Genomic DNA, 72089 nt, shown 5'->3' with positions numbered 1-72089 from the left:
AGGCTAAGACGTGGATTTGCCACCCTCGGGTGGGCTTAGAAAATATGATTTTGCCACTATCTAGTGGGCTTAAAACACACATTTGATGAATTGTTCCAATCCAAATAACCCAACCTTCACCCACAGGCATTCAGGCAGTTATATCACATAAGCATATAGCCCCATGGTAAGCATGCTATTCATGGCAGTCACTCACACGCATGTAAGGATGCTAAAGCATAAAAACTTACCGAGTACTCCAAGCCAAAACAGAAACTATGTTAGAAATCCATGCATGATCCTAACTATACAGAAATGCCTAATGCAACACATGCAAAAATGCAACTAATATAGGCTCGGCTATTCTAAACATGGCATATGAAATGCTACAGCTAACATGTATTCAACTTGGATTTGAAAATACAATGCAGTTAGTATGATGTGCCGAGCTCGGTGCATGCAAAACAGATGAATGAATGCAAACATGCTATCATACTGTATGCTAATTGAAACATGTCCTAATCTAACCATCATAAGCGGGTAAATAAAAGGGAGAAAGACGTGGGGTTGGAAGACATACATCACACGCACGCACACTTATTACAACATTGCCCTCACGTAGAGGGTCCGAATAAATAATATACAGTCCCGAATAAATATTACAGTCCAAATAATTACAAAATCCTAATTACTTAACTAATTAACTAAGAAAATAATAAATTGGCATGCAAGCCAGGGACTGCCTCAGATCTGCTCCGGATGATGAATGATGCATGCTCGGGTTGCCTTGTGCGGAGAATCCCTCGCAATGTCCCGGTTTGCCTCTGTTTGCAGTTGTTCTTGGAATGCGTGCCATGCTCCGGAAGGCTACCGATTTCTGATTTGCTGCAACAGAAAGCAACAAAGGGGCATGGCAAAGTATTTTCACATATGTATGTATGCCTCGATCATCGTGCCACCAATCATGCATCTCGATGCATAATGGCCGAGGAGTCGAATTGCACGACTCAATATGAAATGAATGCACATATAAACACAACAAAACCTAAACTCCATCATGGATAATCCGGAGTGTCGGTGACTGGGAATTGAGACACGTTCCGTCACTCGAAGTACGAAATGTCCCTCGTTTCCCGTGCTCGGGCTAACTCCTATTCCAAGCACAATGCAATATGCATGACATGCATGAATGCAACTAATATACAACCTAGCATGCACAATTCTATAAAATGGCATACACGATGCACGAGGTAACACGGCATACACAATGCGCCAACATACAACCTAACATACACAATGCTATGAAATGAAATGGCATACACAATGCACAAGGGACTTACACCAACATGAGTGGACCTCAGCCACACTCACATAAGAGGCCATGAGATGAAAATGAGACACTCGAAATGCGTGCACACATGCACGCAAACCGAGGACCGACCCTAAGACACCAAATGCCACTCTAACAAGACATGGCAAGGCATGAAATATGATATGCAAACATGCAAATTTCAGAAGCGAAATATGATGCAAAACAACCCCGAATCATGGAAACATGGCACCCGATGCATGAAATGGTACCCAAAATGCAAAATTAGGCATACGCAATGACTTATAGCTATACAAAGCATGCATTATTTGATCATGAAGCATGAAGACAGATTCAAGGCAGCCCCAAAAAAAGCATGTTTACAGTTTTAAGCAAGGCCAAACAATGAACACAAATGGGGCTAAGCTAGCATGCGAAAATGGCCCTAAATGTGAGATAAAGGAGCAAGTCACAACTGCTGACCCCAAACAAGAGAGGGCCCTTCAAAAATGTTGAAGAGGGGCCCAAAATATGACCTTTTACAGTTGGTGGCCGAGCCAAAAACGGTACAAAAGCATGCTCAAAATACTATGCAAAACAAGGCCAAAAAAGAGCTATAACACAAAGTACCAAAAGGATGCCTCAAACAGTAAAAGACCCTTAATGAAACATGAATAGGGGGTCAAAATAAGGCCATTTATAGTTCAGACCAAAGTCCAAAAACAGAAGCATAAGAGGCTAACAAATCATGCAAAAATGGAGCCAAAAGAGAGATATAAAGGCAAGTGGAAAATGGAAGCCTCAAACAGTGATGAGCCCTTCAACAATATTGAATAAGGGCTCAAAATAACCCATTTTATAGTTTATGACAGAGCTCAAAACAGTTTATACATAGGCCTAAAATACTATGCAAGGAAATGGCATAAAAGAAAGGCAAAGAAGCAAGTGCCACAAGGAAGCCTCAAACAGTGAGAGGCCCTTAAACAAACATGAAATAGAGCTCAAAAAAATTATATTTCCAGTTAGGGTCAGAGCTCAAAAAATTAAGCACAAGGAGCTAGAATATGAACCAAGAAAAGGGTTAAAAAGGGGAGAAGAGGACTTACCCTTGAAGACTAGTCTTTTACAGCCTCTTGGACCAAAATGCAGCACTCCTAGGCTCTGAAGAACAACCTCAAGCTGCTGGAATGGAGGATGGAAGGGTGGTGTTAGGTGGTGGTGTAGAAATGAGTGTAGGACTTGGGGGGTTTTAAGCTTGGAAGTGTAGAGGGATAGAGATACAATATGAGAGCTCAAAGGGAAAATTTTCTAACCCTTATTACAGAGCTGGGAGGCTAGTTTTATAGGCAAAAGAAGGGGAGAAAAGGGGGGGAAAATGGGGGGGGAAACAATTCAAGTTTCCCCCAAAAAGTTGGCCCCCCGGATACAAAATCTGGGAGGGAAAGAGATACACATTTGAACTGTATCAGTGGAGGGGGTCATGGCCGGCTGGTTATTGAGGTTGCAGGTGGCCGGCCGGCTCTTCCCATGGCCGGCCGGCCAAGGATCAAAAGGTTCAATGAGGATTAGTGGCCGGCCATACCAAAAAAGGAGCCTCTCATGTGTGCACAACACAATCATGTGGTAAAAAACTGGAGATAGTGAACCAGGAGAGAGAACAACCCACTTTTCAAAGGGGTTCAAAAGGTTCAAAAGCAATTACTGGCCAGCCACCAAATATTTGTGGCCTCCCAGATGTGTACATCACAAATATGGGATTTAGGGTTCAAGAAAATGGCCCAAGGGTGGTCAACATTGGCTTTGAAGTGAGAAAAAAGGGGTGACGGAGGGCGATGAAGGGATAAAGTTGGCTGACAGAACAATTACTGGCCTCCCACCCTTCTATGGCCTTCTTACCAATGAAATAGAGGTCCCTACCAAAAATAAACTCAAACCGATGCAAAATGAAGGTTCGGGGGCCGAAACGTGCAGCTCGAGGCCCCGAAAACTGACTGTTAGGCACCGGGAGTGATGTTCGACCACGAAGTCGGTTTCTCGGGCCACAGTGTCCCTCAAAATGGAGCAAACAAGATGTATGCCAAAACCCGGAGCAAACGGAGGTGGTTAAGCGGTCCCGAACCAAGGCACACGGCCAACGGCTCCGAAAAATCGGAAACCGGACTCCAAACGGGCAAAATGGCCTACGACCACGAAACGTAGCCTACGGCCACTGAGAGATGATCTACGGGACCTCTCCCTCCCTTCGGGAAGAGAAAATAGAGAAAACAGAGCCTGGTTCTCAAACCGAGACAAAACACAAAAGAGTCCGGAAGTCCGGAGGCAAGGCTCGCAGCCGAGACTCTGAAACTTCTGAACGAGCACGATATGCAACATCACCAAGCGCTCAATCGGTGACGTCTGAGTCTTAAGGTCGGTCAAAAATGGGGTGTCTACACCATGTATGAGGATACCCAACCTAGGGACCAGAGATCCTGTAACTAGGTTCAATGGGAAAAACGAATCATATGGGGGTTATAAAAATGCACTCTTTAATATTTTGTTATCCACCCTATGATGTAAGTGCATTTGTCCTGTAATGTTGGAGGGTTGAGTTTTTATACTCTTAATGAAATTCTGTAGCTCTTGTTGAGTGGGGTGTGTGAATTACAGGAATATCCTTGACAGATTTCACCTATGTGAGCATGAAAGTGGGGCCGCTTTCTATGAAAACTGGGATTAGCACAAGGCCGTAATGTGCTGGCTAGTAAAGCTCATGTCAACACCTGGACTATTATGTATGAGCAGTAATACTTTACTTCTCCTAAGCAGTCATAGTTCAAGTCTGAGACCACTACTGACTCTGGAGTAGAGGTTGTTGTTTCACTAATGAAGGTTCAATGCAGAGCATACCATCATGATGCATACTAGTCTATCTTTGTTTGGTAATCTCTCTTATCCTTGTTAATATTAAAATGAGTGGGGGATTGTTGGCCCATTTTAATATATTTTATTTATTTATTGATATATCTTGTTCATGAATGGAGTTTTCATTACTTTAGTAACCTCTTATCTTGTTCATGAATAGAGTTTCATTACTTTAGTAACCTCTTATCTTGTTCATGAATGGAGTTTCATTACTTTGGTAACCTCTTATCTTGTTCATGAATGGAGTTTCATTACTTTGGTAACCTTTTATCTTGTTCATGAATGGAGAGTAATTAGAATTCATGAACTTGATGGTGAGTTAGTTTTTAGAGTTACTCCATTTACTCTAGTTTAATTATCATCTTTATTTTTGGTGTAACTTGTAAGGTCCTAGTGGTCTATAAATAGTCTCTCTCATCTACTCTTTTCTACACCAACACACGCTAACTATTTTCTATATAAGAGAGAGTACTAGCAAAGAAGGGTGTTTTTCTTGGTGGAGCTTTGGGTTCACCATCTTGTGTAGAGTTGGCATGAACCATATGACAAGTGGTCAAGCTGTTGTATCCTGGAGGGGACAAGTCATAGTTTTGTGACTGCTGCATCGGTATTTGGGTTCTTCCTACTTGTAGACGTGCCCCGAGGGCCTCATGCTACAGTTCGGACTCAAATTGTCACGGTTCTTAATCTAGTCTCGCAAAGTGCGATGTGAGATTGATAAATCACCAAAGAGTCCAAATCCGGCAAATCGTTTTGAAAAACTAATTTTTGTAAAGAAGTGCCAAACATGGACTGCTTTGCCAGATACAGAGTCGCCACCTAAATATTTTATTTTTTGGGGGAAATTTAGGAAACCCTGACTCATTGCCTAAGGCCACGTGTCCGTCATCACCAAAGTTGCCTCGGCTCGGGAACTTGGGTACGATTGGGGAAGGTCAGCTATGAGCACCCCCGCTCGCCCGATCAAAGATCGGCCACTACTAAACATGATATCTAGTTTTTGAAAACACATGTGTTCTTATTCCGGTTAATTAGCTAGAACTACTATGTGATGCGCACAACAAAACAAGTATAGACTAGATCGCCTAATTTGGAACAAAGCATCACATATCCGTTTGTTTGGAAAATGGTTTGAAGTTTGCTACTCGTAAGTAGGTTAAAATGCGAATTTCAATGAATTGTTCCAATTCAAGTAATCCAACATTCACCCACAGGCATTCAAGCAGTTAAACACATAAGCAGTTAGCCTCATGGCAAGCATGCTATCATGGCAACACTCACACACATGCAGTATGCTAATGCATAAACACTCACAGTGTACTCCGAGCCAAAACAGAAACTAGTTAGTAATTAATGCATGATCCTAGTTCATGTTAAGGTGGCTAATGCAACACATGCCAAATGCAACTAGAAATAGGCTCGGCTATTCTAAAATGGCATGTGAGATGCAGCAATTGATAATCATGTATTCAAATTGGAATCGAAATATGATGCAGTTAGTATGATGCGCCGAGCCCGGTGCATGCAAGATAGATGAATGGATGCAAACATGCAGGCATAAGTATGCTAGACAGATAGATGGATGCAAACATGCAAAGCATAAGGATGCTAATTGAAGGATGAATGCAAACATGCGAAGCATAAGGATGCTAATTGAAGAATGACCTAAAACTAACCAACAAAAGCAGGTAAGTAAAAGGGAGAAAGAAATGGAGGTTGGAAGACATGCACGCACGCACACATCCTTATTACAAAATTGGCCCTCTCGACGGAGGGTCCGAATAAATAATACATGGCAACTAATTAACTAACTAACAAGCTAATTAATTATTACATAACCAAAAAATGAATAACTAGCTACAACTAATTATTACAAAAATTAATTAATTAACAAATTAATTAATTACATTACAAATTAAAGCTAACTAACAAGTAAGCAATTTAAACAATGCTGCCTCTACAAGTTGAAGAAGGTGAACATGCATGTTCGGTTCCTGTCCTGGTAAGCTCTCCGGTTGCTCTCAAGAGGCTCTGTCTGTAGGGTGTCCTTGAGACCTTGTTGCTAGAACTTACCAAAACCAGTCTGGGGAATGCATCAGTGGCCTGCCGGCCATGTGGAGCTACTGCCGACCATCTGCCGGCCAAAGATGGTACACTGCCGGCCAAGGATGAGGAGGTGCCGGCCATCTGTAGGGCACTGCCAGCCACTGATGTGCTGGGACACCAAGCTGCGGCAGAGCACAAAATAGAGAAAATGGAGGATCTCCCAAGGGTATGTATGCACTATGCCACCCCATATCACCTCAAAACATCAAGGGGGAGGCATAATAGGATCCATGACCATCAATCATGCATCCCGATGCATGATGGCCAAAGATCCAACTTGTGCAAATCAATATGAAATGAATGCACAAATAAACACATAAGTGCCTAGAACTCTATCATGGATAATCAAGAGCGTCGGCGACCGAGATTTGAGGCACGTTTCATCACTTGAAGTATGAAACGTCCCTCGTTTCTCGTGCTCGGATTAACACTTAATCCAAACAATAATACAATGCAAGGATGGCATACACAATGCTAACTTAAACATGCAATCATGCAATATGACTTAAGCATGCAAAATGCTGTGTAAAAAACATGCAACAACATGTAATAGAACTAGCATGCGACAACATGCAAGGATGGAGCAAGCATACAAAACTTAAACCAAAATAGGCAGACCTCAGCTATGCTCAAATCAGTGGCCAATATGTGTTGAAATGATGACACAAAATGCTAGACAAGCATGCATGCCAATGGGCCCAAGAATTAAGGCATAAAGATGCAACTCTTAAGCACACTTGAGGAGTGAAAAGCATGCAAGTATGACAATACTACATACTCTGAAATGATGTTTGGAATGATGCCAAATCACACACATAACACAAGCATGGCATGCATGAAGCTCAAAAACTAAGAACTAACAGAGGGACTTAAGCCATGGCCATACAAAGCAAGCCCCAAAGGGCTAAGGGAACCTAAAACAGTCCCAAGGCGGGTCCAAACAAGACCAAAAACAAGCTCGAAGCTAGCCAACACAAGCTAGAACACAAGGCCAAAAACAAGGAGCATGCAAGGCTACAAAAGAGGTAATGCACTACACCTATCGAAACCAAACATGGCATGACTTGGACAGCATAAAACAGAGTTGCATCATGGTATAACAAGACCAAAAATGCGCTGATATGATGAGCCAAAGGCTTAGGCTTAATGGCATACACAAAAGTTCATTCTTGAGACATAAAGAGCCAAGCCTCCAAGGCATTAAAAGCATGTCAAATGCAAGTGTATGACAACATTTCATGGACTGAAATAACATTTGAAATGATGGCAAAGCATGCAAACATCACATCTATGTCATGGTAGGGACCTCAAAAACCAAGACTAGCCTAAGCATTTACACTATAGCTATACAAAACAAGAGTGATATGGCCATGGCAGCCCAAAACAGTCCTAAGACAGCCTAAAACAAGGACAAAATCATGCTGGAGCAAAGCCAAAACATGCTAGGATGATGAGTCAAAACATCATGCACATAAAGCTAGTAAGCAAGATTTGTTCTACAAGTATATGGAGCATGCAGAGGATGACCAAACCCACTTTAGACAGAGTCATGACATGGTAAAACATCACCAAAAACATGTTGAAATGGGGTCAACATAAGCTAGAATGACATGCTAAAGCAAGAAGCATATAAGACTAGTTTATAGGATTTACACTACAAGTGTAAGATGCATGCATGGAGTGACAAAACCAACCCAAAACAGATCTAAGACATGGTAAAACATCACCAAAGACCTACTGAAATGGAGCCAACACATGCAAGAAGAACATGCTACTTTGTAAGGCTATGAATGGGATTACACTACACATGTAAGATGCATGCAAAATATGACCAAACCAGTCATGGACAGACTTAAGACAGGTCCTAAAAGTCACAAAAAATGGCCTGAACCAAGCCTAAAAAATACATAGAGGCATGCTCCTTTGGAAGGCCAAAAATGCAAGCAAACAAGAACCATAAGAGAGGGGGCCACCCCCTCTGATTTGAGGCCTCAAAACCTCATGCCTACCACTGGAAATCCACTGGATTTCAGTGGTTAGAAGGCCAAACCAAGGCTAACTCAGAGGCCTTAAGGCATGGCTCAAAACAAGGCCAAACAAGGCCAACAAAAGGGTTGAAGACCCTCAATAGCCAAAAGACCTTAAACAACCACCAAAAGTACTTAAAAACAAGACTTTTTCCAGTTGAAAGCAAGGCCTAAATCAATATGCAAGAATGGCCAAAATGAGATACAAAAAGGTGCTAAAATGGGGAAAATACCCACCCTTGAAGTCCAACTTCAAAACCAGCAACGTCAGGAGATAAAACCTCACTTTCAGAGCTCAAGAAGTCCTCCCAAGAACCTCAATCCAATGGTGGTGGTGTATCTCTATGTATTGCAGTGCAGAAGTGCAAGGAAAATGGACTTCAAGGCACAAATATACAACAAAATATAGAGAGAGAGGGATATTTCTTCTCCAAAAAGCTGAACTTCTGCTAAAGAGAGGCGTTCTCTCCTTATATAGAAGAAAAGCAATGCAAAGCTTCTTCAAGAAGCTTGGCAAGAGCTTCATCCCTCCATACACGTGTATGGAGGGCAGATAAAAGGATTCTAGCTGGCTCAAAAGATCTGAAGTAAAACCAGCTGAGACAGGGGTTCTGTCGGCCATCAGTGATGGCCGGCAGTGGCTCATTGATGGCCGGCAGGCTCACTCAATGGCCGGCAGAAATAAATCCATGGCCGACAGTGCCAGACCATGGCCAGCAGTGCACCAGGAGAAAGATACTGAAAGGACCAAGTCATGGTCCAAGAATGGGGCAGAAAGGATACAGGGTTTGGAAAGCTCGAACCTGTGGCGTTCCGCCGCGAAAGTCGAATGCCCGACGAGCAATCGAACTTGTGTCCGGATGTACCTGCAAGCACAACCGAGTCTTGAGGACGGTCAAAAATGGGGTGTCTACACTATTGCAGTGAGCTTGATCTCCTTAAAGAAAACGAATTATCCGTGCCTCAGCCTAATCTATTTGTATCTCATTTTCTTTGCATTATTTATCAATAAAATATAAAATTTTTTGGTATTGTCACCAACACATGTTATGTGGGTTTCATATCTATGTGAGTGATTTGATAATTTCTTTCATAAAAAATTTGGTGTCCCTATCATTATTGTATTGTGTGTTTTGTTTGATTTTGATGTTAATTTTTAATTTTCTAAAAAATTATAGGAAATTAAAAATTTATTTAGTATATGTTGAAAATAGTTTAGAATTTTTGAAATTTTGAATGATTGTAATTTTCTTTTAGTTGAATTAGTAGGTGTTATAAAAAAAGGTAATTGATTAATGTATTGATATGACAAATAAATCATTATTATTTGATAATAGGTTTGACAAAATTAATTTAAAATTTAAACCAAATAAACACTTATGTTTTTGCACTAATATTGATATTATTTTGCCGAAGATTGTTTTAGACCCCAAACAGTGCGATGGTGGCCTTCATCGATTTGTGGTCAGCACAAAACAGTATATGTGTGTTGGCTACATATTTTGTACAAGCCAATTACAATTCAACGCGTGGCAAAGTAAGGGTAGTATGGGAAGACTATTCAAATCTTCGATCCTGATCGTACACGTGGCAGTTAGTATTGGTTGTTACGAGATCTGAGTAGTAGTGGATCAGCAGAGATATACAGAGTGATGTGGCATAATCGGTTACTCACATTTGAATTCAAATTTAGAAGGGAAGCCTAACTGTAAGTGATGGCGTAATGGAGCTAATCTTGAGGCAACATGATCAGCGATCATAGAGGAGCAATTCGACGGTTAGAAATACAGTTCGATGGTCATTCTTAAGCAGTATAAATAGCAGAGAAGGCCCCAGAAAAAGCCCCGGAACTCAGATTTAAAAACCAGTCTTATTCTACTTTACTTAGTTTTACATTTCATGTTCTTTACATTCTAGTACTTTAAATTCTGCATTGCTCTTCATTCATAGGAGTAGTTTCAAGTAGATTGTCGCTGTAAACCTCTATGGGGCTGAGTTTGAATCATTGTAAGTTTTTCAATCTAATGAAATGCTTCAGTTGTTCTTTATTTGATCGATATTTTGCTTAATTCTCCTAAATCAAGCCACCAGTAAAAGTCCTCTTCATTGAGGCTGAGAGAACTAAAACACAATCGTCTGATAATTGGTTGGCAATTAAATTTCTGTAAGGACTGATTGATCCTTGCTGGCACGCTTGCAATTACAATAATAACCTCCGAAAGCTAAAAAGCCAACATATATTTTTTGCACGCCCGGTGGGACCAATTGAAATGGCTAGACGTAGGAGACAAGGAGAAAATGAACACTTGGAAGAAGGCGTGGAATGAGAGGTAGAGATACCTAATCCAGAGGATAATGTGATAACACATCCTGTGGAAACTCCCATTTTATCAGAACCTATGGTCGAACAGACCAGTACTTCAGAACAAGTACCATATGTTCGTAATATTGGACGAGACCAAGGAATTGGACCATCCACTGTCCTATCTACTCAACCAATGAATCCATAGGGTGGCTTAATAGATGCAATGGGACAGCAATTAATGAACACAATGGAAAGGTTGACAACATCCTTTTTGGATCGAATGAATAACCACCAACTAACAAACGTAAGACACATGGAGGAAATTTTGAATGTCCCTCAGCAAAGATTGGCTAGAGATAAACAGCCTATGCAAGTTAATGGACATTCTAATGGTCAAACTAGTAATCAGAACTATGAAAGACCATCACCTCAGTCTTGGTACGAACCTGTTCCAAGGCCTGTAGTAGATCAAAATGTCTCAGTACTTAACAGTGAAGCCATGCAATTTGGTAAAACTGGCCCAATACAAGAAAATGGCGTAAGAATGGTTCTAAATCCTATGTTCAAAGCCATACCTGGCACAAGGGGGTTCATTAATCCCTTATTCGAATTTATACCCGAGGGGTTAGAAGGTTTTCCTACAAATGGAAGAGACACAACACCAGTTCCAGCACCTTTCGCAGGTCCTTTCGTAGGACAAATTCAAAGGGGTTACCCACACACCCAACAGCAACCTGCACCACAGGGACAACCAGTCCCAAACATACCACCTTATGGACCAAGAGGACCACAAGCACAAGTTTGTCCACCAAATCTTGTGTTTGTTCATCCAACAGTGGTTCAGCAGGGACAAAATATGGTCCTTAGGGACCAAATTACTGACATCGTTAGGGAGATGTGTGGACCGATGGCTCGGGGGGTCCAGACTCTTGTATACAGAAAACCATACCCAGAATGGGTAGATAGGGTACATGAATACCCAAGAGGTTTCAGGATACCAGATTTCGCCCTTTTTTATGGGAATAAAAACCAATCAACAGTAGAGCATATTGCTAGGTTTGCTGCTCAATGCGGTGAATTCACTAATAATGACTATATGAAGCTGAGACAGTTCCCAAACTCTCTAACTGGGGGAGCATTTGTATGGTACATTAACCTTACACCTGGCTCAATCCAAACTTGGCAACAAATGGAAGAGGTATTTCATGCCCAATTCTTCCAATCGGAGCTAGAGGTTTCCATGGCAGACCTGGCAAGGTTGAGTCAAAGGCCTAAAGAGAAGGCTACTCAATTTATTGCCAGATTTAAAAGGGCTCGAAATAAATGTAGAGTCATCTTGCCAGAGCCAGAATTCGTAAGATTGGCTCAAAATGGCTTGGAGTTTAAGCTTCGAAAGAAGTTTGACTCAACAGAGTTCAGGGACTTAGTGGAACTAACTTACAAAGTATCTAGGTATGAAGCATTACTAGAAGAGGAGCAAGATCGAAATAATGCTTCATACAAGACATACTACAAAGATCCTAACTATGAGATTGATGCAGCAGAGATTGTAGGGAAAGAACCTGTGATCTGTGAAGCATTAATTCATAAGGATACAACAATTGACCAGCAGTTTAAAAAGAAAGACCTTCACAGGAAATACTCTTTCAATTTAACTAAGGCAGATGACATCTTTGATCATTTGCTTGCGGCCAACTTCCTTAAGTTACCAAAAGGGGTTAAAATTTCGTCTCTTGATGAACTTAAAGGGAAAGTATATTGTAAATGGCATAATTTTTGGTCTCACTCGACTAAAAACTTTGTTGTTTTTTGAGACAGGATCCAAGAACAAATTTGGAAAGGAAGTTTGAAATTCCCAGCCAAAGCTAAAAAGGCCATGGGGATCGACAGTAATCCATTTCTAGAAATTGGAGAGGTAGCAGCCAATGTCATTATGCTGGATTTTCAGAACTTGTCTTTGAAAGAATTGGAAGAAGTCAATGTGCAGATGCATGTGGCCAACCAGACAACTATCAAGAAAGACACTGGAAACCTACCAACTATTGGACAAGGTTTCTCATACCAGAGGGAAGACTCTGAGGAAGAAGCACTGGATGATGATTCCTTAGAAGCAGCTGTAATGCAGAGGATGTGTCCTAGGTGCAGACTAAGCTACAAGTGGTTGAAAGGACTTCCGATTGATGGAAAGCAATACTACAAAGATGTGCAGAGACGTCCTAAACCAACCAATGCTTACAATAAAAGGCCATATCCATCTGGTGTCAAGCAGCAGCCATTGAGGGTTGAACCAACAACTGATAGGATGCATTCCAAAGGCAAGAGGCCTTTACATGAATCCAGGCCAGCTAATTATTACAGAATGGATAGCAGTCATTCTGAGAGGGAATTGGAGAGAGGTTCAGTTTATGGGATCAAAGCCAGAGATTGGCCCCTTAGACCAGCCTCACACAGGACAGAAAGTGGACACCTTTATCGAAGGCCTGAGTTAGGCCCAAAGCATGAAGTCAGGACCAAGCAGTGGCCTTCGCAGCTAGCTTCGAAGATGACTTCGAAAGAGGAAAGAAGCAGTTCAATGGCAGGGTCAGTAGGTTCGTGGGTACCTGGGGTCCCAGATTGGTTTGTGATTCAGAATAAACCTAGGGAAGTGTTTACCCAAAGAGATGTAATTGGAAACCAAGGCAGGATGGTTAAGCCTCCTTTGGTGGTTCCAAACAATTGGGTGTTGCTTAAGCACCCAAAAACAAAGGAACCAGATATGGTCCCTGCAATTTCTAGATCACAAAGGAAAAAAATTCAGCATAGGTATACTCAGTACTAGTGAGACCTGAAAGAGAATGGAGAGAGTTCTTCGTTGGTACAGACAGAAGGAAAGCAGAATCCAAAGTCCGACCATACTCCAAAACCAACTCTACAAGGCAAGATGGGTTGCAACAGAGAATAGTTGGCCAAAGTTCACTCTGAACTCAAAACCAGAGAGAAGTCCAGTTTAACGGGATTGGAGAAGGCATTGATGGAAAGTGACAGCGAGGCAGAGACAGAAGTTGGCTTAGGCCAAAAGAAAGAAGTGGTTGAGGAAGAAATGTTTGAAGCCTTCATGGCTGAACAAACATTTCTCGTTGAAAAACCAGTCGTGACAAACCATTCAAAGGATGAAGTACCAGGGAGCAGCATGGAGGATGCTTCTAGAGTAACCGAACAAGGTGGCCAAAAGGAGAAGCAGACACAGCCAGCCATCCAATTTGGCTCAGTGTCAGTGAACATGGTACACATACTACCGCATGAATTCCAAGCTGGAGATGAGAATCAAGAGGGGTAAGAAATTGACCCAATTCCAATCTCTAGCAAAGACTCACAAGTGAGTATGGTGCAAGATAACTCTGGAATGGTTACCCCAATGGAAATTGAATATGAAAGTGAAGAAGTGGTAAGTATTAACCTCTCGTATCCTTTTGAATATCCCTCAAATTCTATGACACAGCATGTTAAGCCTTTGTATATTAAGGCCTTCTTCGATAGGATACAGTTGAACCGAGTCTTAGTGGATAATGGGGCAGCGGTGAACTTACTACCGAAATCTTCCTTGAAGAAATTAGGGAAAAGGAATCCCAGGTTAATCCCAACCAGTACAACCATTACTGGTTTTGCTGGGGACAAACAGATGGCCCAGGGAATTCTACCCATCAACCTGAGTGTGGGAACTAGAGACTGTATGACGGCATTCTTCGTCATCAATAGTAATGCTAAGTACAATGCTTTACTTGGTAGAGATTGGATCCATACTAACAAATGTGTGCCTTCCTCTTTGCATCAGAAAATAATGATGGCCATAGGCAATGGAAAGACAGAGGAAATTAATGCAGATCCTCAACCTTTCATAGCCTGCGCAGACTTCGCAGAGGCCAAGTTGTATATTGAGGGAGTGACACCACTCAGTACACTGAGGAAATCTGATGGCTCAGCCGAAGTGACGGCTGATAAGGAAGTGACACACCTGAAGCACTTAGTCCAGGAGAGTGCTGATGAAGAGGTGGTCGTTAAAGATGACAATGATGCCTGGTTGTAGGCAACAAGGTGAAGCACCAGAAGCCAAGTCTTTGGCTTTAATTAAGTTTTCAATATTGGATGTAAAGTCAATAGTCCAGAAAGTGCAGGAGGAAAAGAAAGAAGCCATGATAATTGGCTACAAGCAGAAGCAGCAACAAGCTAGAGTTTTGGCCCTTGATAAATACTGTACATTAGACATAGAAACAAAAGTCCAGGAAATACAGGAAGAAGAAGCCTTGTGGACAGACTTTGTCTATGAAGAAGAGGGTAAAGAGGTTGAATCAAAGAACCTGGGAACAGAACACAGCAAGGAGATTGCTTCGAAGCCAGAAGGAATCAAAGAAGGAGCTCCGGTAAGTTCTCAGATACAAGACCCCTTAGAAGAAATAAATTTAGGGGAAGGTTCTGTACAACAACCCATTTATAGAAGTGCTTGGTTGAATACTCTTGAGAGGAACCAGTTGTTGGTTATTCTGAGGAGATATAAAGATTGTTTTGCATGGTCTTATAATGAACTATCAGGATTAGATAGGTCATTAGTGGAACATAGGCTCCTTATGAAGCCTAACTTCAAGCCATACAAGCAAAAACCAAGAAGAATAGGTCCAGAAGTGATTCAGAAAGTTAAGGAAGAAATTCTTAGACTACTCAAGGCAGGCTTTATTAGGACAACCAGGTATGTTGAATGACTATCTAATATTGTGCCTGTAGTTAAGAAAAATGGTAAAATGAGGGTATGTATTGATTTTAGAAACTTAAATCTAGCAACTCCAAAAGATGAGTATCCTATGCCTATAGTAGATTTGCTGGTAGACAGTTCAGCAGGGCATCAAATTTTATCAATGATGGATGGGCACTCTGGTTATAACCAAATCTGCATTGCGGAGGAGGATGTTCACAAAACGGCATTCAGATGTCTTGGAAATATTGGCACCTTCGAATGGGTTAAAATGCCATTTGGTCTGAAGAATGCTGGGGCTACATATCAGAGGGCTATGAACACTATCTTTCACGACCTCATTGGAGGGTATTTAGAGTGTTATATTGACAATATTGTAGTTAAGTCCCAATCCATGGAGGAGCATCTGTTTCATTTAGAAGCAGCTTTCGAAAGAATGAGAAAGTTCAAGTTGAAACTCAATCCTCTTAAGTGTGCTTTTGGCGTATCATCTGGAAATTTCTTAGGCTATGTAGTATACAAGAAAGGAATACAGATTGACCAGAATAAAGCCAAAGCCATCATTGAAGCCAGACTCCCATCAAGTAAGAAGGAATTACAAAAGTTCCTTGGACAGGTTAATTTTCTTCGAAGGTTCATTTCTAGCACTGTAAGAAAAACTAAAGTATTTTCTTCCTTGTTAAGGTTAAGAGATGAAGAGGAATTTGTATGAACAGCAGAGCATCGAATTGCTTTCGATGGAATCAAAGCCTATTTGGCCAACCCTCCAGTGCTGATGCCACCAAAGGGCGATAAGCCTTTGAAGTTCTATATAGCTGCAGCAGAAGATTCATTAGGAGTTTTCTTAGCCCAAGACAATGAAGAAGGCAAGGAGCAAGCTGTTTATTACCTTAGTAGGTTTTTAAATTCTTGTGAATGTAAATATTCTGCTGTAGAAAAGCTTTGCCTTGCGTTGTATTTTGCTGTAATGAAGTTAAGATATTATCTTTTGCCTATAACTATCTTGGTAATTGCAACCACAGATTTGGTTAAGTATATGTTATCTAGACCTATGTTGAGGGGAAGAATTGGCAAATGGGTATTAGCCTTGTCAGAATTTCATTTAGAATATGTTCCCCAAAAGGCAGTAAAAGGACAAGTTTTAGCCAATTTCTTGGCAGACCATCCATCTCAAACAGAGAGCCAAGAGATAATGGAACTTGGTATGGCTAGTGTTGAGCCGTGGCAAATGTGGTTCAATGGATCGAAAGCCAATGGCCTAACTGGAATTGGTATAGTGATTAAGTCACCACAAGGAATAGAAACCACACATGGTTTCAGAGTGGATGAAACTACTTATTTAAATAATCAAGCTAAATATGAAGCCTTGATAGTGGGATTGAAAATTCTTATTGGATTACAAGTACATACAGTTGACATATTTGGAGATTCTCAATTGGTGATTAACCAAGTAAAAGGGATTTTCAAATGTCAAAGTATAAGCATGTTGCCATGCTATGTTGTTGCATTACATCTGCTTTCTCAATTTCAAATAGCAAATGTAACTCATGTCCCAAGATTCTTGAATAATAGAGCTAATAATGTGGCTCAAAAAGCTTCGAATTTCAAGATGAGGGATAATACTCAAAGGGACATAAGCTAAACAACATACCAGAAATCTATACCACCCTTAAATAAAAGGAATGTGGTCTTGGAAGTCAATCATAATGACTTGCAGGAACAAGATTGGAGGCATCCAATAATGCAGTACTTGGCTGGCCCATCCTCAAAGGCCAGCAGAAAAATTAAATTGCAATCTATGCAATACAATATATATAACAATGCTCTCTACAAAAGAGGGGAAGATGGTTTATTGCTAGAATGTTTAGGCCCAAAAGAAGCATTAACAGCTATGACTGAGGTTCATGAAGGCATCTATGGTGCTCATCAGCCTGGTGTGAAAATAAGATGGCTGCTTCGAAGGCATTCCTACTATTGGCCAACTATCCTTAAAGACTACATAGAATATGCAAAGGGTTGCCAGGCATGTCAAAAGCATGGCACAATAAGGCATGTGCCCATAACTGACCTGCATGCAGTAGTAAAGCCTTGGCCATTCAGAGGATAGGCCATGGATATGATGGGGAAAATACACCCACCCTCTTCGAAGCATCATTGTTTTATTTTAGTGGCTACTGATTACTTCACCAAGTGGGTCGAAGCTAAGCCATACAAGGCTATAGATCAGACTGAGGTCATTGGATTCATCAAGGATTTAATCCATAGGTTTGGCATCCCACAAACTATAATTGTTGATAATGGGACTGTGTTTGATGGGCAAATGGTGAGGTCTTTTGTGGCCGAGTTTGGAATTAGCCTTGTTAATTCCACCCCCTATTATGCACAAGCCAACGGCCAGGCTGAATCATCCAATAAGTCCTTGAAGAAAGGAATACAAAAGATTGTGAAAGACAATCCTAGGGACTGGCATAACTTATTGTTGGATGTATTGTGGGCTTATAGAACTTCCCCAAGGTCAAGCACAGGAGTTACTCCTTATGCCTTGGTGTATGGGCATGATGCTGTATTGCGTGTGGAAATTAATGTTAAGTCTTTGAGGATAAGATGCCAAGACCAGCTAGATCCTGAACAATACCATCAGAGTATGTGCTTGGAATTAGAAGGAATAGATGAAGCCAGAATTCTGGCATTAAATAGCATTCTCTTTTAAAAGAAGAAAGTAGCAAAAAATTACAATAAGAAAGTCAAACACATTGGCTTCGATGAAGGTGATTTGGTATGGAAAATCATACTCCCAATAGGGATTAAAAGCCATAAGTTTGACAAATGGTCACCTAACTGGGAGGGGTCATACCAAGTCCATAGAGTCCTTCCTTTTGGAACATACCATTTGAGAAATTTGAATGGATATGTACATTCCAAAAAAATTAATGGTAAGTATTTGAAGCCTTATTTTCCAACTATATGGGAAACACAAGGAGAAAAATAAATGCCAAGTACAAGAACACAAAAATACTCAAATAATAAATAAGAATTTGTTTTTCATAAAGAGTTGAATACATTCTGCCATAAATTGGCCCAAAAATCATTACAATGCCTCAGTTGTTCTTTTACGACAGATGTTCTAGTTTTAAAAGATGAAAACAACTGAATGGCTGTAGACATTTCTTGCTTTCGATTGGCTAGTCCTTGGTTAGTAATCAGCAACTTGGTATCAGCTCGGGCTAAGGCCTGGTTGACTACAGATAATTCATCCTCAAGCTAAGCCTTCCTCTCCAGTAGTTGAGTGCGAAATTGGGAGACAGAGGAATATTGTTCCTTCAGCTCCGATATCTCAGCATGTACTATTGAAACAAAGTCCTGATCTCTGACCAATTTCTCCTCTGCAGCCTTGGCAACACAGCAAATATTGATGTAGAAGTCAATAGTAGCTGCTGCCTGAAATAGATGACTTGAGACAGACATGCCGGATTGCTCAACAATTTTGCAACACTGAAGGAAGTCATTCCTTATTATAGGTCTCTCTAGGGCCTTGAAAGGAATCCTCGAAAAAGATATCAGTAGTTCCAGGCAGTTGTCCAAATCTATCAGAGGTGTAGAAAGCTTACTACTGGAAGAAGGACTCTGAAAAATTTCTAGTAAAGAGTCAACCAAAACTAATGGCTCAGCTTCATCATTGGCTATTAGAAAAGTAGAGGGCATGTCAAAGAAACTGGCTAGTCTCGCTTCAAAGATATCTACATCAACTGTGGACATGAGGGGTGCAGAAAGGGTAGTGGTGGAAGGCACAGAGAACTGCATGGGGATAAAAGAAATAAGTGGAGCATCTTCAGCAGTCTCTATGGTCCTAGCCACCAATAGGTCAAGAGAAGAAGGGCTGGAAGTAGGTAAAGGTAATAAACCATGGGTTAGAGGGCTACCAGCACCCTCTGTAGGGGAATCAACTATCATCAGAGATGGAGCAGCAAGTGGAACTTCCTTAGGAGGAGGGGGAAGAGCAAGGCTCGAAAGAGAAATGAATTGAGGTAGATCCAAAGACAAGTAAGGAAGATATGGATTTAATCCAAACGAAAGAGATGCAGGAATGCTTGGCCTCAAGGAGGATACATTGAATGTAGGCCTAGGAAGTGGGAGCATTATCTGAAGATTCCTCGCATTTTGCATTTGTTTAACTTCAACTGGAACTGAGGGAGTCCTCATTGGAAGAATAGGCTCAGTAGTTGTTGCTGTAAAAGAAGAGAAGCACCAAGAATAGGCTCAGTAATGTCAAGTTCAACACCAAAATTTGATAAGAGGGAAACAGTAAAGGCTTGAAAGAAGTTATTTGTTTCAAAAGTGATAGCAGCAATGGGAGAGCTTCGAAGAGAGTAATGCTCAGCAATGTGTTGCCTTCTTGCAGTCTCTCTCTGGATTGCATCAGCAGCAGCAGCTTCATCTCTTAAGAATTGCTGCTGCCGTCACTTCTCAGCTCTCTCAAAGACAATTATGGCCCTGGAATGTTCTTGTTCCACTGCCTTAGCAGCCGCCTCATGAATAGGGTCTTCGACGAAGTCAGAATAAGAGACAGTCGTTTTCCTTATTTTCCTTATTGGTGCTGGCATTTCCTGTTCTTTCTCAACCTCTCTCTCTCTCTTCAAGATGGGATTCAGACTCTTCAGGGGCAGGTTCTTTTTCTGCTGCTTTGGTAGCTGTCCTAGGAATAGGGTTTTTGACTGAATCAGCAAAAGAGGCAGTCATCTGCTTCCTCTTTTTCCTCTGCAATGGTACCTCCTGTTCTTTCTCAATCTCCCTCTCTTCGGTGTGGGATTCAGATTCTTCAAGAGTAAGTATCAGCTTTCTTTTCTTTTTCTGCTATTGTTTGTCCTTGAGAGCGGCTAGAATTTCAGTCCTCTTAGGAGATTCTTCTTGTGGAGACCTTGTACCAAAATGTATGAGTGTAAAGGAATCAAACAAAAGAGTCAAAAAGAAAAGTGACCTGAAATTACTTATCCCTTTTTGAAGCAGCTCTAGTGACTCTAGCTGGAGGGGGTGAGGCTGCAGGAACAATTTGGGCAACTGTGGAAAGAAAAGACATGTTCTCAGCTGTTGTTGATTTAGCCCTAGAAGGCACTCCTAACCTTATCAGTAAATCGTGAGGGTACGCTGATAGGCGCACTTCCATGTTGACTGACCACCAGTTTTGGAATCTTTTCAAAACCAAACCATAGGGAAGAAAGGGTACAAATGTGAACTCATATAATTCTTTCAGCAGTCTGAATGTAGCTGCCTCTAGCTTTGATCTGGGTATTCTCAGGTCTCTAGCTGTAAGATGGACATTCGAGAGACTGCAAAGTGGAACAGGAATCCCCTGAGTAAACCCAAATTACCCGCAAACTGAGAAGGACAATACACCTCAGCTATACATTTATAAGCTCGAGGGTTTAAAGTGCCAATAAACAGCTCCCTTGGTAGCAAAATAGAAGCCCACATATCTTTGTGAGGTGAGGTGGAATATTCTTTATCAGCCAAAAAGGTTTGCAGCCGAGCAGGTCCTTTGCTAGCATCAAAGGGAAAAAAGAAAGTGGGAGATGGAGAAATAGGGAGTTGGTGAAAAAATGTGAGGTAATAAGCAAAGGAAGCAGGATAAAGAACAATCCCAGCATACTTCTCTCCATAAGTGCTAGGGTCCTGAACAAGGAATCTTAAGCATTTGGGATGCAAATCAGTGAAATAGGCGAAGAGCCAAAGTTGGAGCACCCAAAGGGGACCCCCTTGGTTCACATTGAGAGGTTTCTCACAGAATTAGGAACAAGTTCTATAAACATGGCCTAAGAGGTAAAGAGCCAGGGCTATACGTTTTTTCAAGACAAGTGCCTTTGCAAGTGGAGCAAACTCAGGCATAATCCTCTGAGATGATGTACAAAAAAAGAATTTACACAACCAGTACAAAATGAAGAAAAAAAGTTCTCTATCCCTCACGGGACCTACCCTTTTATTTTCGACCTTCACAAAATCACTTTAGGAAGAGTTGAATGGTGGAAGGGAGAACTTAACAGAGAGGTTTGGATAACTGGGAGTAAAAGGAGAGGCAAGGGGAGAAAGCCCTAAAATATGGCAAATATCAAGAACGGTGGGAGCCATCATTCCACATCGAAATTGGAAAAAATTGAAGGCCATGTTCCAAAAACAAAGAGCAGCAGGAATCAAGAAAGGGTCTTCAGGAATGATAAACCTGGAAAGACGGAGGGCATCGAGAATACAGAGCTCTTGCAGGTCATCTTCTCGCGCAGGTACAACTCTGTCATACCATTCTTTCCATTCAGCTCACAATGTTGGCCAACAGCGATGAGGTCGGATCACCCTCCAATTTCCCCAATCGAGCTCTCCTTCATAGAGAAGAAAATGGTCCTCCAGCCGAGGGTATAAAGCTAGAAGTTTAGCAGGAGCCTCTCAAAAGATGGGGCCCAAGACGTATTCTTGTTTGTTGTTGTGGCAAGGGACGAAGAGACGGCCGTCTATGGCGCTTGACTCAGCAGTTGTTAACTTGGCGATCTCTTCATCAATGCATTTTTTCAAAGCCATGGTTAGGCTTATACGATCACCGGCAAGCACTTTGAGAGAAGAAGAAGCCATTGGTGACAAGCAGCAAGGAAGAGGCAAGGAAGAGAGGGTTGACAGAGGAGAAGGGTTTGTGTGTTGAACGAGCGAGTGATTTCAGAGCACGAAATAGAAGGGTTTTAAAAAGCCTTTGTGTCTGGAAAATATATCGCGTAATTTGTTAAGTACTAAAAGTACGAATATGAAGAGTTTCCTTCAATATTGATACTTTTGAAGGGAAAAACACAGCCCAGATGATAATACCAGCTTCGAAATAAAATATTTTGCTTAGAAACCAGATTTTGGCGCCCAAAGTCAAATAACAATGGCTTCGAAACTATGAAGTCGACTTCGAAGCACATTCCATACCTAATGGATGCAAGAATGCTCAAGTATTCATTTACTTCAAAGGAATTAAAGACCTGTTTTAGGTTTCTCAATAAAAGTAATGTTCTTCGAAGCAAGACTTGTGATCCCTTAAGGGTGGGAATTGTTGTTCGAAACATCAAAACCAATAATTGGTTTGTATTCAAGAAAGATGCTCTTTCTAGACTAAAACAGTGCGGCCCTAAAAAGAAGCTTTCATATTTTTTGAAAGTATGGACTGTTATTCTAAGGAAAAATGGTCTATTTAAAACTGATTGATCATACTGACCATGACCATATGTTGGTTATGATCAAAACAAGCCTTAAGGGGTAAGATTGTTAAATTCGAAGCACCAATTTTAAATAAAAATCAACAAAAATTGCTAACTATATTCCATAAATTGAACAGGTTCATTATTGGTTCTTTTAGTGTTTCATTTAAAACAATCGAGTCCAAGTTCGAAGGATAAGCTTGTTCAGTTCGAAGCTCTGAATTTGCTTTTAAAAGACAAATGCAGATAAGATCAAACCATACCAAACAAAGAAAAAGTCTTAGTGGTATTAAAAACCAAAGCAATTACATCGAATGGCCCTATTTGGGTACAAACTCAAGCTCATAAAAATAAGGAATGGAATAAATAACATCATAAAATTTAGTCCAACAATGATTAATGAATTTCTGTTCTTTCTTTATTCTATCCTCTATTTCTTCTAACATTGGCTGCATGAGTTGATGTGCTCTCACTTCGTAAAAGAGCTCTTCAGCCTTTATTTCGAATGTTGTTTCTCTCAATCCTTGTTCCAATTCGTCTATCTCTAAGTCATCCCAGTACGCAAAATCTTTATTCTTGAAATCATCAAATTCTTCAATGAAGTTCTCTGCTTCATACTGGGCATGAATTCAAAGGGACGAAAGTTGGTCTAAAGATTGTGTTGTGGCCATAGAGGTCCGATGCCAGTAGAGAAGCAATGAAAGCTGGTCCACAAACATGTGAAGCTCTGCTTGGGCGAGGAGATTGAGGACATGACCCCGAGTCAGAATATCACAAGCCCATCGAAGGTTCTTGAAAGGGACTTCGTCCTCAAGAACATTGAATGCCAAGTGAGAAAAAGCCGCGAGTAGAAGTTGAGCTTGCTTCTCCTCAGTTGGAGTAGGGGAAGGTGGAGGCTTGTAAGGTGAAAGGGTCTTATCTGCGGAAAAGGCAAGCCTCAATCTCTCTGTCCAGCAAGGATTTAGCGGAGGGGAAGGTGTGGATGCTTCTATTTCAGGAGATGGAACAAGGGCAAACGGAACAAGGGCATTAATATAATCGAGCCAGTCAGAAGAATAAATCTTTGCCTTCGGAGCTGTGAGTCTGTATGCAAAAAGATTTTTCATACGTATATACATGAACAATACAGAACAGTATGTACAACATTTACAGTCAATCAAAACAGGGACCTAATCCCTATTAGACAGTACAGTACAGTGCTATCAGTCTATACAGTTATTACAAAACAAATACAGAGATAGACGGGGGAAAATTAAAACACCCCTAAGCCATAGCTTGACAGGCTCGGAACCTCGCAGTGAGGCACAGTGGTTGGCTTGACAAAAAGGGAGTCTAACCCACGCTCCTAGCTCCGGTCTGGTGCCTGTACACCTACATATATATATATATAAATAAACAGTGAGCTAAAGGCCAATGAATAACATAATGCGTAAAGAGGTTAAGAATGAATGTCCTTACAGTATTGAAAACAATCATTTCAATTAGTATATCAGTTATTCAATCATTACAATCATATGTGGTACATCCATTAGCATAGCAGTACAGTAAACAGTAGGTCTTAAGAGACCGAACAGTCAATGATGGCCATCAGTAATGGTTCCAAACATGGGAACTGGCAGAGATCTCTGTAACAGTAGCAGTAACAGTAACAGTAGTTGCTAAGGATGCCACAATACAGTTCACAATTAGGGCATCATTCATTCAACAACAGTATCATTTCAGAAAACAGTACAGTTCAATTGTTCAGAAGGTAATCATATTTGAACATATCTTTACACAGTTGTTACTCATAGAGTTCTGGGCTACAGTTAAGCTAGAGCGCATCCTCAGATTCCAACCCTACACAGTCTACAGGATGAACACACACTAAGTTCACATTTGGGAAACAAAGACTTAGTCTCTACTTTGCCTCGGTGTGGTTCTACATCTATATCCTCATTAAGATGTCTTAAACTAGGCCTAAGAATGCCTAAGATGAAATGAGGATGCAAAGATGCACTTTAAAAGCATTTTCAGAAATCAGGGGTCACGCTCGAACGTAGGTTACTCCGCTCGAGCGGACATGCAGACAAAGGTTTCTACTCGAGCGTAGACTTACCCGCTCGAGCGTTCTGCAAAACATGGCAAAAGTACTGGATAAGTGAAAATCACGCTCGATGGGCGCTCGACAGCCGCTCGAGCGTAATACACAAGGTCCCGCTCGAGCGTTAATTACCCCACTCGAGCTGACTTAAAAGCAGAACAAAATGCTGGGAGCACGATTTCCACGCTCGAGCGCCAATCACCCCGCTCGAGCGTGAGTTCAAAATCTGGAATTCCCAGATTTGAACCTCAAGCTCAAATTCAACTTTAGATGCATCAAAACCATACTATTTGGGCCAATTTTCCAGAAAACATTCCAAAACTCAAAGTTTAACATGATTCAAAGCTCAAATGTAAAATCAAAGCCCCAAAGGAAGATCAATTAAGCCCAAATTGAAACTAAATTTCATGAATATGAAGAACATGCAAACATGCATGAATTTAACTAATTTAAAGCTTTCAACACTTGCTCTAATGAGCCAATTCTTACAAAATCAAGATGAAATCATGGTCTACTCTCAAATCATGGACATGCATGTGATGAATTATAAACTACAACCTCATAACTTCAATATATATATACATGCATGCAACAATTAAGCTTCAACACAACAATTTGAGCCATAAATTGGCTCTAGTCTTCAACTTTGCTCTAAACCATGCAAGAAACAATTTAAACACAAGAATGAGAAGATGAATTTCTACCTTAAGTCTTGAATTATAGGCAAGGAAGCTCAATTTTGCAATTCACTCCTTAATTCCCTTAATCTTTAAACCAAATTGAGATGAAATGAAGCTATCTCTCTATACTCTCTCTCTAGTCGGCAACAACAACGAAATTGGCTGAGGAAATGTTTTGTTTGAAGGTAATAAGGCTCAAGTATAGTCTTAGATAGTGGCCCACTAGTGGTGGCAAAAAGGTAATTAGCCTAATTCATGACATTACACAATTTAATCTAATTTAATCATACCAAAACAATGTTCAATTCAATACACCATAAAATCACATAAATTCTAATGATCATAAATCATCAATCAATTTCGGATTCGGGCGCCGATAAGGCCTTCAATTTGCAGTTTAAAGCATAAAACATGAATAGATAATTAAACAGTCAAACAGATAGAGTTGCAATTTAACTAATATACTCAATCAATTCGGCTTCAGTTTTCAGTCAGTCAGTCAATTAACATATTTAGCCTCAGTTTAACAGTAATCAATGGCTTATCAGTAAACAGTGGTGACGGTTATTACAGTCTCCCCTCCTTATAAAGAGTTTAGTCCTCTAAACTCAAGTTACCTTCATTCTAGAAGAAAACAGGATTCAGTGGAAACAGTTCAGGATATCTCTTGGCCATGTCATCTTCCCTTTCCCAGGTGGCATACACGCCACCATGGTTTTACCAGTCAACTTTCACTAACGGAATCTCTTTGTTTCTCAACTTCTTGATCTGTCTGTTTACAATCTGAATAGGTCGTTCCTCGTAAGTGTAGTCATCACTCAGTACTACACGAGTAGGCTCTATCATATGGAAAGGATCCCAGAGGTAGTCCCTCAACATAGAAATATGGAACACATTATGCATATGCTCCATTTCAGGAGGAAGCGCAACTTGATACGCCACCAGATTGATTTTCTCAATAATTTCATACGGTCCGACGTATCTCGGCGCTAACTTGCCTTTGACTCCAAAACGAGTTTGGCCTTTTATCGGTGTCACTTTCACAAAAACGTGATCACCCACTTCATACTCTCTGTCCCGTCTTCTGACATCTGCATAACTTTTCTGTCGGCTCTGTGCGGTTTTCAGTCTCTGTTGTATCAGTTTTACTTTCTCAGTCATTTCATATATGATCTCGGGCCCAAGCAAAGGCCCATCTCCAACTTTTGCCCAGCAAATCGGAGATCTACATTTTCTGCCATACAATGCCTCGAAAGGCGCCATACCAATACTTAAATAATAACTGTTGTTGTAGGTGAATTCAGCCAATAGCAAATGGCTTTCCCAGTTTCTCTGAAAATCAAGGACACACATTCTCAGTAAATCCTCCAGAGTCTGGATGGTCCTTTCTGACTGGCCATCTGTCTGAGGATGATAAGCACTACTCAGTCTCAGTTCAGTACCCAATGCAGTCTGTAAGCTTTGCCAAAATCTCGATGTAAACTTCGAGTCCCTATCAGAAATAATGGACACAGGCACTCCATGCAGTCTAACAATTTCATCAATGTAGAGTATAGCCAATTTGTCCGCATTATAAATTGTTTTGACAGGTAAAAAGTGAGCAGATTTAGTCAGTTTATCAACTATAACCCAAATTGAGTCCATACCTTTACTGGGGCGATGTAAACCCACAATAAAATCCATGGTAATATGTTCCCATTTCCACTCCGGTATAGGTAAGCGTTGCAGTAAGCCTGCGGGTCGTTGGTGTTCCGCTTTGACTTGTTGGCAATGAAGATATTTCGATACAAAATCAGCAATTTCTTTCTTCATTCCTAGTCACCAGAAATTCAATTTCAAATCTTGGTACATTTTTGTGTTCCCTGAGTGGATAGACAGTTTTGAATTGTGGCCCTCTTGCAGAACTCTTCTTTTCAGTTCAGTATCATTCGGTACACACAGTCTTCCCTGAAATTTCAGTACATTATTTTCAAATTTGAAACCTGGTCTCGGTTTAGATTCCTGTTCTTCGATGATCTTCTTCAAGAAGTCATCATGTTGCTGTTTCTCTTTAATCTCTTCAATCAGTGCCGGTTGAGCAGAAATAGCAGCTATTGTTCCACCTTGTTCTCACAAAACAATTTCAATTTCAGACTTTTCAAGGTCACATAGCAACTCTTTCTATCCGGCGAGTAAACAGGGTAAGTTCCCAATCGATTTTCGACTCAACGCATCGACAACGGAGTTGGCTTTTCCTGGATGGTACAAAATCTGTAGGTCATAGTCTTTAATCAATTCTAGCCACCTCCGCTGTCTCATGTTCAGTTCTTTCTGTGTAAAGAAATACTTTAAACTCTTGTGGTCGGTATATACTTCACATGTAGCCCCATAAAGGTAGTGACGCCAGATTTTCAGTGCAAATACTACTGCAGCAAGTTCCAGATCATGGGTCAGGTAGTTCTTTTCGTGCGGTCTCAGTTGTCGGGAAGCATAGGCAATTACTTTCCCATTCTGCATTAAAACACACCCCAAACCCTTATGAGAAGCATCACTAAAAATGGTAAAACCATCTGTACCTGAAGGTAAGGTAAGAACAGGTGCAGTCACTAGTCGAGTTTTCAACTCTTGAAAAGCTGATTCTCTTTGGTCAGTCCAGTCAAATGATATCCCCTTCTGAGTTGATTGAGTCAACGGTAAGGCAGTTTTGGAGAAATCTTTCACAAATCTTCTGTAGTACCCGACGAATCCCAAAAAGCTTCGGACTTCTGTCACATTTGTTGGTCTAGGCCAGTTTACTACTGCTTCAACTTTCTGTGGATCAACTGAAATTCCATCCTTACTAATAACATGTCCCAAAAACATAACATGATCAAGCCAAAATTCACATTTAGACAGTTTAGCAAAAAGTTTCTGTTCTCTTAGGGTCTGTAGGGCAAGTCTCAGATGATGTTCATGTTCTTCTATACTCTTGGAATAAATCAGAATGTCATCTATGAATACGACAATAAAGTCATCGAGGAATGGTTTAAAGATTCTGTTCATGAGGTCCATAAATGCAGCAGGTGCATTGGTAACTCCGAAAGGCATAACTAAAAATTCGTAATGTCCATACCTCGTGCGAAAAGCAGTTTTATCAATGTCCTCTGGTTTAACTTTCAGCTGATGATATCCGGATCTGAGATCAATCTTAGAAAAAACTTGAGCACCCTGTAACTGATCAAATAAGTCATCAATATGCAATAATGGGTATTTATTTTTCATGGTTACCTTGTTCAATTCACGGTAGTCGATACAGAGTCTCAGTGAGCCGTCTTTCTTTTTCACAAACAAAACAGGTACGCCTCACGGTGAAGTACTAGGCCTGATGAACTTTTTGTCTAACAGTTCTTGCAGTTGCACTTTCAATTCTTTCAGTTCAGTTGGAGCCATTCTGTAAGGAGCTTTAGACACTGGCTGTGTACCCGGAATCACATCAACGGTGAACTCAATCTCCCTGTCAATCAAATCCCCTGGCAGATTATCTGGAAAAACATCTGGGAATCCTCTGACTATAGGAATATAGTTCACATCAGTTTTATCGTCAATAGGTACAGTCAATACAGAACACAGATACCCTTTACACTCGTTCTTAATCAGTCTAAAGGCTCTCATAGAGGAAATCAGATATGGAGGAGGTACTACTCCAACCCCATTAAACACAAATTCAGGTAAACCCGGTGGATAGAAAACTATTTGTTTCGTCACACAGTCTATGGTAGCATGATATTTCGTTAACCAGTCCATCCCCAATATAACATCAAAATGATCTATGTTCAGAGGCAGTAAGTCAATATACAGATACATATCCCCAACAATAATTTCACATGCAGGGTACATATAAGCACAAGTTATAGATCCCCCGACAGGTGAAGATACAACTAACAGGTAATTCATGGGTTCTAATGGTCTATTCAGTTTTCGCGAAAAAGCATGCGATACATACGAATGTGTAGACCCCGAATCAATCAGAACATATGCATTTTGAGTACAAATAGAGAGAATACCTGACACAACGGTCTCGGTATTCTGCACATCTCCCGGTACTAGTGCGAGCACTCGGCCTTGCCTCATGGGCTTTTTCCCGGTAGTTTTGGGGTTAGGCTTTGGTGTAGCAGTCGATGCTGCTGCGCTAAGTGCAGCTTTACTATTGGCCTGCGGAGCAGAGGGGCAGTCTTTAACCATGTGGCCCACCTTGCCACACCTGTAACAAGCTCCAAATATTTTATAACAAACTCCCTTATGGTTCTTACCATATTCAGAACAGGGTGGCATAGACCGGTTCCCTTGACTAGAAGTAGTCGTTGACCCTGTATTCTGTTTCTTGTTCAATAGGTTATTCTTGCCTTTCTTGAATTTAAAACCCTGCCTTTTACCACGCCATTCAGAAGCTGGTGTTTCAGTTTGTTTCAGTGCTTCAATGTTCGACTTAGTCATTAATGCTCGGTCAAAAACATTCACATAGTTCGGTAGTTTTAAAACATTTATTCTGTCCAGTATTGCAACATTAAGGCCGCCTTCAAACTTTCTGGCCTTCTTGTAGTCAGTGTCCACCATATGTGGTGCATATCTAGCAAGTTCGGTGAACTTTGTCTCATATTCTGCCACCGACATAGTGCCTTGTCTCAGCTGTTCAAATTCAGTCACTTTTCTGTCCCTGACACACTGAGGGAAATACTTTTCAAATAAGGACTCCTTGAAGTGAGCCCAAGTCATAACAGTGTTGGTGTCGCGGACTAACATCCACCACCTTCTGGCCTCTTCTTGTAGTGTAAAGGTGGCCAATAGCACTTTGTGTGCTTCAGAACATGGAAAAACTTCGAACAATTTTTCTATCTCAAGGACCTAAGCTTCAGCCTTTACGAGTTCAAGGCCTCCCTGAAAGGATGGCGGTTTCATTTTGCTGAACTTCTGGGTGAGAGCAATTATATCCCCATCATTAACATTTGGTTCCGGCTGTACCGGAGGAGGAGGTGGGGGCTGTTGGTTCTGTTGTTGTTCTAGTCTTGCAGTTAATAGTTCCACCATTCTCTCCAACCTCGCCATTCTTGCCTCAGGGGATTCAGTTTCATTAGCAATGCTTGCATTATCCATTTCACTATATGCAACATTATAATAATAAACATAGAAAGTTGCATACTTTAAACATCTAAACATAAGCAGTTATATGTTTCAACATATTAACACATATACATGTCGTGTCCACACACACTTTTCATGCTCATGTAATGCCCTAATTGCTCTTCTAGGACACCCTATAGCTCATTTGGAAACGTGTGTGCGGTATAACTCGTGGTTAAATATCGCTTTGATACCACTCTGTCACGACCCAAACCCGTCCTTATGGGTTTAGCATCGTAACCGGCCAGTAATACGAGATTACCAAAGTCCTGCTTAACAGTCAGACAATAATACAGAGTACAGGGGCATGGCGGAAGCCAAAACAGTAAATAAACAATGTCCAATGAGCTGTGAGTCTGTATGCAAAAAGATTTTTCATACGTATATACATGAACAATACAGAACAGTATGTACAACATTTACAGTCAATCAAAACAGGGACCTAATCCCTGTTAGACAGTACAGTACAGTGCTATCAATTTATACAGTTATTACAAAACAGATACAGAGACAGACGGGGGAAAATTAAAACACCCCTAAGCCATAGCTTGACAGGCTCGGAACCTCATAGTGAGGCACAGTGGTTGGCTTGACAAAAAGAGAGTCTAACCCACGCTCCTAGCTCCGGTCTGGTGCATGTACACCTACATATATATATAAACAGTGAGCTAAAGCCCAGTGAATAACATAATGCGTAAAGAGGTTAAGAATGAATGTCCTTACAGTATTGAAAACAATCATTTCAATCAGTATATCAGTTATTCAGTCATTACAGTCATATGTGGTACATCCATTAGCATAGCAGTATAGTAAACAGTAGGTCTTAAGAGACCGAACAGTCAATGATGGCCATCAGTAATGGTTCCAAACATGGGAACCGGCAGAGATCTCTGTAACAGTAGCAGTAACAGTAACAGTAGTTGCTAAGAATGCCACAATATAGTTCATAATTAGGGCATCATTCATTCAGCAACAGTATCATTTCAAAAAACAGTACAGTTCAATTGTTCAGAAGGTAATCATATTTGAACATATCTTTACACAGTTATTACTCACAGAGTTCTGGGCTACAGTTGAGCTAGAACGCATCCTCAGATGCCAACCCTACACAATTTACAGGATGAACACACACTAAGTTCACATTCGGGAAACAAAGACGTAATCCCTACTTTGCCTCGGTGTGGTTCTACATCTATATCCTCATTAAGATGCTTTAAACTAGGCCTAAGAATGCCTAGGATGAAATGAGGATGCAAAGATGCACTTTAAAAGCATTTTCAGAAATGTCACGACCCAAACCCGCCCCTATGGGTTTAGCACCGTAACCGGCCAGTAATCCGAGATTACCGAAGGCCTGCTTAACAGTAATACAGTAAAACAGAGTACAAGGGCCTGGCGGAAGCCAATACAGTAAATAAACAATGTCCAATGAGCTGTGACAGTCTGAATGCCAAAAAGACTTTTCATATATACAGTGCAGAACAGTATGTACAACATTTATAATCATCCAGATCAGGGACCTAATCCCTATTAAACAGTACGGTAACAGTCTATACAGTCTACAAAACAGTTACAGAGACAGACGGGGAAAATTAAAACACTCCTAAGCCATAGCTTAACAAGCTCGGAACCTCGCAGTGAGGCACAGTGGTTGGCTTGACAAAACCAGAGCTTACCCCGACGCTTCTAGCCGCGGTCTGGTGCCTGTACACCTACATATATATATGAGTAGTGAGCTAAAGCCCAGTGAATAACATAATGCGTAAAAGGGTTTAGAATGAATGTCCTTACAGTAATGAAAACAGTTCATTAAATCAGTATTTCAGTCGTTCAGTCAGTACAGTCATATGTGATACATCCATTAGCATAACAGTACAGTAAACAATAGGTCTTGAAAGACCGAACAGTCAATGATGGCCATCAATCAGTAAACAGTAGTGGTTCCAACAAGGGAACCGACAGAGATCTCTGTAACAGTAACAATCAGTAACAGTAGTTGCTAAGGATGTCACAATACAGTTCAGAATAGAGGACATACATTCATTCTATTAACAGTATCAATTCAGAAACAGTACAGTTCAATTGTTCAGAAGATAATCATTTTTGAACATATCTTTACACAGTTGTTACTCACAGAGTTCTGGGCTACAGTTATGCTAGAGTGCGTCCCCAGTCGCCAACCTTACACAGTTTACAGATTGAACACACACTAAGCTATACAGTTGGGAAAGATAATAACTTAATCCCTATCTTGACTCGGTGTGGTTCTACATCTATATCCTCATTAAGATGCCTTAAACTAGGCCTAAGAATGCCTAGGATGAAATGAGGATGCAAAGATGCACTTTAAAAGCATTTTCAGAAAACAGGAGTCCCGCTCGAGCGTAGGTTAATCCGCTCAAGCGGACATGCAAACAAAGGTTTCCGCTCGAGCTCAGACTTAGACGCTCGAGCGTACTGCAAAACAGTCAAAAGTGCTAGATAGGTGAAAATCACGCTCGATTGGGCGCTCGACATCCGCTCAAGCGTAAGACACAAGGTCACACTCGAGCATCAATTACCTCGCTCGAGCGGACACCAAAACAGAACAAAATGCTGGGAGCACGATTTCCACGCTCGAGCGCCAGTCACCCCGCTCGAGCGTGAGTTCAAAATCTAGAATTCCCAGATTTGAACCTCAAGCTCAAGTTCAACTACAAAGGTATCAAAATCGATTCCATTGGGCCCATTTCCTGGAAAACACTTCAAAACTCATAGTTTAACAGGATTCAAAGCTCAATTTGTAAAATCAAGGCCCAAAGGTGAGGGGGTTAAACCCAATTTCAAACCAATTTTCATGAACAAGATGAACATGCAACATGCATGAAGTTAAACAACTTACAAGCCTCAAATACATGCTCTATTGAGCTAATATCTTCAAAGACAAGATGAATTCATGGACTTAACATAAATATGAGCATGCATGTGACAATTTTCCATGGAATCAATTCAAAATTCAATAATATAGGCATGCATGCATGAATTAAGCTATAATTCAACAATTAAGAGCCATAACTTGGCTCTAGACTTCAACTTGCTCTAAAACCATGCAAGAATCAATTGAATTCACACACAAGAGGGTAGTTACACTACCTTAGGTCTTGTAGTTCAAGAATGGAAGCACAATTTTGAAATCAACCTTCAATTCCTTCAAGTTTCTAAGCAAATCAACAAGGACAATTTAACTCTCTCACTTTCTCTCTCTCTAGTTCGGTGGTGGTGAGGAAATGAGCTGATGAAATGTTTGTTTGAGTGTATAAAGGCTCAAATATGTTTAGCCTACATGGCCCACTAACAATGGCACTATTATAAATAAGCCTAACGATGCTATTCAACCTTAATTAATCTAATTTAATCATATCTAATCAGTTTTCAGATAATTATGATGATCATAAAACACTAATCGATCTCCGGTTAGGCCGCCGATAAGGCCTTTAATTCACAATTTAAACATAAAACATGAACAGATAATCAGACAGTCAAGCAGATAGATAATGCATTTAAACAGATACAGTCAATCAATCAGTTTCAGATTTCAGTCAGTTAGTTCAGTATTTCAATCAGTTCAATTACTTTTCATAATCAATCTCAGTTTAGCAGTAATCGGTAGTTTATCGATAAACAGTGGTGAGGGTTGTTACAAGAAAACAGGGGTCACGCTCGAGCGCAGGTTACTCTGCTTGAGCGGACATGCAGACAAAGGTTTCCGCTCGAGCGTAGACTTACCCGCTCGAGCGTTCTGCAAAACAAGGCAAAAGTACTAGATAAATGAAAATCACGCTCGATGGGCGCTCGATAGCCGCTCGAGCGTAATACACAAGGTCCCGCTCAAGCGTCAATTACCCCGCTCAAGCTGACTTAAAAGCAGAACAAAATGCTGGGAGCACGATTTCCACGCTCGAGCGTGAGTTCAAAATCTGGAATTCCCAGATTTGAACCTCAAGCTCAAATTCAACTTTAGATGCATCAAAACCATACTATTTGGGCCAATTTCAAAGCTCAAATGTAAAATCAAAGCCCCAAAGGAAGATCAATTAAGCCCAAATTGAAACTAAATTTCATGAATATGAAGAACATGCAAACATGCATGAATTTAACCAATTCAAAGCTTCCAACACTTGCTCTAATGAGCTAATTCTTACAAAATCAAGATGAAATCATGGTCTACCCTCAAAACATGGACATGCATGTGAGGAATTATGAACTACAACCTCATAACTTCAATATATATATATACATTGCATGCAACAATTAAGCTCCAACACAACAATTTGAGCCATAAATTGGCTCTAGTCTTTAACTTTGCTCTAAACCATGCAAGAAACAATTTAAACACCAGAATGAGAATATGAATTTCTACCTTAATTCCCTTATGAATAGGCAAGGAAGCTCAATTTTGCAATTCACTCCTTAATTCCCTTAATCTTCAAGCCAAATTGAGATGAAATGAAGCTATCTCTCTATACTCTCTCTCTAGTCGGCAACAACAACGAAATTGGCAGAGGAAATGTTTTGTTTGAAGGTAATAAGGCTCAAGTATAGTCTTAGGTAGTGGCCCACTAGTGGTGGCAAAAAGGTAATTAGCCTAATTCATGACATTACACAATTTAATCTAATTTAATCATACCAAAACAATGTTCAATTCAATACACCATAAAATCACATAAATTCTAATGATCATAAATCATCAATCAATTTCGGATTCGGGCGCCGATAAAGCCTTCAATTTGCAGCTTAAAGCATAAAACATGAACAGATAATTAAACAGTCAAACAGATAGAGTTGCAATTTAACTAATATACTCAATCAATTCGGCTTCAGTTTTCAGTTTATCAGTCAATTAACATATTTAGCCTCAGTTTAACAGTAATCAATGGCTTATCAGTACACAGTGGTGAGGGTTATTACACTTCCCATGTCTATATTTGTGAGTTTCTGAATCGAAGGTTTAAAGGCAATATGTTCAAAGTCCAAGGGTTGATAATTTGCAAAGGCATTCATGACTTGAATATAGAAAGGTGGGTAAAGGTGGCTAATTAATGCATGGAGATTCTTTCGAGGAGGAACAACTTCGTCATATGACTCTTCGTGTGCTCGATCATTGGAAAAGAAAATTGATTCGGCCATAAAATGTATCAGTCTGTTCGAATGCTAAGGTGGTGGGGGTGTTCAAAAGATTGAAGGAGAGTTTAATGTAGATAGTAAATGACAGTTGCATTTCTGGGAAAATGCAAAACCCATGCACGTTCTAAGACGTGGGAAAAAGACCTTGATCCACTAATATCACCAAGTATTGGGTATATTAGTGTGGGGGGTAATGTTGGCTACACATTTTGTACAAGTCAATTACAATTTGACGCGTGGCAAAGTAAGGGTAGTATGAGAAAACTATTCAAATCTTCGATCCTGATCGTACACGTGGCAATTAGTATTAGTTGTTACGAGATCTGATTAGCAGTGGATCGGCAGAGATATACAGAGTGATGTGGCATAATCGGTTACTCACATTTGAATTCAAATTTAGGAGGGAAGCCTAACTGCAAGTGATGGCGTAATGGAGCTAATCTTGAGGCAACATGATCAGCGATCATGGAGGAGCAGTTCGACGGTTGGAAATACAGTTTGATGGTCATCCTTAAGCAGTATAAATAGAAAAGAAGGCCCCAGAAAAAGCCCCGGAACTCAGATCTAAAAACCAGTCCTATTCTATTTTACTTAGTTTTACATTTCCTGTTCTTTACATTCCATTACTTTAAATTCTGCACTGCACTTCATTCATAGGAGTAGTTTCAAGTAGATTGTCGCTATAAACCTCTACGGGACTGAGTTTGAATCATTGTAAATTTTTCATTCTAATGAAATGCTTCAGTTGTTCTTTATTTGATCGATATTTTGCTTAATTCTCCTAAATCAAGCCACCAGTAAAAGTCATCTTCATTGATGCTAAGAGAACTAAAACACAATAGTCTGATAATTGGTTGACAATTAAATTTCTGTAAGGACTGATTGATCCTTGCTGGCACGCTCGCAATTACAATAATAACCTTCGAAAGCTAAAAAGCCAACAATGTGATTTTTGTTAAGAAAACTTTCTGCACTTTTTATTTATTTTGAATTACATTCACTTTGCTTAGTTTGGCTACGCTAAAAATACTTTTTAGAAAATTATACTTTCTTGTTTTTAGTATTTTTTTTTTTTTAATATTTGAACAATTTTTAAAATTTTTAGACACATCTAACATAAATACACTTAAAAAGTATAATTTTTGTGAAAAAGATCTTTAATTTTTTATATTTTTGTGTATTTATTAATTTTTTGAAATATTTTTTTACAAATATTTTACTTTCTAAATACATATAAGTAAGGTGCATCTAAAAAAGTAAAAAAAAAAAGTACTTAAATTTTAAAAATATTTACTAAAAACAAAAAACAAAAAAAAAAAACTTAATTTAAAAAAAAAATTGAATTCAGAAAAGTGAAACCAAACACACTGATTACCTCTTTATTTTTTCCATATATCATTTACACTATTGAATTTATTAGTAGTATTATTTCAAAAGGAAGATAATAATACGACCCCGCTACGTAGCTCGAAAGAGTTTGGCTCGAATTTGGCTCGACACCAAAACGACGTCGTTTTGGTGTCTTTTTTTTTTCCTGTGTTTTTGTTGCAAAAGGAAGAAGAAGAAGAAGGGTGGAGAAGAAGAGAAGGAGAAGAGAAGGAAGGAGGAGGAGGAGGAGGAAGGAGGAGGACTGGAGGGGGCATAATCACAAGGGGAGGAGGAGGCGGAGGTAGGGCTGGAGGCGACGACGGTGGTGCTGCGACGATCTCTGGTGCTGCGACGATCAGCGGTGGCGAGGCGACGGTGGTGGTGCTGCGACGATCTCCTCCCTCCTCTCTCTTTCTCCCTCTCTCCTCCTCTTTCTCTTCTCCTCTCTTCTTCCTCTCTTCTCTCCCTCTTTCTCCTCTGTCTCTGTCTTTGAATTCGAATTCGAGTCAAAATCGAGCCACTTTTTTCGAGCTACCAGTCATTTTTGATAATAATAATGGACTACAAATGCTATAAATAGGGATTATCCAAAGTTGTTGAGGTAGATGTTTTTGGTGTCACCGGTCATGTCAACTTATTATTGTCAGCAAAAGTTAAAAAAAAAAAAAAATTTGCTTCAAACCTTAAAAATATTCACTAAAAATATAAAATATAAAAAACAAAAATCTTAGTTCTCAAAAAACTTAATTCAAAAAAGTGAAACCAAACACAGATTAAATTTGTTATCAGTTTAAATTTGATAATCATAATAAATAAATAAAAAGTGTGAAATAATAGAGAGGAAAAGAATTATTTATTGATTCAGACGGAGGCGTAATCGGTATTTCAACATTGTCTTACCAGTAAGATAATCACTCGCTCTTCGAGCAATCCACTGGTCATGTCAATTTATTGTTGTGTCAGCACAAGTGTTATCTTACCGGGAAGAGATTAGTCTTTTAAGACCACAATTGTCGCATCAGTTGATTTTTTGGGGGCATAAAAATTCGAGATGAAATATTTATTAGATAATTTGTAATTTGAATCGACATAATTTTTAATGACATGACAAATATTTATTAGATGATTTTTATGTTTCAGTTGAATTTTTAAATAATATGATTTATAACCCATCATTTGTAGTTGGTTTATTAATTCAAAATTGATGGTCTAAAATATTTTTCATATATTTTTTGTCAGCTAAATTTTTAATCCAAATATGATATGCAAAAATGTGAGGCACACTAGTAAAATTACTAATAAAATTATCAAGTCATTCAAATGAGTGTGGGTCTTACATGTTATGTGGGTCACATATCTATGTTATGTGGGTCACTTATTCATGTGAGTGATTTGATAATTTCTTTCATGAAAAATTTGGTGTCCCTATCATTGTTGTATTGTGTGTTTTGTTTGATTTTGATGTTAATTTTTAATTTTTTTAAAATTTATTAAAAATTAAAAATTTATTTAGTATATGTTGAAAATAGTTTAGAATTTTTGAAATTTTGAATGATTGTAATTTTCTTTTAGTTGAATTAGTTGGCGTTATAAAAAAAGTAATTGATTAATGAATTGATGTGACAGATAAATCATTGTTATTTGATAATAGGTTTAACAAAATTAATTTAAAATTTAAACCAAACAAACACTTATGTTTTTGTACTAAATATTATTTTGCCGAAGATTGTTTTAGGCCCGGACAGTGCAATGGTCGCCTTCATCGATTCGTGGTCTGTACAAAACAATATATGTGATTTTAGTTAAGAAAACTCTCTACACTTTTTATTTATTTTGAATTACATTCACTTTTCTTAGTTTGGGTTTTCTAAAAACACTTTTCAAAAAATTCTACTTTCTTAGTTTTCATATTTTTTTGTTTTTACGGATTTTTTTAATATTTTAAACAATTTTTAAAATTTTTAGACACACCTAACATAAATATACTTAAAAATTATAATTTTCGTGAAAAAAAAATATTTAATTTTTTTTGTATTTTTGTGTATTTATTAATTTTTTGAAATATTTTTTCACAAATATTTTATTTTTGGAAAAATTAGTCTAAGGTCCCTTTTCCATTTTTAATAATGAAAGAGATCCGCAATATTATATTATGATGTCTAAGGTCCCTCAACTTCTACACCAATATATCACAGAGAAATTTGACCTTACCAAGTCAAAACTCATCTCTCTCTCTCTCTCTCTAAACTTCTCCATTCTCAGACCTCTCCGATTCTACCAAGAAATCCAATCAAAAATTGAATCAAAGTCCTTCACAAGAATGGCTTGTCGATTCACATTCATCCTCAAACAACTCTGCACTCGATCACCATCAAGATCAGTAACGTACATACCCCGACAGAGAGGTCGTGCTCCGAGAGCCATCACTCTAATTTTCGGCGACGGAATCGGACTTCTGGTCACCATTGTCGTCGAGCAGGTCATGGAGGCAATGCATGCGTCGATGTACTTAGATTGCTACCAAGTCCAAGGCGACATGAAGAACGCGTCTCCGAAGGTGATCAAATCGATTCGCAAAAACAAAGCGTGCTTGAAGGGAGGTTTAGGGTTTCTGAATCGTCTCCGAATGTGACCAGTAGCCGTTGTCAAGACTGGTGGTCCAGCCGGTGGTGTTTCCTCAGAAACGTTTGTCTCCAGTGGTGAATGATTCGTATTTTAGGAGAAATTGGAGAAGCAGAGGCAGATGATTGAATTGGAGAAGTAGATGATGCAATTTGCTAAAGATTTAGAGATTAAAATGATGCAGTTGTTCAAGGATACTCAGGTTCAGCTTGAAAAGATCAAGCAAGCTAAGTGGTCGGGTTCGAATTGTGACAGAAAATGGAATTTCTGAGTTGTGAATTTCTCTAGGTTGAGTGATTTGGAGAGGAAAAATTTCTCTGATTTGAATAAATTTCTCTGGGTTCTAAAGGGAAATTTCTTTGGTTTTGAGAAAATTTCTCTGAGTTGAAGTGAGTCTAGAGAAATTCTTTCCTGGTTCAAAGAAATTCTTTGGATTTCTCTAGTTTAAACTTAGTTTGTTTAATTTTCTCTGCCTTTAATTGAGTAAAATTGGTGAAGTCATATGTATGTATTTATACTATTTGTTTGTTTGTTTGGTACACTTAGTGAAATTTACTGAGACAACTCAGTGAAATTTCAATAAAACAAACTCAGAGAAATTTGTTCTCTTGAGAGAAATTCTCTCAGAGGTCCAAAGAAATTCTGGAGAGAAATTTCTCTGGGAAGCCCAGAGAAATTCTCTGGATGAAATTTCTCCGGATCAAATTGAGGGACCTTAGACATTATGAAAATATTTGGTGTCCTTTATGCTATAAAATCTTAATGCTAGGGACCCTAAAAAAAAAACCCATTATTTTTTAGATACATATAAGTAAGATGTTAAAAAAAAAAAACCTTAACTTTTTTTAAATATTTACTAAAAACAAAAAATACAAAAAATAAAAAACTCAACTTTTAAAAAACTGAATTCAGAAAACTGAAACCAAACACACTAATTACCTCTTTTTTTTCTATATATCTTTTACACTATTGGATTTATTATTAGTATTATTTTAAAAGGAAAATAATAATAATGGACTACAAATGATATAAATAGGCATTATCTAAATTTGTTGAGGTGGATGTTTTGGTGTCAATGGGGGAAGATAATAATGGGCTCAATAGCGATTCATAGCTCGAAAGAGTGTGGCTCGAGAGTGGCTCGACACCAAAACGACGTCGTTTTGGTGTTTTTTTTTTTTTTTTCCTTCGCGTTTTTCTGAAGATGAAAAAGAAGAAGAAAAAGAAGAAAAAGAAAAGAAAAAAAAAGAAAGCGATGTGTCTGCTGTCTGCTGCTGGGTTTCATCAACGTCTTCATCAACAAATTTTTTTTTTTTTTCCTTCATCTTCAGATTTTGAAATCATTGCAACAGCATCATCATCTTCTTCATCAACAAAAAAAAAAAAATCCCTTTCATCCTTAAATCCAGATCCACTGGAAAGGGGGGGAAAAAGTAGAGAAAACAAAGGGGCAATACCCACCGGAAGACAGAGACCGCCATCACCGCCGATCTTCCTTCTCTTCCTCGCCATTGCCTCTTCTCTCTTCTTCTTCTCTTCTCTCTCTCTCTCTCTCTCTCTCTCTCCCCCCTCGTCTCTTCCCTCTGTATTTGAACGCAAGAGAAAGAAAGAAAAGAAAAAAAAATACCCAAAACGACGTCGTTTTAGGTATTCGGGCCAATTTCGAGCCAACAATTTCAAGCAACGGATCATTTTTCATAATGGGCTAAAGTAGTTAAAAATAGGCATTGTTTAGTATTTTGTAATTTTTATTTTGATAGTGGAATGAAGCAGTTGGTTTGAATTTGTAATTTTTATTTTGATAGTGAAATGGAACAGCTGGTCCGAATTTGTAAATTTTTATTTTGATAGTGGAATGAAGCAATCAGTCTGAATTATTTTTTTTAGCAATGTTTTAATTTTTGTGCATAAAAAATTATTTTGTATAATTTTGTGTTTTGCATATATAATTTCTAGTGTTTAAATTTGTTTAATAAGATGATTATAATAATTAATATTAAAAAGACAAAAAAATAAGAGATAAATTGCAAAGTTGACTATAAAATAACAATACATATCACTAATTTAATACAAAATGATATTTTTACACATCATTTAAATGAACTTGTCATTGATTGTTTTTTTTTTTTTTAGTTCATCAAATTTAATTGAAACGTTATCTTTTACAAAATAAGTCTTTCGTACATATTATTAATGAACTTTTACGGACTGTTTTTTATTTTAACAGTCAGTACAAAATTCATTAATTTTAACTGAAAATCAACCCTTTTAAAATAAAAATATTTACCCAAAATAAACTAAAAAAAAAAACTAAAACAAGTCAAGCATTAAATTCTTCGCATTAAACATCGACACTATGTGAAATGAGAAGTGAAGATTGAGCCACTGGTGGAGAACTGGAATATGAAATGAGAACTGAAGATTGAGCCACTGGTGGAGATCTGTTGAGTTCCACATCAACAACAGATGTAGATTTTACGAAACAAATTTCATTAACAATTATATATATACATAAACAAAACAGACATAAAATAATACCCCACATAAAACCAATCAAAAATACAAACAAATAACCATCAGTGACGTTGGCCATGAGTTTCAGACAGTGGAGTAAGTGGATGTGGAATGGTAGTTTTTTTTTTTACAAGGGCTTGGAGGTTATTTAATGCGGATTATCTTATCGCTAAGAGAATGTTTATTATATATTACTAGTAAGAGAATTTTGTTTTCCATTTCTTCTTCTCTTCCAACTGAAATCAGTCCATCTATCAAAGAAATCTCTCTCGCTCACACTTCTACTCTCTTTCTCGCTCGTGCTGCTGCTCTCTTTCTCGCTCACGCTGCCGCTCTCTTAGCCTGAGTACACTTGCTCTTACTCTCTTTTCTTCCTTTTCTCAATTTCTTATTATGTGTAGTGATGTCTGTTGTGTAGGAGTGAAATGCTTCGATGCGATGTTTGAGGATGAGATCCACAATGTGGTTGTGGATAGTCAATTGATTTTTTCTCTCTCAAGTATTTTATTTATTTATTTATTTATTATGATATATCAATTATTATAAACCAATTTTGTTTTAAGTATGTAAAACTCTAACCTAGGGCTAATCATTGTTTCTTTTCATTATAAATATTATTATTATCTCTATTAAAATCTGATTTTATTGGTTGTTTGAGTACCTATATTATATGCTTGATAGTAATAAATGTTTGCATGTTATCTGTTTGATTTATTGATTCAAATAACTAATTTTTTATGTAGAAAATAAATAGATAAATAAAATTTTATTCAGACAAAATGGTTGACAAGAATTGGAGGCAACATAAATCAGTTTATAAACATATAAAAAAATAATTTGGGCCAACATAATTTTTGGGGCTAAAAAATTAAGGCCTTGCTTGGTTTGGATCTGAAAATAATTTGGGCCGACAAAATTTCTAGAGCCTCAGTCCCAAAAGAAACCCGACTACTGAATGAACTCAGAGCCCACTAAATAAATTAAACAACAATGTAGGCCAACAAAATTTCTAGGCCTCAGTACAAAACAGATGACTAAATAATGAATCTGCCACTCGTTTGGTTTTGATCTAAAACTTTATTTTCAGAATTTTTTTATTTTAAATTTTGGAAGTTAATTTGGTTTAAAAAAAAGGAGATTTATTAGAAAATCTTTTTTCAAGTGTTTGTATCTCAATTAGTCCATAAGATATTTTTATATTCCAATAAGTCCTATTATTTGAACATTTGATCTATCAAGTCATAATTCTCATATTTAAGGTATTTTATGAACATTTGTACCCTTACAAATATTTTTTGAACGGTTAGCAATTTGATGAGGTGAATATTCATATTTTACAATGTGAATAGTTACATTGACGTGTGAATGTTCATATTGATAGTGTGAACATTCACATTGACAGTGTAAACATTCACATCACAGAACATTCGCACTGTAAATGTGAATATTATTAGGGATATTTTGATAACTATGTCACCCATAGGACTTATTAGAATATAAGAAAATAATGTAGACTAAATAAAACATAAGTAGGTAAAAAAGAATTTATGAAAAAGTGTCCCAAAAAAAACTAAAAAATGATGTATATGAATTTATTTTTGTCAAACTATTTTTTTTTTTTCAAATGTCAAAAAAATTGTTTGAAAGTCTAAGCTTAAAAAAAATTTACCAGAGACCAATAGATGTTCTCTGTACAAGTTCGTCGTTAGCTAGGCTATGGCATCCTCAGTATGGACTGGAGGCGATCCAGATCCTTCAAGCAATATGTCTTCTTCTTTTATTACAGAAACTCTGTACTGCACCGATAATTTCATCACCAAGGATCCTCTAGAGTGAAATTTTCCTAAAGTTTCCTAGAGTGCTACATTGTGTGGTTGAGATTTACTGGCAAATCACATCAGAAAAATTGATGTGACTTGCCAGTAAATCTCAACCACACAATGTGGCACTCTAAGAAACTTTAGGGAAAAATCACTCTAGAGGATCCTTACTCGGTATATAATTAACTGTACTTGAATTTCATTGTTGGCTGTAAATGAATCCGGATTTAGTCAACTAGATCCTCTTTGATAGATCTCAATGAAAGAATTTTAAAAGTATTAATTTTATTAAAAATCGACACGTAAATCAAGTTATATCATTTTAAGGTTTAAAATATTAAATCAGTCACCAAAAGTATTTTGGTAATAGTAGTGTGTGCTGAACTTTTCAAAAAAAACTATTTGGGTTTATCCTTAATGCATTAAAATTTTATTATGAGGAATTTTGACCAAATCTCTCGATCCAAATTGCCTAAATCTGATATTGAGAGTCCGCTTGAAAACTTGCTTTTTTAATGACTTTTTGACTTTTTTATGAAATGAAAAAAATCAATATATTTGAAATAGTTTTTTTAGTTGAATGGATGGTTGTTGTGAGGAAAAGAGTGATCAATAGGTATGTAGAATGTGACATTTTAACCTTCTTTTTTTGACTTTTTGGCTGCTTTAGCCAAAAAGCCTCTTTCCATAGTCGGTATCAACAGTAATCATAGGACAATTCTCCTGTATTTCATTGACTAATTCATGAGGTATTGGATTACCTCATTAAATCTCGTGCCAGTTGCTTGCTAAAAAACAACAATAGAATAATGAAAATCATTTTACCAAAGTCCCTACTTTTCAACACCTACCCACTGAAAATTTGATAAGTACATGCATGTAATCTTGATGGCCAAGAAACTCCTAGTATGGTTCCTCTATAAGATACATGTAATCGTGATGACCAAGTCCATGACTAAAATACCAACCTCAAACTTGTAATTTCAAAAAGAGTAACAAAAGAGCTAAGAATTGATAAAATGGCTGAACAAGTGAAGTTGTTGGGACATTGGGCAAGTGCTTTTAATTGCAGAGTTGAGATTGCCCTGAAATGGAAGGGCATCGAATACGAATTCATCCAACAAGATCTCCAAAATAAGAGTCCTCTTCTTCTCAAGTGCAACCCCATTCACAAGAAGATTCCAGTGCTCTTACACAATGGAAAGCCCATTTGCGAGTCGCTTGTCATTCTTGAGTACATTGACGAGACCTGGAAAGGCAATCCCATCTTTCCTGAAGATCCTCATGAGAGAGCCATAGCACGTTTCTGGGCCAACTTCATAGATGAGAAGGTATGTTATTATATTTTTTTTTCTCCAAACAAAAATGTTGTGTGCACATAAAAGTGTCTAGAAAATTCAAGGTCAAATTAAACCCCATAGTCTCCTTAATTTGTCTTTCATCGTTATAGTTCTAACTGCATCAATTTTACCTTATAATACACCTTTAGAAATTAGACTAAAACTAATGGGCAAATTAGTCTATTCTTCTCTTCAAAATGAATGATGAGTTTGAGTCAAATTTGAAATGATCTATTCTCTTTTGAGTGGATAATTTTGCTGTTGATTTCTATGTAATTTCTTATAGGTATTATCAATCGGACTTAATTGGCACAATGTAAAAATTTACAAATCTAGCATCCTTTTTCAAATTTTGCCCTGTCTTATCAATGTGGTCATGCAATTTGATGAAGTTGTATCACACTTTAATACTTACATTAGATTAAATTCATATGCCGCATTGGATTTTTCTAATTTTTATACTTTGGTGTGTGTATTACAGTGCTTGCCTGCAATAAAGAAGGCTTGTTTTACCAAAGACGATAAGGGCATTGAAGAAACAATTGAGCTCCTGAAAACACTAGAAGCCCAACTGAATGATAAGAAGTTTTTTGGAGGAGACAGTGTTGGTCTAGTAGACATTGTCGCAAACTTGATCGGATATTGGCTTGGAGTGATTCAAGAAGCAGTGGGAGTAGAGGTATTGACAAAAGAGAAATTTCCCAGACTCTACAAATGGATCGAAGAGTATGTTAGTTGCTCTGTCATCAAAGAACATCTGCCACCCAGAGAGAAACTACTGGCCTTTGCCAAAGCAAATTACAACAATCAGTAGTTTTTTTTTAATCATGTTTTCAACAAAATAAAAATATGAAGTTTCGAATTGCAGACCGGTCTTCTTTTCTATGTACTACTAGTTCTTGTGTTTTGTGTTGAGAATTAATTGAAGTACTTTACATTTCTATGTATGAGGAGCTAGTTATCGCTCTTGTTTCATTTCAAATAGAAAGTGATATTTTTGTAGACAAGCTGTAAAAGAGTAATGGTGTGCATTAGAAATAGAGTAATGATATAGAAATATTTTTTAAAAAAAAGAAAAAAAGAAAAAAGAAAAAGAGTAAACAGAATTTGTATATGGAAGTGCATTAGCCACAAAATCTTGATAAAGAATGGCAGTCGAGTCAGGATTGCACAAAACAATGAATAAAGAAAGAATTTTCTACACCAAAAAAAAAAAAGAATAAATAAAGAACGACTTGGCAAAGGATCTGTGCAGAAGGGAGTGTCATGTATCAGTACACCACCTCTTCCCCCACAATTTTAGCTCAATTAATTCAAGTTCAACCATGAAGAAGGGTTGTGACCATTGTGTGGCTCGTAATCAAATGTGAGGGAGGGAACCAGTGGTGCCGTTGTCACATTGTCTAGGTTAATTAGTTCTAACTGCCTCAGCCATCCTTGAGTCTTGATCTTGAAGTCCTACCTACTCAAAATTGGGCCTGTTTGGTTGTTTTTCATTTTCTTTTGTTCGTTTTTCGTGTTTTCAAAAACAAAAACATTGAAAAATTCAAGAACATCCATTGTTTGCACATCGTTTTCATTTTTATGAGAAAATAATTTTCGAAAACAACTTTTGGTGGTTTGTGAATAATGGGTTGTTTTCATGAACAAATCACCAAATATTTTTTTCCCTGACTTTTCCCGAAAATGTAAATAGGAAACAAAAACACAATCAAACAAGAGCAACCATCTTTCTTATATCTGCCACAGGGAAATTTGCTTGTGAATAAATGAGAAAATCAAGTACTCTAATGTTCTAGATGTTGCAACCTTATGAATTTCTAATATGGCCTCCATAAGAAGAAGAATTGAAACTAACAATAGCTAATCCTCATCCCTAATAGATATGATTGATTGTAAACCTGCAACCATAGATGATCCAATCTAGTCCACATCAAAATTGGCTATCACTCTAGTAGACATCGTGACAAACTTGATAGGGTTTTGGCTTCAAGTCACTCAGGAAGCAATGGGTGTGGTGTAGTTGTTGACAGAGGAGAAATTTCCTGGGCTCTGCAAATGGGTAGATGAGTAATGTTGATTGCAATGCCATCAGAGAAAGTCTGCCTCGAATCTCAAGACATAATAATGTCAAAACATAAACATTTGAAAAAAAAAAAAAGACCAATCGTGTGCTCATACATAGCGAAAATCCAAATATATATTAGTATTATAAAAATAAATAATTAAAAAGAATCAATTCCTGAAATTTGGACATTTCAGTGCTTTTGAAAATCTGGATCCTTGAAGATGGTCACAGGGCAAGTGGCATGGCTCATCACAAAATTGGTCACGCTTCCCCAGATTATCCTGTGTGATTATTGACAACTCCTAAACAAAAAACACCCATGAAAATGAAAACGTATCACACAGAGTGGTATATAAAGTTTATTCTAGATGTGGTATATAAAGTTTGAATATATAACACACTATTTTCTTTTTTCTTTTTTCATGCATTTGAATATATACCACACATAATTGTTCATGCATTTGCTCTTCAAAGATACTAACTTCTACACTATATGAATGCTTGCCTGCACTATGGATGGCTTGTTGGAGCAAAGACAATGAACAAGCGAAGACCATCGAAGAAGCATGTGAGCTCCTGGAAACACTACAAGCCCAACTCAAGGGTAACAAATTCTTCGGAGGAGACAAACATCGGAATTGTAGACATCATTGCCAAATTTATCCCATTCTGGCTTGGAGTCCTTCTGGAAACCATGGGATCAGAAGATTTGTTGACAGATGAGAAATTTCCCATTTTATGCAAATGGAAGAATGCCTATGTTAACTTCCCTGTTATCAACGAAAATCTGCCTCCCGAAGAGAATCTAACGGCCTACTTCAGAGCTCGTCAACAACCTGCTAGCGGTCCTAAAAATGTGTAATTTATTGATGTAATTTCCTGCTCATATATTCAAATAAATCTCTGCATTAGTCAAATTGCAGACGAGTCTTTCTGTTTTATGTATTAGGTCCTATGTTGCTTTGGTGGGGTTATTAAGGTAATCATATCTGCAAATAAATCTTTGCATTGTCAAATTGCAGACTAGTCTTTCTGTTTTTTGTGTTGGGTCCTATATTCTTTCTGTTTTTTTGTCTTTACCATGTATTAGGAGTCTTGTCTCACTGTACTTCATTTAAATAAAGGAGATATGTTTTTATGGACAGAATGATCTACAACATCCCTAGGTACTGTTGGGGATTTAGACACTAAAAACATTTTTAATTTAAAATTGACTAACATAAACATATAACAAGTAAAATCATAACTCATGTAACCAATGAACAAAAATAATAAAGAAATTAAGGACATAAAGTAGTCTGTGAGATTGATGAAAGGCACAAGTAATCCTATGTTTATATAACACAAACAGAGTAATGATAAACAATGACATAGCAGTCCTAAAAAGTTTACCTTATTTTGGATATAAACCCATGCAGCTAAAAAACCAAAAAAAGCGGGAAAAAAAAAAAAAAACTCACAATCATAATCAGTGGTACCATGGTCACCATGTCTATGTTTATTACTTCTAACCAACTTACAGTCATCCTTGAGTCTTGATCTTGAAGTCCTATCTTCTGAAACTAGGCCTATTTGGTTGTTTTTTCACTTTTTTTTTTTTTTTTCCTTCTTCTTCTTCATGTCTTTAGAAATAAACTAAATGAAGAATTCAAAAACACCCATTGTTTTCATTTTTGGAGCATATCTTCTGCAGAAGTACACTTCCAGAATCATGGCAAATGAGAAAATCTGAGATATTCAGCTCTGATTTCGTTTGTGCGAAACATATTCAGACACATAGATGTTCTCTGTACAAGTTCGTTGTTACCTAGGCTATAGCATCCTCCAGTATGGACCGGAGGGGATCCAGATCCTTCAAGCAATATGTCTTCTTCTTCTATTACTGAAACTCTGTACTGCACCAATAATTTCATGGGACTATGTACAAATTCATGTAACATTGAAAAACTCTGCTCAAAACTAAATAAAATAACATTTATTTAATCAATATTGAGCAGGTATATAATTAACTGTTCTTGAATTTCATTGTTGGCTGTAAATGGATCCGGATTTAGTCAACCTAGATCTTGTTTGATAGATTTTAAAAGTACTAATTTTATTAAAAATCGACACGTAGATTAAAGTTATATTATTTTAAGGTTTAAAATATTAAATTAGTTACTAAATATATTTTGGTAATAGTGATGTGTTAAACTTTTCAAGAAAAACTATTTGGGTTTGTCCTTGATGAATTAAAGTTTTATTACGAGAAGCTTTGACCAAATCTCCCAATCCAAATTGCCTAAATCTAGTCCGTTTGGAAACTGGCTTTTCTAATGGCTTTTTGGCTTTTTTATGAGATGAAAAAAATCAGTTTGTTTGGGATAGTTTTTTTAATTGAATAGATGGTTGTTGTGAGGAAAAGAGTGATCGATAGATATTTAGAATATGACATTTTAGCTTCTCTTTTTTTTTTTTGACTTTTTGACTATTTTAGCCAAAAAAAGCCTCTCCCCAAAGTTGGTATCAACAATAATCATAGGACAATTCTCCTGTATTTCATTGACTATCAAGAATTCATGAGGTATTGGATTACCTCATTGAATCTCCTGGCAGTTGCTTGCGAAAAAACAACAATAGAATAATGAAAATCATTTTACCAAAGGCCCTACTTTTCAATACCTACTGTACGGGCACGAAATATCCTTCCCGTATAATCCTGTTGATCAAGTCTGCGCTCCTCCGTACGACGTCGCTATACTCCCTGAAAACACAAACGTGAGCTAGCCGGCGGGTGTGTGCCGGATACCTCTCCGATGCCTAAGTCAGCAAAATAGACAAAAGCTCTGTGTATTCGAGAATCAAAGTTGTGTTACTTCTCCATAGGTGATGTTATGAGCTTTTATAGGTTCCATGTAGCACAATTCTAGTAGGACTTTTACTCCTCCATATAGAGTCCTCCTAGGAATCACATTCCTGAAAGATAATACTTATCCTTCAACACTCTCCTTACTGCTTGAACCAAGTGAGATGGTTTTACCATGGTCGGACTCCAATATGACCGAGGTAAGCATGGCTATGCTGAGCCGCAGAGTAGACCGAACTATAGCTAGTTTGGTTCTTCCTTTCACTGCTCTTACCCCGGTTCCTCCTGCACAAACCCTGGCGTGATTAGACCGAGATAACAAAATATCAAGGTCCTGACCGAGCTAACAAATAGCTAGGTTCTGACCGGGCTATCCATAATATGCCATGACCGGGCTAACTCTGAGTATGGCAACCAGGCTAATCACTACGCTTCTTTAGACCGGAATAACTTCAAGGCTCTTTTGGACCGGGATAATAAAGGCGTTCTCCGGACCAGGCTAACTCCAAGCTCCGTTTTATCCAGCCCTTCTTACCGTGGCCCAATGAATGGCCCATTACCTAGCTCGGCCCAATTTATATATAAATTACCCTCTCAATTGCCCCTTAATTCCATCTGCATAGCATGATAGGGATTACCTGTTACTAGCCGAGCTAAAAACTTTATCCTTACAATCGAGCTAAACTCTTTAGCCTTTCCAGCCGAGCTTAAAAACCCTTTAGCCTTTCCAGCTGAGCTAAATTCTTAAGCCTTTCCAGCCGAGCTAAATTTACACCGGGCTGTACCTGTCTGGTTGAAACGTCTCTTCAATCACAGAGACTGAATCGCTTCTCATTCCAAGGACACGCGGCATGCTCTTATTGGCTAAAGGCAGTTGTCACGCCGTCTTCGTACCTCATGTTTTTTGAACAGTTCCCGCCTTTTTCCCATCTCTTTTCACAAAACAAGCCCTAATGCTTTGAATCATTCACTTTACTATTCAAACTTCTCTCTCTTGCGAGTTTCTGACACTCCTCGACCCTGAGCTTGCTGAGTTCGTGTTCTTCACTGTCTTTGCTTCCATCTTCAGTTTCCTCCTCTTGACCTGGTAAGCTAAGCTACTCAAATCTGTCTTGTTTTTGTTTTTTACAATCCATGGCATATTGTTTTGTGTTTTTGCAAAACACATTTTCTGCTTGGTCATGCGTTTTTCTGGAAAAAACTTAGCAATAGAACCACTTGAACCCACGAAACAATCTGTAGAAACACTGGGTCTGATCCCAAATAAATATCCAACCGAACTAGGAAGTTGTTTGCCTTGGTCGTAAGCCTAGCCATTTCTGGCAACCAAACTGAAACTTGCGCCATACTTGTAGCTTCCTTAAGTCAAACCACCGTTTGTTTCAACTAGCCGAACTACTGAACCGCGCTAGATCTGCGCAATGCCACACTAGAGAGCCTCAACGCTGACCGAGCTAAAAGTTAGGGCTAGACCAACTTCCTTAGTTAAAACTGGATTAAGAAAGCTGTCCCAAAGGCTCGACCAAGCTAAATCCCTTCGCTCAAACGGAGCTAAAACTGCGTAACCGAGCTAGGGCTTTATTTACCTATCGATACAGTGGAAAACGAAGGACAAGGGTAACTGACTTTCTTTTAGAAGCTTCTCCCGAACCGGACCCATCCTTGCCTCAAATTAACCTTATCCTTCTTACTGCCGAACAAGAAATGGCCAAGAAGAGAGCCATGCGAGCCCTTCTCACCAAAACAAACCCAACCGAGGTACCACCAGCCGGTCAACCTCAGGAGACCGTGGTGGCCCTTCCATCTCACCAACCCTCATCATCCCGCCAAAAGAAGCGTGCCCGGACTACTCTAACCGAGCAACATCTGGTTGATGAAGACGAAACTGTGGTTCCTCAAACCACTCCGCCAAGCCCTCCACCGAGCCCACAACCGGAGCGCTCTGACCGAGCTACCTCCTCCAAGTGGGCTCCAAAAATCACCTTTCAGAACCGTGCTATCACGGATTCGGACTCAGTGGTCACAGAAAAAGACCACCTGATGGCCTTCAACTTGGCTAAAGGTGTTTGTCTTCCAGCCGACATGAGGCACCACGACCACCTGACCAAGTTGAAGGCCCTTCGCTTGTCCACAAAATCCATGGTGCTGGTAAGTTGCCCTTTTACTTTTTTTTTTCTAAAGAAATTTGTCTAACTTTCAACTCGGTTATACTGAAAAAGTGTCTTACCATCCTTTTGCAGGCCATACAGAAAAACCACATCGCTCACAAGCGAGTGTTAGAACTAAGGAAAGCAACAAGGCAGGCCATGGCAGAAGCTGAAACCAAAACGGTCGAGCTAGAAGCATCTCAACAGAAGACCGCCGAGCTAGAGGCCAAGGTCACCCATCTGACCGGACTAGTTACCTCGGCTAACGCTGATAAACAAAGGTCCCTGACTGTGATGAAAGATAAATACCTGCGTGAGCTGACCAAGCTTGAAGGCAAGAAGAACACTGAGATCGTCGAGCTACAAAAGAAGGCAGATGACGCGGATGCTGAAGGTTTCAAGGAGGGGGAGGCTCTTTACATTAAACAATGTGAGGCAGCCAAAGACTTATTCTTTAAATGCGGATAGAGGGCGGCCATGGCCCAACTCGGTCATGGACCAGAGACCGAGGTTTTCAATCCTCCTCTGTATTTTATCCCGGGTTCGATGACGGAGTATGCTGCGTCTGTTCAGCAACAGTTTCTTCAGTCTGAGGATGACGAAGAAGAAACCGAGCCAAACAATGCTCCGGTCGTTCTAAATAATGCCCCGGTCGGTAATGAACCTGTTTTTCAGTCAACTGAGTTGGAGCCACCGGTTGAAGATCTGACGACCGAGATACCAGATGAGACCGGGCTACCAGATGAAACCGAACTCCGAGTTGTACTTGACGCGGAAATAGACAACATTTTTGCTTGATTCTGTACCTTTTTTTTTTTTTTTTAACCTTTGGACATTTGTAACCGGGCTGAAGTAACATCCTTCTGTACTTGTGAACTTTGAATGAATGCTTGTTTTTTGTTCAAACTCTTATTTCGGTTGATCTTTATGCTTGTACTTTTACTTTCTAACTGATGTCTTGCATGAGGTTTAGCATTCTCTTGCCGAGATACTTTATCCCAATCTTAACATTGCAACTATAAGTATACCTGCCAATCACTCTTTAGCCGAGATCCCTACCTCGGCTGAAGAATACTAAAAGTTGGTTTAATCCAGCCAACCACTCTTTAGCCGATGTCCTTACTTCGGCTGAAGAGTACCAAGAGTTGGTTTAGTCCAACCAACCACTCTTTATCTGATAACCTTACCTCGGCTGAAGAGTACTAAGAGTTAGTTTAATCCAGCCAACCATTCTTTAGCCGATATCCTTACTTTGGCTGAAGAGTACTAAGAGTTGATTTAATCCAGCCAACCACTCTTTAGTCAATATCCTTACTTCGGCGAAAGAGTACTAAGAGTTGGTTTAATCCAGCCAACCACTCTTTAGCCGATATCCTTACTTCGGCGAAAGAGTACTACGAGTTGGTTTAATCCAGCCAACCTCTAGATTGGTTTTTCCAGCCAACCCAGAGTAAAGTGTTTGGTTATTCTGACCAAAAGTCCTGCAGCCTGGATCCTTATCCTGGGCTTAAGAGGGTGTTGGTTTTTCCAGCCAACCTTTAGATTGGTTTTTTCAGCCAACCTAAAGTAAAGTGTTTGGTTATTTCGACCGAACGTCCTGCAGCCTGGATCCTTATCCTGGGCTTAGAAAGGGTGTTGGTTTTTCCAGCCAACCTTTAAATTGGTTGTTCCGGTCAACTATGCTTTCAATGCCCCTAGCCTACTAAAACAACTTTTATAGAATAAAAACACTGATGCTGAAATGAAAACTACTTGTTTTATTGGGAAAAAGAAAAATTACAAGTATTTTAAAGTAAAGCTAAAAATAAAATAGTTTGAGATTGGCAGTGTTCCATGGTCTGGGAATTGCTTTGCTGTCTTCGTTTTCCAAGTGGTAAGCACCTTTTCCTGCTAATCCGACCACTTTGTAAGGTCCTTCCCAATTAGGCCCTAATTTGCCATATCCTGGAACCAAGGTGTTTCCCATTACTTTGCGCAGTACCCAATCTCTGATTTTGAATTGTCTTGGATGTGCTATCTTGTTGTATTTTCTGGATAACTCTTGTTGGTATGAGGCAATGTGAACCAGTGCTTTTCTTTTCTTTCTTCGGCGAGGTCGAGCTCCAATGCTATGGCTTCTCTATTCAAGTCTGGATCAAAATTTTCGCTTCTAATTGTGGGGAGGCCAACTTCCAGCGGGATTACTACTTCCATGCCGTAGGCTAAGGAGAATGGTGTTTCTCCTGTTGATCGTCGAGGTGTGGTGCGGTAAGCCCATAAAACATGAGGAAGTTCCTTAGCCCATTTGCCTTTTGCTCTTTCTAACCTTTTCTTCAGTCCATCCAAGATGACCTTGTTTGATGCTTCCGCCTGGCCGTTGGCTTGGGGATATGCCGGTGTAGAATTGTAGAACTCTATCTTGTATTCTTCACAGAAGTCTCTAAAGATTCTGCCATCAAACTGAGTGCCGTTGTCTGATATTAGGGCTTTAGGTATGCCGAATCGAGTAATGATATTCTGCCAGACGAACTTCTTCACATCTTTTTCCTTGATTGATGCCAATGCTTCTGCTTCCACCCACTTTGTGAAGTAGTCCGTTGCTGCGAGAAAGAACTTTCTGTTTCCGGGTGCTGTTGGAAGGGGTCCTATTATGTCCAAGCCCCACATTGCGAAAGGCCATGGGCTGGTCAATGGTAGGAGCTCTCTGGCTGGTTGATGTATTTGGTGTGCGAACTTCTGATATTTCTCGCACTTGTTCACATACTTCTCCGAGTCTGCTTGCATGTATGGCCACAAGTCTCCTTGCGAAATGGCTCTGTAAGCTAACGATCTTCCTCCTTGGTGGCTTCCGCTCGCGCCTTCGTGTATCTCAAACAAGAATGCTTCCACTTTGCTGGGGTGGACACACTTTGGATAAGGTCCTGTGAATGACTTTTTGTACAATGCCATAGATAGGGAAAGCCAAAATCGCTGTGACTTTGTTCTAATTTTGTTGGCTTCTTTCTTTTCTTCCGGTAAGACGCCGTCTTTTAAGAACAGTACGATGGGATCCATCCATGAGGGGCCTAGTTCGGCGCAGCATACCTCTTCTGCTTTGGGGTCTTCAATGCTTGGTCTTGGTAGGTAGTCAATTATCAGTGGATGAGGGATGGATGTATCTGTCATTGAAGCAAAGCCTGCTAGTTCGTCTGCTCTGCTGTTTTCCTCCCTGCCAATCTGTTCTATCCTTACTACTTCAAATTTCTTGATCTCTGTTCTGACAAATTCTTGGTACTTGGCCATCCTGTCATACTTTGCTTCGTAATTGCCAGAAATTTGGTTTACCACCAGCTGTGAGTCGCTGTAGACCATTAGCTCGGTAGCCTTCGTGTAGAATGCTAATTTGAGACCTACAAGAAGCGCTTCATACTCCGCTTCGTTGTTTGATGCTGGGAATCCAAGGTTGACTGCTTGCTCCACAACCAGGCCGTCTGGTGAGATGAGGACTATACCAAGTCTTGCACCATGCCGGTTGGATGCTCCGTTCACAAAGAGCTTCCACATCTCTCCGACGAATAATTTCCAGCAAGTGGAGGGATCAGATGATGCCGTGGGGTCAAGAATGTTGCTGGTGTTTTCTTCAAGGTCCATACTTGCTGTCTGTCCCTCGCTATCTGATTGAACCAAGTCTTTATTTGTTGGTGAGTCTTGGCTTGGTGTAACATGGTTCGCTTCTGCCTTACTCTCTTTACTCTGGTCTGCCTTGGGGTCCGACTGAGTATCCTGAACCAGGGGTTGTGCTATTCCAGCGTCAACTTCCATTCCTAGTTCGGTTGTATTAGTCAAGTCAATTGGGCAGATATGATGACTTCCAAGAGTAAATTCTGCGACAAAGTCTGCCAAAGCTTGGGCTTTTATCGCGGTTATGGGTTGGAACTTGATGTCGAATTGTCCCAACTCTACTGCCCACTTAAGATTCGCCCAGAAAAGTTCGCCCTCTCAAACAAAGCTTTTAATGGGAAAGCTGTGAGGACGACTATGATGTGGGCGTGGAAGTAGTGCGACAACTTCCTTGAGGCCATCATTAAGGCCAAGGCCAGTTTTTCCAGTGGCAAGTACCTCGTTTCGGGGCCCAGCAATGTCTTGCTGACATAATAGATGGGCAGATGTTGGATTCCTTCCGCACAGACCAATACTGCGCTGACTACGTGCTGAGAGACCGCTAGACACAGGAAGAGTTCTTCTCCAAGTATTGGGATGACAAGCAGTGGTGGAGAAGACATGTATTCCTTCAAGTTTTCCAGAGCACGGTCGCATTCTTCGTCCCATTCGAACTTGGCTTTTAATGTTAGAAAAAATGGTCGTAGTCTGTCTGACGACCGGCTAATGAATTGGTTGAGTGCAGCTGCCATGCTGGTGAGATGCTGCACTTCTTTTACTGAGTTAGGCCTCTTCAGATCCTAAATAGCTTTGATCTGGGAGGGGTCTGCCTCAATACCCCGGTTGGTCACCAGGAAGCCCAGGAATTTGCCAGATCCTACACCGAACACGCACTTAGATGCATTAAGGCACAACTTGTGTCTCTTCAGAATCTAGAACATCTCACCTAGGTCCTTTAGATGGTCGTTCTCATCCTTGTTTTTGACCACCATATCGTCGATGTAAGTTTCCATTGTTCTGCCTAACAACGGCTCAAGCATCTTGGTGACCATTCTCTGGAATGTTGCCCTTGCGTTCTTTAGGCCAGAGGGCATGACCTTGAAGCAATACAGTCCTCTTGGAGTTGTAAAGGATGTGACCTCCTGGTCTGATTCGTACATGGTGATCTGATTGTAGCCTTTGTACGCATCCAGAAAGCTAAGTTGGTTGTGCCCCGCCGTTAGGTCTACCAATTGATCTATCCGTGGTAGAGGGAAGCTGTCCTTTGGGCATGCTTTGTTGACTGTCTTATAGTCGATGCAAACACGCCATTTGCCATTCTTTTTTGGCACCACGACTGTGTTGGAAATCCATCTAGGGTAGTGCACCTCTCTGATAGCTCCTGCCTCTAGCAGATTTCCACTTATTCCGCCACTATCTCGGCGTGGTGGAGTGCCGATCTGCGAGTGCGCTGAATGATTGGTCTGGCGGATGGGTGGACATTGAGTTGGTGATAGATGAAGTTTAGATCAATGCCTGGCATGCCATAGGGTGTCCAGGCGAACACTTCGATGTTAGAGGTCAAGAATTCCAAGACCTTTAATCTCTCAGTGTTGGATAATGACGAACCGAGCAAAAAGAATATATCCGGGTTCTTTTCATCTATTCTTACTTCTACCAAGTCTTCCACTGCTTTTTGGTTAGCTGCTTTGCCGATATCTGCGAATAGTTCATTGCTCTCAGGTTCTTCACCGAATGAACATATCCCTTGGCAATACGACTGCCATTAACCGTGACAAAGCATTGCTTGGACATAATTTGGTCTCCAAAGACCTCTTCAATTACCCCGATTTCGTTGGGGAATCGAATTACTTGATGGTAGGACAAAGCTACCTCTCGTATGGCATGCAGCCATGTTCTTCCCAATATTATGTTTTAAGTGGAAGGGACCTTCAACACCCAAAATTCCACTTGTTTTGTCACGCTTCCTGCCCTGACTGGCAGGATAATTTTGCCAACTGGCCATTCTGGCATTGAGTTGAATCCGATCAGGGGGGATACAGCTGGGGCCAGGTCTTTGTCCTCCAATTTTAGTTATTTGAAGGTGTCGTAGTACATGATCTCACACAAGCTACCTTGGTCTATCAAAATTTGCTTGACGTCATAGTCCTTGATGCGAAGGGTGACGACCAGTGCATCATTGTGAGGGCAATATATTCTTTCCAAGTCCTTGTCTGAAAAAGACATGACGTTCATGGCCTCTGTTCTCCCCTTTTTGATGGTAGGTTGGGCACTTAGTACCTCTCTTAATTGCTCAAACTTCTTTATCATGCCTCTGAGCTCGCATACGCGCTCAAGTTCGAATACTCCATGAATCACGTTGATCACGCCTTAAGGTGGGGGGTTGATTGGCATACCGTTCGGGTGATCGTCATTCTGGGGGGCTGGCTGTGCCCCTCCTTCAATGTATTTGTCCAGGTGACCGGCTGCCACCAACTCCTCTAGATGCTGTCTCAATGGTGTACAATTTTTAGTGCGGTGCCCATTTTCTTTACGGAAGGTGCACCATGATCTTTTGGCGTAGTCCTTCTGCGCCTCTCTTAGCTTGGCAGGCCATTTGACGAAAGGTTCATCGCGTATCTCGCTCAGAATCCGGTAGATTGGCTTTTTGAATACCGTGGTAATGGCAGCGCGGATTCTCAACCATCTTTTATCATGGTCTTCCCCGTTGTCCCGCCTGCCTCATCCATTTTTGTTCGGACGTTCTACCGCGTTAACCTTTACCGCGGTCTTTTTATCTGGTACTGCGGTCGTGCTAGACTTTGCTTTAACACGGGCGCCATCTTCTTCAACCCGAATGTGCTGGTGCACTCTCTCCATTAAGGCCTCCATCGTAAGAGGCGGTGTCATAGTGATTAAGTCCCTTAGTCTGTTCCCGACTGGAAGGCCTCTTTTGTACTATGTGATGGCGAGATTGGTGAGGCAGTCCCCAATCTAGTTGAAGGCCTCCCAGTAGCAGCTATTGTAGGATTTTAATGACTCTTTTTCGCTCATGTCGATGGAGAGCAGTTGATCAATTTCCACCAGGGTTTTGGTGTTCGTTCTGAACCTAGTCACGAACGCCTCCGCCAATTGTGCCCAGGAGGCTATGCTGCCTTCTGGAAGTTTTTCGAACCAAGTCAAGCCTAGGTCACCAAGGCTTGATGGGAAGGGGATGCACATTAAAGCTTTGTTCCGTCGGTATACTGCCATAACCTGACGAAAGTGGCTTAGGTGCATGTAAGGGTCTGTCTTCCCTTCATACGTGGTAAATTTTGGCTGGATGAAGCCTAAGGGTAATGGTGCGTTCTCAATTGCCAGAACGAACGACGAGCAATGGAGTCTTGCCAACGCTTTATCTGTTGGTTCGTAGGCAAGGTGCGGTATTGGCATCCCAACCTCGACACTTTCATGCGTCCGAGGGGCCAACCGCTGAAGGGCTGAAACCCTGTGTGGATCGCGTGTCCTAGCATCTTCCTTCTGTCGCGTCCTTTCTTCAAGCACAATCCGTAAGTCGGACGATCTAGGCAACTCCGTTTGCCTGGATGATGTATAGTGCGTGTGTGAAGGTCGATAGGTACTTCCCTCTGTGTAAGACTTTAATGATCTCGTTCTCTTAGACCTGGAGTGACGAGTTCTGGAAGTCCTTGATTGAGTGTCGCTCGTCCTGAGGTTTCTACTCTCTGCTTGCGATGTCGTGGTATGCCTACTAACGATCTTCTTAGTGGCGAGGAGGCGCATTGCCTTTGCGCCCCTCTCCTGTCGCCACCCTTTTTCCCTTGATCTGGCACTTCATGGCCTCCATGTCCGCCGCCATCTTCCTTATCAATTCATCTTGCTCCTTCATGCGGTCCTCCAGAACTTGAGGATCAAACCTCCGCCTTTGTCTGTCGGGACTTTGTGAACGAGAGTGATAGGGGCTGTTAGTCCGCCTCCTCCCCCTTGCATCCCTCCTGGGATTCTGTCGCTGTGGCTTCAAGTCCACCATGGGAGGGATAGAAGGTAGGCCTTCGCGCCTTGCACCCTCCTTTGGTGTTTTTCCGTCGATGGCGGACTGCGGCAAATCTTCGTTGTGCGCCATTGCTTCTAAAGAGGAAAAGCTTGATCAAGAGGTTTTGTTCTAGTCTGATGTTCCCACAGACGACGCCAATTGTACGGGCACGAAATATTCTTCCCGTATAATCCTGTTGATCAAGTCTGCGCTCCTCTATACGACGTCGCTTTACTCCCTGAAAACACAAACGTGAGCTAGCCGGCGGGTGTGTGCCGGATACCTCTCCGATGCCTAAGTCAGCAAAATAGACAAAAAGCTCTGTGTATTCGAGAATCAAAGTTATGTTACCTCTCCATAGGTGATGTTATGAGCGTTTATAGGTTCCGTGTGGCACAATCCTAGTAGGACTTTTACTCCTCCATGTAGAGTCCTCCTAGGAATCACATTCCTGAAAGATAATGCTTATCCTTCAATATCCTCCCCACTGCTTGAACCAAGTGAGATGGTTTTACCATGGTCGAACTCCAATATGACCGAGGTAAGCATGGCTATGCTGAGCCACAGAGTAGACCGAACTATAGCTAGTTTGGTTCTTCCTTTCACTGCTCTTACCCTGGTTCCTCCTGCACAAACCCTGGCGGGATTAGACCGAGATAACAAAACATCAAGGTCCTGACCGAGCTAACAAATAGCTAGGTTCTGACCAGGCTATCCATAATATGCCATGACCAGGCTAACTCTGAGTATGGCAACCGGGCTAATCGCCACGCTTCTTTAGACCGGAATAACTTCAAGGCTCTTTTGGATTGGGATAATAAAGGCGTTCTCCGGACCGGGCTAACTCCAAGCTCCGTTTTATCCAGCCCTTCTTACTGTGGCCAAATGAACGGCCCATTACCTAACTCGGCCCAATTTATATATAAATTACCCTCTCACCTACCAACTAAAAATTTGATAAGTACATACATGTAATCTTGATGGCCAAGAAACTCCTAGTATGGTTCCTCTATAAGAAGCTACCAAGTCCATGACTAAAATACCAACCTCAAACTTGTAATTTCAAAAAGAGTAACAAAAAAGCTAAGAATTGATAAAATGGCTGAACAAGTGAAGTTGTTGGGACATTGGGCAAGTCCTTTTAATTGCAGAGTTGAGATTGCCCTAAAATGGAAGGGCATCGAATACGAATTCATCCAAGAAGATCTCCAGAACAAGAGTCCTCTTCTTCTCAAGTGCAACCCTGTTCACAAGAGGATCCCAGTGTTCTTGCACAATGGAAAGCCAATTTGCGAGTCGCTTGTCATTCTTGAATACATTGACGACACCTGGAAAGGCAATCCCATCTTCCCCAAAGATCCCCATGAGAGAGCTATAGCGCGTTTCTGGGCCAACTTCATAGATGAGAAGGTATGTTATTATATTTTTTTTTTCTCCAAACAAAAATGTTGTGTGCACATAAAATGTCTAGAAAATTCAAGGTCAATAAACCCCATAGTCTCCTTAATTTGTCTTTCATCATTATAGTTCTAACTGCATCAATTTTACCTTACAATACACCTTTACAAATCAGACTAAAACCAATGGGCAAATTAGTCCATTCTTCTCTTCAAAATGAATGATGAGTTTGCGTCAAATTTGAAATGATCTATTCTCTTTTGAGTGGATAATTTTGCCGTTGATTTCTATGTAATTTCTTATAGGTATTATCAATCGGACTTAATTGTCACAATGTAAAAATTTACAAATCTAGCATCCTTTTTCAAATTTTGCTCTTTCCTATCAATGTGGTCGTGCAATTTGATGAAGTTGTATCACACTTTAATACTTACATTAGATTAAATTCATATGTCGCATTGGATTTTTCTAATTTTTATAATTTGGTGTGTGTATTACAGTGCTTGCCTGCAATAAAGAAGGCTTGTTTTACCAAAGACGATAAGGGCATTGAAGAAACAATTGAGCTCCTGAAAACACTAGAAGCCCAACTGAATGATAAGAAGTTTTTTGGAGGAGACAGTGTTGGTCTAGTAGACATTGTCGCAAACTTGATCGGATATTGGCTTGTAGTGATTCAAGAAGCAGTGGGAGTAGAGGTATTGACAGAAGAGAAATTTCCCAGACTCTACAAATGGATCGAAGAGTATGTCAGTTGCTCTGTCATCAAAGAACATCTGCCACCCAGAGAGAAACTACTGGCCTTTGCCAAAGCAACTTACAACAATCAGTAGTTTTTTTTTTAAACATTTTTTCATCAAAAATAAAAATATGCAGTTTCGAATTGCAGACCGGTCTTCTTTTCTATGTACTACTAGTTCTTGTGTTTTGTGTTGAGAATTGATTAAAGTACTTTAAATTTCTATGTATGAGGAGCTAGTTATCGCTCTTGTTTCATTTCAAATAGAAAGTGATATTTTTGTAGACAAGCTGTGAAAGAGTAATGGTGTGCATTAGAAATAGAGTAATGATATAGAAATATTTATAAAAAAAAAAAAAGTAAACAGAATTTGTATATGGAAGTGCATTAGCCACGAAATCTTGATAAAGAATGGCAGTTGAGTCAGGATTGCACAAAACAATGAATAAACAAAGAACTTTCTACACCAAAAAAAAAAAAGAATAAATAAAGAATGACTCGGCAAAGGATCTGTGCAGAAGGAAGTGCCATGTATCAGTACAACACCTCTTCCCTCACATTTTTAGCTTAATTAATTCAAGTTCAACCATGAAGAAGGGTTGTGACCATTGTGTGGCTCGTAATCAAATGTGAGGGAGGGAACCAGTGGTGCAATTGTCACCATGTCTAGGTTAATTAGTTCTAACTGCCTCAGCCATCCTTGAGTCTTGATCTTGAAGTCCTACCTACTCAAAATTGGGCCTGTTTGGTTGTTTTTCATTTTCTTTCGTTTGTTTTTCATGTTTTCAAAAACAAAAACATTGAAAAATTCAAGAACATCCATTGTTTGCACATCGTTTTTATTTTTATGAGAAAATAATTTTCGAAAACAACTTTTGGTGGTTTGTGAATAATGGGTTGTTTTCATGAACAAATCACCAAATATTTTTTTCCCTGACTTTTCCCGAAAATGTAAATAGGAAACAAAAACACAATCAAACAAGAGCAACCATCTTTCTTATATCTGCCACAGGGAAATTTGCTTGTGAATAAATGAGAAAATCAAGTACTCTAATGTTCTAGATGTTGCAACCTTATGAATTTCTAATATGGCCTCCATAAGAAGAAGAATTGAAACTAACAATAGCTAATCCTCATCCCTAATAGATATGATTGATTGTAAACCTGCAACCATAGATGATCCAATCTAGTCCACATCAAAATTGGCTATCACTCGAGTAGACATCGTGACAAACTTGATCGGGTTTTGGCTTCAAGTCACTCAGGAAGCAATGGGTGTGGTGTAGTTGTTGACAGAGGAGAAATTTCCTGGACTCTGCAAATGGATAGATGAGATGAGTAATGTTGATTGCAATGCCATCAGAGAGTCTGCCTCGAATCTCAAGACATAATAATGTCAAAACATAAACATTTGAAAAAAAAAAAAAAGACTAATCGTGTGCTCATACATAGCGAAAATCCAAATATATATTAGTATTATAAAAATAAATAATTAAAAAGAATCAATTCCTGGAATTTGGACATTTCAGTGCTTTTGAAAATCTGGATCCTTGAAGATGGTCACAGGGCAAGTGGCATGGCTCATCACAAAATTGGTCACGCTTCCCAAGATTATCCTGTGTGATCATTAACAACCCTTAAACAAAAAACACCCATGAAAATGAAAATGTATCACGGGGAGAGAGAGAGAGAGAGAGAGAGAGAAATGGTGGAAAGAGAAAAGAAGAGAAGAGGGAGAGTACCTTTGCATGGTGCTAAGACCTCTGCTTCCCATAACCAAAGAATTCAGCTTCAGATCTTCAACTGCTTCACATAGCTTTTCTCTTGCATCACCCCAATACAATTTCATAACAACATTCACCTATTTCATACATACATTATTAGTATTTTTAAAAATTAAAAAAAAAATAGCCAATGAACCATCAATCACAAATCCAAAAAGAAAAAAGCAAACGTTTTTAAAAACCTCTTTCTGTCGAGAAGCAGTGTCGAGCATGTCGAGGATATCAATGTCAGTTTTGACATCATATTTCTTCAAAATCTCGGCTTCACGAAACTCCGACAAAGGAATAAGAGCTGTAAGAAAAAAACCCATTTTGGTTTTCGATCAAAATCGATTGGATCGAAACAGAATTGAGATAAAAATTGAAGAGAAATGAAGATGAAGAAGAAGAAGGGGGGGCTTACGAGAACCAGACTTGGACCAGAGACGATTGCGAGACTCGTCGAGGGTGGAAGATTTTATGTGGATGATGAAGATGGTGTCTCCTTTGTCAGCCAAGTTGTCTATTGCCCATTGCAGTGCCATTTTGCTGCTCTTTGAGAAGTCCATTGCCACCCCTGTTTTCCTGTCCTTCCCCATTCTCTCTCTCTCTCTCTCTCTCTCTCTCTCTCTCTCTACCTTAGACTCTGCTACCGTTTTAGCAGAGAAAAGCAAAAACAAGGGTTTGAGTGCGTGAGAATCGCTTGATTACGCTTAAAAACCGAGTCTCTCATGGATGAGGTGATCTGCTGTTTTTGCTCTGCTTTTGGAATGGTCTTAATATGGAAAGTCCGGATTTGTTAAAATTAAAGATGTTAATTGATCTATTATCGGTTTAATTTAGACCCTACTTTGATCATCTATAACCCGTTCAACTTATACAACTAAATAAAAAAAAATTACTAATATAAAAAGATTAAATTCATTCAATATCAGTTGTTATATTATTAATTTATTTTTATCTATACGATTTATATATTTTTAAAAATAAACTGTCTATTTGTTATAATATATATATATATATACTAGTATATATCTGTGCCCGTGCCTGAAGGCACAGTATAAATAAAAATAAGTGAATAAAAAAGAGAAAACAAAAAAAATAAATAAATAGGAAGAAAAATAAAAAAGGGAGAAAAATAAAAAAATAAAAAGAAAAGAAGAAAGGTGGGATCATGGGAGGATGGGTGAGAAAATAAAAAAGTAAGAGAGCGAAGCGGGAAAGTATGATGCATCACAGTCATTGTTTTGTAGTTTGAACAGATTTGAGCTGTCCAAATATTCTAGTAGAATAAATGTGTATATGACAAATTCAAAAACCATCCTATTTTATTATATATATATCTATATAATAAGTCAAGAGTGTTTTTGAAAATGTCTTAAAAATGTATGTGAGATACATTTTGATCCCACGGTTTAGATCCATTCTAATAAAAATCAATGGTTGAGATGTGTTTTCCCGCCCAAACACTCGGTCCTCTCTCCCTCTCCCACCTACCCACGTCTCTACCCATTCCATCTTTCTCTCTCTCCCTCTCTGTTGCACGCTACCTCTCTCCTTCTCCCCCCTCCTCTCTCAGTGGCTTGAATTCGCAACCCTCCCACTCGCTGTCTTGGACCTCTCCGATTCGCAACCCCGATTGGAGCTCTCCGTTACCACTCTCCCTCACTCCGACGTTCGCAATCAGGACCGCTGCCTACCCATCGCCAACATCAGTCGGATCATGAAGAAGGCGTTGCCTTCCAACGGCAAGATCTGGTGAAAATTAGGAAGTCATTATCTGAGATATCTAGCGTATTTCTAACGGAAGTCATTATCTTTGATACGATTCCCGAAATCTGGTCAAAATTAGGGCTTTTACTCGACTGATTTCGAAGGGGAAAATCTGGGAAAATGAGGGTTTTGATGGTTCGAATGTGGTATACGATGGAGTCGGCTCGAGATTCAACGTGGACTTATTAAGATGAATGGTGAATTCTGATGCAGAAAACGAGTTTGATTTTGGATTTTCGTAGGAGGGTTTTGGAACGCGAATAAGTAGCTGCGAATTTTGCTGATGATTCAGAAATTGAAGTCGCGGGAAAGAGAATCGAGGACAAAGAAATTTTGGGGAATTTTGTAACGACGAAGTAAGACTTTTTGTATTTGTAGTTGGTTCTTTCAAATTTCTTGCTTTGTGATTAATTTTCTTGGAAATTTTCTATATGGAAAATTTTCTTGGAAATCTTTTTTGATATTTAAAAAAAAAAAAATATTTTGTGTTTTTGTTTGATTATATGGCTGTGCAACCTTGATTCAATTGGTTGGAAATTTTGATTTTATGTAGTACTTTTGGAAATTGAGTGAGAACAGTTAGTGTGCTTTTCCATTTTCACGGGTCTAATTTAGTTCTGGAAAATTTGAACTTTGGTCCACCATCCAGTTGTTGAAAATGTGTTTAAAAAACAACAAAAAGAAAAATCTTTATTCACTTTGAATTCAGCCATCGTGTTATGCGGTGATTAATTATCAATTTCCCACCCTAGATGAAGATGATCATTGTACAAAAAAAAAAAAAAAATTGCTCGCTGTAAAGATTAGTGGCCAAAAGTGAGGTAGAATAGCGTGATAGGCATCAATTGAATTTCTCGAAATGATTAATATACTATCAGTCCTGGCAATGACTAAATCTCTGCAATTGAACCAAGGATTAGCTTATATTCTTATCTAATTTTCTGTTACTTTGCATAATCATTATGAATTTAAACTGACACCATTTTTTTTTTCTTTTCTATTTTGCCCGGTTGATTTTGGGGAATAATTGTGGTTTCTCAATTTGCGGTATTTGAGCCAATTTCTTGCCAGAATTACTGTTGTTCCTTATTTTGTTCATTACTGATTCAGGCAATAAGTTGCAATTTTTTGTTCATTACTGATTCAGGCAATATTTTGTTCACGAAGGGATCTGCTAGCGGAGGTGATCGATCCTCTAAAAGGGATATAGTTGGTGCTCAGATTGATCCAAATATACTGGTAAGGCAGCAAATAGCCTTTTTTATTTTGCCACTTGAGTGTGTAAGTTTAAATGTAATTGTCCTTTTGATCCGGTGGAATGAACTTCAAATAACAATTTCATTTTGTTGTCTTCTGTTTGCATCTGTGGTGGATAAATTTGGCAGTTTGCTCATCAACAGTCCTTCCGAAGTGTGAATTCCAAGTAAGTCTGTTTGTGTCTGTGTTATTAGCCTAATCCAAATGTAATTCTTGCTAAGTGAGCATCAATCTAAGTGGAGCAATTATGTGGAGATTTTTGGATACCCATGAAAAGTCACATTTTACATTACCATTTCACGCATTTCCAGCCCTCCCCACTTAAACAGTAAAGAAAATAATCAGGGAACCTCTTCATAGTGGCCCTCTAACTTCATGTTAAATTGCCTGCTTTGAACTTTCTCATTATCCACTGACCCACTAATAACTTATCAGAGTAGCAAAGGTTTGTAATTATACGATTTTTATCATATTTGTTTTAAAAAAAAATAAATGATAAGCATAATTTTATAATAGACTCTTCATTTCTTAACGATAAACATGATGAAATTAATTAACTTATTTTATCAAATTCAAACCAGTGGTAAACCCTACGAATCAAATTACGCCTTTCCAGTTAATACCAGGACTGAAGTGAGCTGCTATGGGTGTAATTTTGTGTTGTTACCTTGAAGGAACATCTCAAATAATTGATTATTATGCATATACAATTATGTCATATTTTATCAAATTGAAACCGGTGGTAAACCCTACAAATCAAATTACACCTTTCCAGTTAATACCGTGACTGAAGTGAGCTGCTATGGGTGTATTTTTGTGTTGTTACCTTCAAGGAACATCTCAAATAATTGGTTGTTATGCACATACAATTATGTCATATGGCTTGCTTGCATAATGTTTGAAGGGCCACCACTTTCATGGGCCCAAATTGAGAGCTTAACTCAGAAACTTTTATATTTTTATCATTGAACAAAATTGTTTTCATCATCTAGAACAAAATTATTTTGTTTTCATAATTTATGTATGCTCGACAGATTGGATTCAATATCTACAGATTTTATTTCCATACAATGTATGTATGGTCGACAAAATTATTTAGTATAGAGCATAAATTTTTTTTCTTAATAGTCTCTGCCATTTCTACATCCAAAAACTACTCTCTTAATAGTATGGTCGACCATACATACATCCAAAAACTAGAGTGAATTTGTTTTTTAACATCAAAATAACTATCAAAAATAAAAATTTGACCTAATTCTGTTGTATGTGTATTTTTTATTTTTATTTATTTATTTATTTTTGTTCTAATTTTGTTTCCACATTATGTCATTTAGTTTTTACTACTCATGAATTGGTGTGTATTGTTTGGTTAATTTTATTTTATTATAATTGCAGATCATTAGTTTACCATTTTAATTTTAATGAACATTATAAATTTTATATGTTTATTCCTTAATTTGCATTAAGACTAGGGAGAGTTGTTATTTTTAATTGAATTCTGTAGAGGGTATGGTATAAGCAAAATTATTAAAAGTTCTTTAAGAAGAAAAAATGTTACAGACTCCACATGTTTTAATATGATACGTATATAAATTACAAATATATTTCGATCTCAATATTATTTACACCGTGCCTTTAGGCACGGGCATACACTAGATGATGGAAAGGTGCTCCTCCGCTTGGCACATCTATATGAGGTAAAAATCAATCCCGTGATCCCCTTCATATTCCCATTAACGAAAATAAATAAATAAATAAAACTAATTTGGATATATTTACAACTCAAAAATCAAGAAAACGACCTCTCTTTTTTTTCCCGCAAGTGTTATCTCAACTACTTCTGTCAATTCTATGATTCCTCTTTTAGCTCTTTTCCCTAGGCCTACATCTGTTGTGGCCTTCCTTTATAGATTATAATTTATAGCTATCTGTCGGATGCATTTCTGTTTTAGTATGTTGAACATAAAGTTTTTAAATTAGGGTGGTACGTTGCATTGTAGCTGAATTTGAGAAAAGTTTAAATTGCAGTTGATCTAAGAAGATAAATAGATTTTTCGTAAAGAATCTAAGAAGATTTCTGGACCAGTCTATGATACAATGAGCCTTTCTTTTCAACTCAAACTACTGGGTGTTCGCAAATTATAGGACAGAAGTGTTGTTTTAAGTGTTGATTGTACCTTGAAACTAGATATTTATGTGATAATGTGGATCTGTGAAGTGATATCTTAGATTTCGTAAATATCTGACACTTTGCCAAATTGATATAAGCAAATTCGTTCCACTGACTGCACTGCACATTTTAGTTCTCTCATCCATTTTTTCCCATTATTGTCCTCTCATTCACTTCTTTCATGCTGCAAATGTGGTTAGGCAGGGGAAGATGCCGAGTACTCAACATTAGCCGAAGTTGAACTGAAGAAGATGTTTGCTGGAAAAGTGGTATGTACAAGACTATCAATTATATTTCTCATTTTTTCTCCTGCCCACTTGTTGTGCTAATGTGTGCCTAGATTATGCTTCATGATACTTTCTTTTTGATCTGGAAACTTGAGGTCCAGTCACAATTACAATTTGTGGGTCATATATTTGCACAATATTTAGTGCTTATTTTCGAAATTTAGTTTTCATACCAATGAGATCCCATAGGGACCGGATAACTGACTTTTAAGCAGTTGTATCATAATATGACGAGGTTTTTTGAAAATGTCTTAAAATGTATGAGAGATACATTTTGAATCAAGGGCTGAGATGCGTTGTTTTTAACCATAGAGGGCTGAGTTGTTTTGTAATGTTTTCGATTCCCGCCCAAAACAATCCCCTCTCTCTCTCCTGTGTTCCACCCACTCCAAACATTATTTGCACACTTCCCCTCAGAGTCATGTTAATAATTTTTAAGTTATTTACAGAACCAAACAAGCATTAGACATGCAGAAGTATAGCATGGGCCAGTGAGTGTGAAGTCCGTGTCCATGCAGTGTTATTAGTTCGAAATTTGCTGTTTCAGTTGTTATGGGACTCAATTTGGGCAAAACAAGCCAAAGAATCTATTGTTAACAAACAGATTCTGCTTCTGCTATGTTATATATATAGATATATATATTTGTTCAAAATCTGTTGTGCATTTATAAAATTTTAATTTTTTTTTTCAAAATCTGTTCTTGAAAATCTGTTTTTCAAACATGGATACTTCTTACAAGTTAATAATTTTTCAAATTTCATCTTCTAAAATGTTCTTTTAAACTGTGGAATTGTATCTATAATTATTATGGGGACATGGACCAAACCCATCATCTCCACCCTGCATTTTCAGTGTGTTTACTTCCAATATTTAGCCATTAATTTGGTTTTTTCAGAGTCATAGCAACTCCCTTTTTTTCAGAGTCATGTTAATAATTTTTAAGTTATTTGAAGAACCAAACAAGCATTAGACATGCAGAAGTATAGCATGGGCCAGTGGGTGTGAAGTCCATGTCCATGCAGTGTTGTTAGTTCGAAATTTGTTGTTTCAGTTGTTATGGGACTCAATTTGGGCAAAACAACCCAAAGAATCTATTGTTAACAAACAGATTCTGCTTCTGCTATGTTATATATATAGATATATATATTTGTTCAAAATCTGTTGTGCATTTATAAAATTTTAATTTTTTTTTTCAAAATCTGTTCTTGAAAATCTGTTTTTCAAACATGGATACTTCTTACAAGTTAATAATTTTGTTATGAGTACAAAATATAAATTAACAATTGTGTTATGAGTACAAAATATAAATTAACAGTTTCACAAAATATTAAAATTAATATACATTTTTTGTTAAATTATTTTGTTGTTGAAGTATTTTCCCGCTTTTTGGGCAAAACAAACCAGAGAATTTGTTGTTATCCCTCAAACATGGATGTTCTAATATGTTTTTTTTTTTTTTTTCCCAAAATCTATTGTGCATTTATATATATTTTTTTTCTTTCAAAATCTGTTCTTCAAACATAGATGCTTCTTACAATGTAATAATTTTCTTATGAGTACAAAATATAAATTAACAGTTTTCAAAAATATTAAATTTAATATACAATTTTTGTTAAATTAATTAGTTGTTCAATTTTTTTTTCCCACTTTTTGGGCAAAACAACCCAGCCAATTTGTTGTTATCCCTCAAACTTGGATGCTTCTGATATGTTTTTATATTTATTTTTATTTTTTAAAATTTGTTGTGCATTTATAAATTTTTCTTTTTTTTTCCCTTCAAAATCTGTTCTTCAAGCAGGATGCTTCTTACATTTTAATAATGTTATTCTGAGTGCATTAAATAAATTACCAGTTTCCAAATAATTTTTTTTGTTAAATTAAGGGTAAATTACAAACACACCCCTGAGGTTTACTCAAATTATAAATTACTTCCTGTAGTTTTAGAAATTACATTATGCCCTTTTAAGGTTTCTAATTTCATAACAAACAGGTCATTTTCAAGTTAATTAACAGTTTTTAATAATGTTAAAATTTTATTTCAATTAATAATTCAAATAATTTTATTATGGTATAGATGAACAGGTAGAAATTTTACTTTTTCAATTAATTTTATTAAATAAAAAATTCTGACAGGGAGGTATTTATAATTTTCTAAACCACAAGGGACATTTCGTATTTTAAGTAAATCTCAGAAGATGTATTTGTAATTTATCCTTAAATTAATTAGCATGGCCCTGTTTCAGAGGTGTGTTGAACTTTATTTCCTCCGTGCTTTGAATCTCAAACTTTTTATATTTTTTTAGTTTCTTCATATATTCTCTCTATATGATTTTTTTGTTAAAAAATATTACAACTTCTCTTTAAAAGTTACTCGGTCTTATTTAATATTAATAAAGAGTTTACACACAAAATAAAAAAATAAAAAATGCCTCCAATTTTGAAAATAAATGCAATGAAAATGCCTTTGTTTTGAAAATAAATGCCTCTATTTTGAGGGGATTGAAAATAAACATTCATCTCCAATTTTAATTATATAAATGTCTCTGTTTATGAGAGTGAAATAGTATTTGTTTATAATTAAAAAAAGTCCATTAAACCAGTGAATAAAAAACAGGGCAAAAATTGATCATTAGATGAATATTCAATTAATTGAACTTTTGAATGATATTCGAATGATACACCATGCAACAGATTTGGATGATACAGATATATGGAAAAGAA

The 72089-nt window shown here is 38.7% G+C and overlaps 3 protein-coding genes and 1 long non-coding RNA gene across 4 annotated transcripts; 3 read left to right on the top strand and 1 right to left on the bottom strand.

Moving 5' to 3' along the window:
* Positions 1–44776: 44776 nt before the first annotated feature.
* On the top strand, positions 44777–46300 carry LOC114280492 (putative glutathione S-transferase). Its single transcript, XM_028222869.2, has 2 exons — positions 44777–45284; positions 45775–46300. The coding sequence occupies exons 1-2, from the start codon at positions 44973–44975 to the stop codon at positions 46105–46107; spliced, it is 645 nt and encodes a 214-aa protein (XP_028078670.1). The 5' UTR covers positions 44777–44972; the 3' UTR covers positions 46108–46300.
* Positions 46301–61009: 14709 nt separating this feature from the next.
* LOC114280491 (putative glutathione S-transferase) lies at positions 61010–62399 on the top strand. The gene is made up of 2 exons (XM_028222868.2): positions 61010–61390; positions 61879–62399. Exons 1-2 carry the CDS (start codon positions 61079–61081, stop codon positions 62209–62211), a joined length of 645 nt encoding a protein of 214 aa, XP_028078669.1. The 5' UTR covers positions 61010–61078; the 3' UTR covers positions 62212–62399.
* A 1138-nt stretch (positions 62400–63537) lies between these two features.
* On the bottom strand, positions 63538–64558 carry LOC114280490 (universal stress protein PHOS32). The gene is made up of 4 exons (XM_028222867.2): positions 64305–64558; positions 64084–64193; positions 63860–63978; positions 63538–63733 (listed from the first exon to the last, which is right to left on the bottom strand). Exons 1-4 carry the CDS (start codon positions 64477–64479, stop codon positions 63643–63645), a joined length of 495 nt encoding a protein of 164 aa, XP_028078668.1. The 5' UTR covers positions 64480–64558; the 3' UTR covers positions 63538–63642.
* A 2240-nt stretch (positions 64559–66798) lies between these two features.
* On the top strand, positions 66799–69346 carry LOC145822350 (uncharacterized). The gene is made up of 3 exons (XR_014363478.1): positions 66799–66892; positions 67039–67076; positions 69281–69346. It is a non-coding gene; the product is annotated as an uncharacterized LOC145822350 (long non-coding RNA).
* Positions 69347–72089: the final 2743 nt, after the last annotated feature.

This window comes from Camellia sinensis, chromosome 3, assembly GCF_055761805.1.
Source record: "Camellia sinensis isolate YWXY chromosome 3, ASM5576180v1, whole genome shotgun sequence".
Classification (NCBI taxonomy): domain Eukaryota; kingdom Viridiplantae; phylum Streptophyta; class Magnoliopsida; order Ericales; family Theaceae; genus Camellia; species Camellia sinensis.
This window is presented reverse-complemented; position numbering and strand designations above follow the sequence as displayed.

Coding starts and splice junctions, on each gene's coding strand:
- LOC114280492 (XM_028222869.2), top strand. CDS start 44,973: ATGGCTGAACAAGTGAAGTTGTTGGGACATTGGGCAAGTGCTTTTAAT. Junction 45,285..45,774: donor CCAACTTCATAGATGAGAAG/GTATGTTATTAT, acceptor TGTGTATTACAG/TGCTTGCCTGCAATAAAGAA.
- LOC114280491 (XM_028222868.2), top strand. CDS start 61,079: ATGGCTGAACAAGTGAAGTTGTTGGGACATTGGGCAAGTCCTTTTAAT. Junction 61,391..61,878: donor CCAACTTCATAGATGAGAAG/GTATGTTATTAT, acceptor TGTGTATTACAG/TGCTTGCCTGCAATAAAGAA.
- LOC114280490 (XM_028222867.2), bottom strand. CDS start 64,479: ATGGGGAAGGACAGGAAAACAGGGGTGGCAATGGACTTCTCAAAGAGC. Junction 63,979..64,083: donor CTGCTTCTCGACAGAAAGAG/GTTTTTAAAAAC, acceptor TGTATGAAATAG/GTGAATGTTGTTATGAAATT. Junction 63,734..63,859: donor GGTCTTAGCACCATGCAAAG/GTACTCTCCCTC, acceptor ATGATCACACAG/GATAATCTTGGGAAGCGTGA.